Below are 70,933 nucleotides of genomic sequence, written 5' to 3'. Positions count from 1 at the left end.
GACAACCTTAGAAATGAAAATGCTAGTTTAAATGCTAAGGTTGATTCTCATATTTGTAATGTTTCAATTCCCAATCCTAGAGATAATAATGATGATTTGCTTGCTAGGATTGAAGAATTAAACATTTCTCTTACTAGCCTTAGATTAGAGAATGAAAATTTGATTGCTAAGGCTAAAGATTTTGATGTTTGCAAAGTTACAATTGCCGATCTTAGAAATAAAAATGATATTCTTCATGCTAAGATTGTTGAACTTAATTCTTGCAAACCCTCTACATCTATTGTTGAGCATGTATCTATTTGTACTAGATGTAGAGATGTTGATATTAATGCTATTCATGATCATATGACTTTAATTAAACAACAAAATGATCATATAGCAAAACTAGATGCTAAAATTGCCGAGCACAACTTGGAAAATGAAAAATTTAAATTTGCTCGTAGCATGCTTTATAATGGGAGACGCCCGGGCATTAAGGATGGCATTGGCTTCCAAAGGGGAGGCAATGTCAAAATTAGTGCCCCTCCTAAGAGATTGTCCAACTTTGTTAAGGGCAAGGCTCCCATGCCTCAGGATAACGAAGGTTACATTTTATACCCTGCCGGTTATCCTGAGAGCAAGATTAGGAGAATTCACTCTAGGAAGTCTCACTCTGGCCCTAATCATGCTTTTATGTATAAGGGTGAGACATCTAGTTCTAGGCAACCAACCCGTGCTAAGTTGCCTAAGAAAATTCCTACTGCATCAAATGAACATAATCTTTCATTTAAAACTTTTGATGCATCTTATGTGTTAACTAACAAATCCGGCAAGATAGTTGCCAAATATGTTGGGGGCAAGCACAAGGGCTCCAAGACTTGTGTTTGGGTACCCAAAGTTCTTGTGTCTAATGCCAAAGGACCCAAAACCATTTGGGTACCTAAAGTCAAGAACTAAAATTGTTTTGTAGGTTTATGCATCCGGGGGCTCAAGTTGGATACTCGACAGCGGGTGCACAAACCATATGACAGGGGAGAAAAGGATGTTCTCCTCCTACGAGAAAAACCAAGATCCCCAATGAGCTATCACATTTGGGGATGGAAATCAAGGTTTGGTCAAAGGTCTTGGTAAAATTGCTATATCACCCGACCATTCTATTTCCAATGTTTTTCTTGTAGATTCATTAGACTACAATTTGCTTTCCGTATCCCAATTATGTCAAATGGGCTACAACTGTCTTTTCTCTGATATAGGTGTCACTGTCTTTAGAAGAAGTGATGATTCAATAGCATTTAAGGGAGTGTTAGAGGGTCAGCTATACTTGGTAGATTTTGATAGAGCTGAACTCGACACTTGCTTAATTGCTAAGACTAACATGGGTTGGCTCTGGCACCGCCGACTAGCCCATGTTGGGATGAAGAATCTTCATAAACTTCTAAAGGGAGAACACATTTTAGGATTAACAAATGTTCATTTTGAGAAAGACAGGGTTTGTAGCGCATGCCAAGCAGGAAAGCAAGTTGGCACTCATCATCCACACAAGAACATTATGACTAGTGACAGGCCACTGGAGCTCCTACACATGGACCTATTCGGCCCGATCGCTTACATAAGCATCGGCGGAAGTAAGTACTGTCTAGTTATTGTGGATGATTATTCTCGCTTCACTTGGGTATTCTTTTTACAGGAAAAATCTCAAACCCAAGAGACCTTAAAGGGATTCTTGAGACGGGCTCAAAATGAGTTCGGCTTAAGGATCAAGAAAATAAGAAGCGACAATGGGACGGAGTTCAAGAACTCTCAAATCGAAGGTTTTCTTGAGGAAGAGGGCATCAAGCATGAGTTCTCTTCTCCCTACACACCTCAACAAAATGGTGTAGTGGAGAGGAAGAATCGAACTCTATTGGACATGGCAAGGACCATGCTTGATGAATATAAGACTTCGGATCGGTTTTGGGCCGAGGCAGTCAACACCGCCTGCTACGCCATCAACCGATTATATCTACACCGAATCCTCAAGAAGACATCATATGAACTCCTAATCGGTAAAAAGCCCAACATTTCATATTTTAGAGTCTTTGGTAGCAAATGCTTTATACTTGTTAAAAGAGGTAGAAAATCTAAATTTGCTCCTAAGACTGTAGAAGGCTTTTTACTTGGTTATGACTCAAACACAAGGGCATATAGGGTCTTTAACAAGTCCACTGGACTAGTTGAAGTCTCATGTGACGTTGTGTTTGATGAGACTAATGGCTCTCAAATAGAGCAAGTTGATCTTGATGAGATAGGTGAAGAAGAGGCTCCATGCATCGCGCTAAGGAACATGTCCATTGGGGATGTGTGTCCTAAGGAATCCGAAGAGCCTCCAATTGCACAAGATCAACCATCCTCCTCCATGCAAGCATCTCCACCGACTGAAAATGAGGATGAAGCTCAAGTTGATGAAGTAGAAGATCAAGCAAATGAGCCACCTCAAGTTGATAGCAATGATCAAGGGGGAGATACAAATGAGGAAGACAAGGAGGATGAAGAGCAGAGGCCGCCACACCCAAGAGTCCACCAAGCAATCCAACGAGATCACCCCGTCGACACCATCCTCGGCGACATTCAGAAGGGGGTAACTACAAGATCTCGGGTTGCACATTTTTGTGAACATTACTCGTTTGTTTCCTCTATTGAGCCACACAGGATAGAGGAAGCACTCCAAGATTCGGATTGGGTGGTGGCAATGCAAGAGGAGCTCAACAACTTCACTAGAAATGAGGTATGGCATTTAGTTCCACGTCCTAATCAAAATGTTGTAGGAACCAAATGGGTCTTCCGCAACAAGCAAGACGAGCATGGTGTGGTGACAAGGAACAAAGCTCGACTTGTGGCCAAGGGATACTCTCAAGTCGAAGGTTTGGATTTCGGTGAAACCTATGCACCCGTAGCTAGGCTTGAGTCAATTCGCATATTATTAGCCTATGCTACTTACCATGGCTTTAAGCTTTATCAAATGGACGTGAAAAGTGCCTTCCTCAATGGACCAATCAAGGAAGAGGTCTATGTTGAGCAACCTCCCGGCTTTGAAGACAGTAAGTATCCTAATCATGTCTATAAGCTCTCTAAGGCGCTTTATGGGCTCAAGCAAGCCCCAAGAGCATGGTATGAATGCCTTAGAGATTTTCTTATTGCAAATGGATTCAAAGTCGGAAAAGCCGATCCTACACTCTTTACTAAAACTCTTGAAAATGACTTGTTTGTATGCCAAATTTATGTTGATGATATTATATTTGGGTCTACTAACGAGTCTACATGTGAAGAGTTTAGTAGGATCATGACACCGAAGTTTGAGATGTCTATGATGGGGGAGTTGAAGTATTTTCTAGGATTCCAAGTGAAGCAACTCCAAGAGGGCACCTTCATCAGCCAAACAAAGTACACTCAAGACATTCTAACCAAGTTTGGGATGAAGGATGCCAAACCCATCAAGACACCCATGGGAACTAATGGGCATCTCGACCTCGACACGGGAGGTAAGTCCGTGGATCAAAAGGTATACCGGTCGATGATAGGTTCTTTACTCTATTTATGTGCATCTCGACCGGATATTATGCTTTCCGTATGCATGTGTGCAAGATTCCAAGCCGACCCTAAGGAAGCTCACCTTACGGCCGTAAAACGAATCTTGAGATATTTGGCTTATACTCCTAAGTTTGGGCTTTGGTATCCTAAGGGATCCACATTTGATTTAATTGGTTATTCCGATGCCGATTGGGCGGGGTGCAAAATCAATAGAAAGAGCACATCAGGGACTTGCCAGTTCTTGGGAAGATCCTTGGTGTCTTGGGCTTCAAAGAAGCAAAATTCGGTCGCTCTTTCCACCGCCGAAGCCGAGTATATTGCCGCAGGTCATTGTTGCGCGCAATTGCTTTGGATGAGGCAAACCCTGCGGGACTATGGTTACAAATTAACCAAAGTCCCTTTGCTATGTGACAATGAGAGTGCAATCAAAATGGCTGACAATCCCGTCGAGCATAGCCGCACTAAACACATAGCCATTCGGTATCATTTTCTTAGGGATCACCAACAAAAGGGAGATATCGAGATTTCTTACATTAACACTAAAGATCAATTAGCCGATATCTTTACCAAGCCTCTTGATGAACAATCTTTTAACAAACTTAGGCATGAGCTCAATATTCTTGATTCGCGCAATTTCTTTTGTTAAATTGCACACATAGATCATTTATATATCTTTGATCGTATTCCCTTCCTATGCTGTGACTAATGTGTTTTCAAGTCTATTTCAAACCAAGTCATAGGTATATTGAAAGGGAATCGGAGTCTTCGGCGAAGACAAAAAGGCTTCCACTCCGTAACTCAACCTTCGCCGTCGCTACATACCACTCTCCATCCTTGGGGGAGAAAGCAAAAGGACTTCGTCTTTGGTATAATCTTAACTCATTTGTTTATGACCAAAGGGGAAGAAACTACCAGGCGGGCTCTAATGGTTCCGTTTTTGGCGATTCATGCCAAAAAGGGGGAGAAAGGAGCCCAAAGCAAAAGGACCGCACCACCACCAATTTCAAAAACTTAGTGTTGAATATTTATCAATTGATTTTCCTATTGTGTTCAAAAAGGGGAGAAAGTAGTATTTCAAAATGATATATCAAAACCCTCTTGAACACTAAGAGGAGGATCTCCTTTAGGGGGAGTTTTGTTTAGTCAAAAGAAAAGCATTTGAAACAGGGGGAGATTTCAAATCTTGAAAGTGCTTTGCAAAAATCTTATTCATTTACCTTTGACTATTTGCAAAAGAACTTTGAAAATGATTTACAAAAGAGTTTGCAAAAACAAAACATGTGGTGCAAGCGTGGTCCAAAATGTTATAAATAAGAAACAATCCATGCATATCTTGTAAGTAATAATATTGGCTAAATTCCAAGCAACCTTTACACTTACATCATGCAAACTAGTTCAATTATGCACTTCTATATTTGCTTTGGTTTGTGTTGGCATCAATCACCAAAAAGGGGGAGATTGAAAGGGAATTAGGCTTACACCTAGTTCCTATATAATTTTGGTGGTTGAATTGCCCAACACAAATCTTTGGACTAACTTGTTTGCCCAAGTGTATAGATGATACAGGTGTAAAAGGTTCACACTCAGCCAATAAAAAGACCAAGCTTTGGATTCAACAAAGGAGCAAAAGGGGCAACCGAAGGCACCCCTGGTGTGGCGCACCGGACTGTCCGGTGTGCCACCGGACATGTCCGGTGCACCAGGGGGACTCAGACTCAAACTTGCCACCTTCGGGAATTCCCGGAGGCGACTCGGCTATAATTCACCGGACTGTCCGGTGTACACCGGACAGTGTCCGGTGCGCCAAGGGAGGTCGGTCTCAGGAACTCGCCAGCTTCGGGAAAAGCCAACGGCTCGTCCACTATAATTCACCGGACTGTCCGGTGTGCACCGGACTGTCCGGTGCGACTCCAGAGCAACGGCTATCTTCGCGCCAACGGCTCTCTGCCGCGCATTTAATGCGGGCTCTGCGTGCGCAGATGGCAGGCACGCCCATACTGGCACACCGGACAGCAAACAGTACCTGTCCGGTGTGCACCGGACACCCAGGCGGGCCCACAAGTCAGAAGCTCCAACGGTCAGAATCCAACGGCAGTGATGACGTGGCAGGGGGCACCGGACTGTCCGGTGCGCCATCGAACAGACAACCCAGCCAACGGTCAAGTTTGGTGGTTGGGGCTATAAATACCCCAACCACCCCACCATTCATTGCATCCAAGTTTTCCACTTCCCAACTACTACAAGAGCTCTAGCATTCAATTCTAGATACACCAAAGAGATCAAATCCTCTCCAAATTCCACACAACACAATAGTGACTAGAGAGAGTGATTTGCTTGTGTTCTTTAGAGCTCTTGCGCTTGGATTGCTTTCTTCTTTCTTGATCCTTTCTTTGCAATCAAACTCACTTGTAATTGAGGCAAGAGACACCAATCTTGTGGTGGTCCTTGCGGGAACTTTGTGTTCCAAGTGATTGAGAAGAGAAAGCTCACTCGATCCGTGGATCGTTTGAGAGAGGGAAGGGTTGAAAGAGACCCGGCCTTTGTGGCCTCCTCAACGGGGAGTAGGTTTGCAAGAACCGAACCTCGGTAAAACAAATCTCCGTGTCTCACTTGCTTATTCACTTGGGATTTGTTTTCCGCCCTCTCTTGCGGACTCGTTTCTTTATTACTAACGCTAACCCCGGGTTGTAGTTGTGTTTATATTTGTAAATTTCAGTTTCGCCCTATTCACCCCCCCTCTAGGCGACTTTCACTAAGCACCAAGACATCGATTCCGCGCCTTTGATTCTTTGCGATAGCAATTAGAGCTCTAGTTGAGTGGTGAACTCATTGAGTTGTATTGTGAGCTCTCGTTGTGACTTGTGTGCGTGGTGTTGCTGTGATTTCTTGAGTGCGTTGCTAATCCCTCCCTTGCTCTGTGTTTCTTTGTGATCTTAAAGTGTAAGGGCGAGAGGCTCCAAGTTGTGGAGATTCCTCGCAAACGGGATTGAGAAAAAGCAAGCAAAACACCGTAGTATTCAAGTGGGTTTTTGGACCGCTTGAGAGGGGTTGATTGCAACCCTCGTCCGTTGGGACGCCACAACGTGGAGTAGGCAAGCGTTGGTCTTGGCCGAACCACGGGATAACCATCGTGTCATCTCTGTGATTGATTTCTTGTGGTTATTGTGTTTTGACTCCTCTCTACCCACTTGGCAATTATTGTGCTAACGATTAACCAAGTTTTGTGGCTTAAGTTTTCAAGTTTCACAGGATCACCTATTCACCCCCCCTCTAGGTGCTCTCAATTGGTATCAGAGCCGTTCTCTTCACAAAGGGACTAACCGCCCGAAGAGATGGATCCTAAGGGGAAGGGTATCGTGATCAACGATAAAGAGAAGGAATCTTTCCTCAACGAGCCGAAGGATGACAAGCCTACCGACTCGGGCTCGGGCCATAGACGAAAAGATGGGAAGAAGAAGACAAGGCGCATTAAGGAGATCGTCTACTACGACGACAGTGATGAGTCCACTTCTTCCCACAAGGACAACGACGACAACGACTACGACAAACAAAAGACGGTTAACTCGAACTTTTCTTTCGATTATTCGCGTATTCCTCAAAGTGCAAATGCTCATTTATTATCTATTCCACTTGGTAAACCTCCTCATTTTGATGGAGAGGACTATGGATTTTGGAGTCACAAAATGCGTAGTCACTTGTTCTCTCTCCATCCTAGTATATGGGAGATTGTAGAGAGTGGAATGCACTTTGATAGTACGGATAGTCCCATGTTCATTAATGAGCAAATTCATAAGAATGCACAAGCTACTACTGTTCTTCTAGCTTCATTGTGCAGGGATGAATACCACAAAGTGAGCGGCTTGGATAACGCCAAGCAAATATGGGACACCCTCAAGATTTCTCATGAGGGGAACGACATCACCTTGCTCACCAAGATGGAGTTGGTGGAGGGCGAGCTTGGACGATTCGCGATGATAAGGGGCGAGGAGCCAACCCAAACATGCAACTGGCTCAAGACCCTTATCAACAAAATAAGGAGCTACGGAAGCACGCGATGGACGGACCACGACGTCGTCCGACTGATGCTAAGGTCCTTTACCGTTCTTGATCCTCATTTGGTGAATAATATTCGTGAGAATCCCAGGTACACCAAAATGTCGCCCGAAGAAGTCCTTGGAAAATTCGTAAGCGGGCGAATGATGATCAAGGAGGCAAGGTACGTGGACGACGCATTGAATGGTCCAATCAACGAGCCTCAACCCCTTGCTCTCAAGGCAACAAGAAGCAAGGAGGTGCTACCTAGCAAGGTAGCACAAATTGAGGCGGCCGGACTTAATGATGAAGAAATGGCCCTTATCATCAAAAGATTCAAGACGGCGCTAAAGGGTCGCAAGGGGCAACCAAGCAAGACCAAGACAAAGGGGAAGCGCTCATGCTTCAAATGTGGTAAGCTTGGTCATTTTATTGCTAACTGTCCCGACAATGATAGTGATCAGGATCAAGGGATCAAGAGGGAGAAAAAGAAGAACTATAAGAAGGCAAAGGGCGAGGCACATCTTGGCAAGGAGTGGGATTCAGATTGCTCTTCGTCCGACTCCGACAATGAAGGACTCGCCGCCACCGCCTTCAACAAGTCATCCCTCTTCCCCAACGAGCGTCACACATGCCTTATGGCAAGGGAGAAGAAGGTATGTACTCGAAACTCTACTTATGCTTCTTCAAGTGAGGACGAATCTAGTGATGAGGATGAAATAGATTACTCTAGCTTGTTCAAGGGATTGGATAGAAATAAAATTGATAAAATCAATGAATTGATTGATGCCTTGAATGAAAAGGATAGGCTTTTAGAAAAGCAAGAGGATTTGTTATATGATGAACATGATAAATTTGTAGAGGCACAAAAATCCTATGCTTTAGAAGTTAAAAGAAATGAAATGCTTTCTTATGAACTATCTACTTGTCATGAAACCATTTCTACTTTACAAGGTGTTAACAATGATTTAAATGCTAAATTAGAAGTAGCAAATAAATCTAATTCTTGTGTAGAACATGTTATAATTTGTACTAGGTGTAAGGATTTTGATATTGATGCTTGTAGTAAACACCTAGTTGCAATTTCTAGATTAAATGATGAAGTAGCTAGTCTTAATGACCAACTTAAGACTAGCAAAAGTGATTTCGATAAGCTAAAATTTGCAAGGGATGCCTACACGATTGGTAGACACCCCTCAATTAAGGATGGACTTGGCTTCAAGAGGGAAGCCAAGGACTTAACAAGCCATAAGGCTCCCATCTCCACCAAGGAGAAAGGGAAGGCCCCTATGGCTAGTAGTGCTAAAAAGAACCATGCTTTTATGTATCATGACAAGAGACAATATAGAAATGCTTATAGAAGTTATAATGCATATGATGCTTTTGATTCTCATGCCATGTTTGCTTCTAGTTCTTCCTATGTGCATGATAGAAATGTTGGTAGGAAAAATGTTGTTCACAATATGCCTAGGAGAAATGTTGCTAATGTTCATAGGAAAATTAATGAACCATCTACAATTTATCATGCTTTAAATGCTTCTTTTGCTATTTGTAGAAAAGATAGGAAGATAGTTGCTAGGAAATTAGGGGCAAAGTGCAAGGGTGATAAAACTTGCATTTGGGTCCCTAAGGCAATTGTAACTAACCTTGTAGGACCCAACAAGAGTTGGGTACCTAAGACCCAAGCCTAAATTTGCCTTGCAGGTTTATGCATCCGGGGGTTCAAGCTGGATTATCGACAGCGGATGCACGAACCATATGATGGGGGAAAAGAAGATGTTCACCTCCTACGTCAAGAATAAGGATTCCCAAGATTCAATCATATTCGGTGATGGGAACCAAGGCAAGGTGAAAGGTTTAGGCAAGATTGCAATATATAATGAGCACTCTATCTCTAATGTGTTTTTAGTTGAGTCTCTTGGATATAATTTACTATCAGTTAGTCAATTATGTAATATGGGATATAATTGTCTATTTACAAATGTAGATGTGTCTGTCTTTAGAAGATGTGATGGTTCACTAGCTTTTAAGGGTGTACTAGACGACAAACTTTATTTAGTTGATTTTGCAAAAGAGGATGTCGGTCTAGATGCATGCTTAATTGCTAAGACTAGCATGGGCTGGCTGTGGCATCGCCGCTTAGCACATGTGGGGATGAAGAACCTTCACAAGCTTCTAAAGGGAGAACACGTGATAGGTTTGACTAACGTGCAATTCGAAAAAAATAGACCTTGTGCAGCTTGTCAATCAGGTAAACAAGTGGGAGGAGCGCATCACAGCAAGAATGTGATGACCACATCAAGACCCCTGGAGCTGCTACATATGGACCTCTTCGGACCCGTCGCCTATCTAAGCATAGGAGGAAGTAAGTATGGTCTAGTTATCGTTGATGACTTTTCCCGCTTCACTTGGGTGTTCTTTTTGCAGGATAAGTCTGAAACCCAAGGGACCCTCAAGCGCTTCCTAAGGAGAGCTCAAAATGAGTTTGAGCTCAAGGTGAAGAAGATAAGGAGCGACAAGGGGTCCGAGTTCAAGAACCTTCAAGTGGAGTACCTTGAGGAGGAAGGAATCAAGCACGAGTTCTCCGCTCCCTACACACCACAACAAAATGGTGTGGTAGAGAGGAAGAATAGGACGCTAATCGATATGGCGAGGACGATGCTTGGAGAGTTCAAGACCCCCGAGCGCTTTTGGTCGGAAGCCGTAAACACGGCTTGCCACGCCATCAACCGGGTCTACCTTCACCGCCTCCTCAAGAAGACGTCGTATGAGCTGCTAACCGGTAACAAACCCAATGTATCATACTTTCGTGTATTTGGGAGTAAATGCTACATTCTAGTGAAGAAGGGTAGGAATTCCAAATTTGCTCCCAAAGCTGTAGAAGGGTTTTTATTAGGTTATGATTCAAATACAAAGGCGTATAGGGTCTTCAACAAATCATCGGGTTTGGTTGAAGTCTCTAGCGACGTTGTATTTGATGAGACTAATGGCTCTCCAAGAGAGCAAGTTGTTGATCTTGATGATGTAGATGAAGAAGACGTTCCAACGGCCGCAATGCGCACCATGGCAATTGGAGATGTGCGACCACAGGAACAGTTGGAGCAAGATCAACCGTCTTCCTCAACTATGGTGCATCCCCCAACCCAAGATGACGAACAGGTACCTCAAGTGGAGGCGCATGATCAAGGGGGAGCACAGGATGTTCAAAGTGAAGAGGAAGAAGCACCTCAGGAACCTCCAACCTAAGTTCGAGCGACGATCCAAAGGGATCATCCCGTCAACCAAATATTGGGTGATATTAGCAAGGGAGTAACTACTCATTCGAGATTAGTTAATTTTTGTGAGCATTACTCTTTTGTCTCTTCTATTGAGCCTTTCAGGGTAGAAGAGGCCTTGCTAGATCCGGACTGGGTGTTGGCCATGCAGGAGGAACTCAACAATTTCAAGCGCAATGAAGTTTGGACACTGGTGCCTCGTCCCAAGCAAAATGTTGTGGGAACCAAATGGGTGTTTCGCAACAAACAGGACGAGCACGGGGTGGTGACGAGGAACAAGGCTCGACTTGTGGCAAAAGGTTATGCCCAAGTCGCAGGTTTGGACTTTGAGGAGACGTTCGCTCCTATGGCTAGGCTAGAATCAATTCGTATCTTGCTAGCATATGCCGCTCACCATTCTTTCAGGTTGTACCAAATGGATGTGAAGAGCGCTTTCCTCAATGGGCCGATCAAGGAGGAGGTGTACGTGGAGCAACCCCCTGGCTTCGAGGATGAACGGTACCCCGACCACGTGTGTAAGCTCTCTAAGGCGCTCTATGGACTTAAGCAAGCCCCAAGAGCATGGTATGAATGCCTTAGAGACTTTTTAATTGCTAATGCTTTCAAGGTTGGGAAAGCCGATCCAACTCTTTTTACTAAGACTTGTGATGGTGATCTTTTTGTGTGCCAAATTTATGTCGATGACATAATATTTGGTTCTACTAATCAAAAGTCTTGTGAAGAGTTTAGCAGGGTTATGACACAGAAATTCGAGATGTCGATGATGGGCGAGTTGAACTACTTCCTTGGGTTCCAAGTGAAGCAACTCAAGGATGGCACTTTCATCTCCCAAACGAAGTACACGCAAGACTTGCTAAAGCGGTTTGGGATGAAGGACGCCAAGCCCGCAAAGGCGCCGATGGGAACTGACAGACACACCGACCTCAACAAAGGAGGTAAGTCCGTTGATCAAAAAGCATACCGGTCCATGATAGGTTCTTTGCTTTATTTATGTGCTAGTAGACCGGATATTATGCTTAGCGTATGCATGTGTGCTAGATTTCAATCCGATCCTAAGGAGTGTCACTTAGTGGCTGTGAAGCGAATTCTTCGATATTTAGTCGCTACGCCTTGCTTCGGGATCTGGTATCCAAAGGGGTCTAACTTTGACTTGATTGGGTACTCAGATTCCGACTATGCTGGATGTAAGGTCGATAGGAAGAGTACATCGGGGACATGCCAATTCTTAGGAAGGTCCTTGGTGTCATGGAACTCTAAGAAACAAACTTCCGTTGCCCTATCCACCGCTGAGGCCGAGTATGTTGCCGCAGGACAGTGTTGCGCGCAACTACTTTGGATGAGGCAAACCCTCCGGGACTTTGGCTACAATCTGAGCAAAGTCCCACTCCTATGTGATAATGAGAGTGCTATCCGAATAGCGGAAAATCCTGTTGAGCACAGCCGCACAAAGCACATTGACATCCGGCATCACTTTTTGAGAGACCACCAGCAAAAGGGAGATATCGAAGTGTTTCATGTTAGCACCGAAAACCAGCTAGCCGATATCTTTACCAAGCCTCTAGATGAGAAGACCTTTTGCAGGCTGCGTAGTGAGCTAAATGTCTTAGATTCGCGGAACTTGGATTGAATTATAGCATACATGTGTTTATGCCTTTGATCATGTTCATTCTGCATTTTGTTGCTTATTGTGGTGCTCAAGTTGTACAAACACTCCCTGGACCTCACAAGTCCTTTTTGCAAGTGATGCACATATTTAGGGGGAGCTGTGCTACAACTTGACTCTTTGAGACTAACCATATGCTTGAGTTTACTTGTTTTAGTCTCAAAGGAGGTTTGAAAGGGAAAAGGTGGACTTGGACCATGAAAGACTTCCACTGCACTCCGATGAGAGGGTAACTTATTCCAAGTTCATCTCATGTACTCTTATTGCCTTTGTGCTCTTATTTGAAGATTTTGGTGAGGCAATGGGGTTACAGGGCCAAGATTGATCCCGTTTTGGTGCTTGATGCCAAAGGGGGAGAAAATAAAGGCCAAAGCAATAGATGAATCAGCTACCACTTGAGAAATTTTGAAAATAGTAGAGTAGAGCTTTTGGTTTGTCAAAACTTTTTATTGTCTCTCTTGTCAAAAGATGGCTTCTTGTGGGGAGAAGTGTTGATTATGAAAAAAGGGGAGTTTTTGAAATCTTGAATCAATTTCTCTTGGAATGACTCTCTTTATGTCTTAACATGTGTGTTTGACTTAGAGATAGAAATTTGAGTTTGATTTGCAAAAACAAACCAAGTGGTGGCAAAGAGTGATCCATATATGTCAAATTTGAATCAAAACAATTTGAGTTCTTATTTGAATTGATTTTGTATTTGTTCTACTTGCTTTATATTGTGTTGGCATAAATCATCAAAAAGGGGGAGATTGAAAGGGAAATGTGCCTTGGGCCATTTCTAAGTATTTTGGTGATTTAGTGTCCAACACAAGTGCCTAAGTGTAAAAAGGTGGACAAAGTACAAATCAAGGATAAAGGTATGTTTCTTAGACTTAGTACATTGTTTTATGGACTAATGTATTGTGTCTAAGTGCTGGAAACAGGAAAAATCCAATTGTAAATGTCTTGGCTCGAGCAGCCAAGACTCTGCTGAGTCTGGGAGCACCGGACTGTCCGGTGGTGCACCGGACAGTGTCCGGTGCGCCAGGCTGGCTCGAGCGAAGTGGCCGCTCTCGGGAATTCACCGGCGACGTACGACTATAATTCACCGGACTGTCCGGTGTGCACCGGACTGTCCGGTGAGCCAATGGTCGGCCAGGCCAACGGTCGACCGCGCGATCTGCGCAGGACACGTGGCCGAGCCAACGGCTAGAAGGGGGCACCGGACTGTCCGGTGTGCACCGGACATGTCCGGTGCGCCAACGGCTCTCAGGCTGCCAACGGTCGACTGCGTCATTTTTGGAAAGAAATCGGGCACCGGACAGTGTCCGGTGTGCACCGGACTGTCCGGTGCGCCAGTCGACAGAAGGCAAGATCAGCCTTCCTAGATTGCTCTCAACGGCTCCTAGCTGCCTTGGGGCTATAAAAGGGACCCCTAGGCGCATGGAGGAGTACACCAAGCATTCCTACAACATTCCTAAGCACCAAGACATCGATTCCGCGCCTTTGATTCTTTGCGATAGCAATTAGAGCTCTAGTTGAGTGGTGAACTCATTGAGTTGTATTGTGAGCTCTCGTTGTGACTTGTGTGCGTGGTGTTGCTGTGATTTCTTGAGTGTGCTGCTAATCCCTCCCTTGCTCCGTGTTTCTTTGTGATCTTAAAGTGTAAGGGCGAGAGGCTCCAAGTTGTGGAGATTCCTCGCAAACGGGATTGAGAAAAAGCAAGCAAAACACCGTGGTATTCAAGTGGGTCTTTGGACCGCTTGAGAGGGGTTGATTGCAACCCTCGTCTGTTGGGACGCCACAACGTGGAGTAGGCAAGCGTTGGTCTTGGCCGAACCACGGGATAACCACCGTGTCATCTCTGTGATTGATTTCTTGTGGTTATTGTGTTTTGACTCCTCTCTAGCCACTTGGCAATTATTGTGCTAACGATTAACCAAGTTTTGTGGCTTAAGTTTTCAAGTTTCACAGGATCACCTATTCACCCCCCTCTAGGTGCTCTTAGGGGTCGAGGTTGAGTCCGAGCCCTGGGGTCGGGCGAGGCGGAGCTTCCTATGGCGCCCGAGGCTGGACTTGGCTGCTGTCAGCCTCACCCTGGCGGGTGGCACAGCAGTCGGAGCAGGGCAGGTGGCGCTATTTTCCTGTCAGGTCAGTCAGTGGAGGGGCGAAGTGACTGCGGTCACTTCGGCCCTGCCGACTGAGGAACACGCATCAGGATAAGGTGTCAGGCGATCCTTGCATTGAATGCTCCTGCGATACGGTCGGTTGGCGAGGCGATCTGGCCAAGGTTGCTTCTCCGCGAAGCCTGCCCGAGTTGGGCCTCGGGCGAGTCGAAGGTGCGCCCGTTGCTTGAGGAGGCCCTCGGGCAAGGCGTGAATCCACCTAGGTCTACTGTTCCTGTCCGAGGCTGGGCTCGGGCGAGGCGAGATCGCGTCCCTTGAGTGGACGGAGCCTAGACCTGAATTGCGCCCATCAGGCCTTTGCAGCTTTGTGCTGATGGTGATCACTAGCCGAGTTTAGGAGTCTTGGGGGTACCCCTAATTATGGTCCCCGACACATAGTGTCGTACCACCAATTTAAACAGAATCGACATAATAAACAATCAGTAACATATTAGCACAGGCGTCCTACTGTAGTAGGCAACGCCAAAAAGGCAATAGCGGTGTGGTTAATAAAGAACTGGACCATCCATACCCATATTATAGCATGGAAGAGGGTGCGAAGAATAAGACAATGACGGATTGGCGCACATAGAAGAAAGAGATGAAGTAACCCTAATAGTGAAGAACACATGATCTGATGAAGCACGATGAAAGAGATTCATTAGTACATGTGAGAAGCGGCGACACAGCTTGGAGAGGGAGGTGATGGAGCAAGGAATGCAGTCAAGCGGCGACGCAGCGTGGAGAGGGAGGCGATGGAGCAAGGTATGCAGTCGCCATCACTATCGCCAACCGGTGTCGCCTTGTCGCGGCGACGCAGCGCAGAGAGGGAGGCAAGCGCGGAGAGGGCGGCGATGGAGCGAGGACTGCAGTGAAGCAACGACGCAACATGGTGAGGAAGGTGGTGGAGCGAGGTTTGCAGTCGTTATCGCCAACCAGCGTCGCCTCATCATCGCGAAAAGAAGGAAGTTGTCGGGTGTTCCATTTTTTATTTGTGTTGTGCAACCTAGAACACTCCAAAGGCAAAAAGGCTGCTTACGGTGAGACCAAGGGTGTTGGATGGGAATCTCACGGTTGAGGTGAGACAGGACGACGTGGACGAACATGAGTGATAATTTGCGTACAATTTTAATAATATTATAACATAATGTTGTACCACGAATTTAAACAAAATCAACATTAGCAGAGTAGTCCTACTTTAGTAGGCAGCGCCAAAAAGACAATAGTGATGTGATTAATGAAGAACTGGATCATCCATACCCATATTACGACAAGAAGAAGACAATAACCACTACAGTAAACGAAGTAAATTCCGACGGCCAAAGCCGTCGGACATAAGCCTTAAGCCGTCAGACTTAAGCTATGTCCGACGGTATCTGGTTATGTCCGACGGTTTCTAGCCGCCGGACATAACGCATCAGAAATAGTGTTATGTCCGACGGCCGCCGTCGGACATAACGTATCTCCGACGGCCGCATCCGACCGTCAGAGGTAAGGGTACGCAACCGTTTTACCTGTCGCCTGTGGGACCCACTTCAGTTATGTCCGACGACTCGAGCTAGGCCATTGGACATAACAAGCCATTGTCTCCGACGGTTTCCTACGCCGTCGGACATAACAAATCCTTATGTCCGACAACTTACTCTAGGTCGTCGGACATAACATATTCTAGAAATTGCACAAAATTCTGAATTTTAAAAAATCTGACATTTGCAAATACAAAACAGATTTCATGCACATATACACATTCACAATCACAAATATACTCACATAAGTATACACATTCACAAATATACTCATATAAGTATTCACATTCACAAATTTAACATAACGACATATAGTTCCAAATGGTTGCAACAAGTGTTTACATCAACATATAGGTCCAAAATCCAAACTGACATTATTCGACGGATAGTCTTTCACATGAAAGGTTGCAACAAGTGTTTTACATCACTATCACTCATATCCATCGCCACCTCCTCCGGCTAGACTCTGCGTGTTGAAAAGGTTGTTCACCCACGAATGTGATGCGTCGTCTTGACCAGACCCATCTCCAGGTGCGGCAACTAAAGCGGGTTGTGTCTGAAATCCCTATAACACAAGCACATGAAATAGTAACCACTCAGTTGTTCATTTAAACACATAAGACATCTATGAACATGTCACACACGCATATGTGTACATACCATAGGGAATTGTGACAGAGGCGGAGGTGGAGGCGCCAACATTGGCATTGGCAGTGCAAAGTCCGGAGGCGGCATTCCATATGTCGGCATCGGGACGCCCGCTTGTTGGGCTAGTTGCTACAAATTATATACAAGTCATTGTTGAGCAAATAAGATACACATCATGTGTTTTGCAAAATAAGCTACAAAATGTTACTTCAACTTACCGAGAGAAGAGCTTGATTTTGGGCCTGGAGGTTTGCATAATACTCGTCCCTCTTCTTCTGGTACTCGGCTTGTTGTCTCTGGTACTCAGATTGTTGCCTCTGGTACTCCAATTGTTCCCTCAAGACTGATTGATGGTACTCTGCCTGTTGACGCAACACTGCAAGCTCTATCTCCTGGGCGGATGATTGTGAACGGGACGACTGTGAAGACGACGATGTGGACTGTCGTCCACGACGTCTCAGCTCTCTGGAATCAATCGTAGAATCAAAAATACCCAACCTACAAGAGTGAACCATGCACTTAGTATAGTAACTCATGGCTAAGTTGAATCGCAAGCATATGATGACAATTTTGAAATCCAAATCAAATAATCTCACCGTCCATGGGCTTGTCCTCCTGCGCTAGCATATGCTGCCTGAGGGCCGATTGGCTGGCTCCTCCAATCGTACTCCTGCCCATGGCGTTGAACCATCTCCTGCCCATACGAAGCCTGGAGGCAAACAATATCAAATATAAGTGCATAACCCCTATGCCCTTGCAAACAATATCAAACACATAATAGAGTACCAAAAACATTATCACGGGTGACAAATCATATAAAATGACCTTATTTCCGAGGGCATAATAATTACCCTCGGAAATAAAAATTTTAAATTATCTAAGCACCACTAAGTAAACGAAAACAAGCTAAATTAATTACATAATCAAATTTTGCCATATAATCAAATTTAGGCCCTCGGATATAATAAGATAAACATTATTTAACATACTAATTATTTAATAACAACATTGGAAACTACAAAACAATATTAATATATACAAAATAAAACTAAAAATACTTACTCAGAGAATAGGGCAGGGCAATTCCGGTGCGGGCGGAGATGTGGCCGGCAGCGACGGGGCAGCACCGGTGGTGTGGGCGACGGGGCGAGCGGGGCCGCGGCCGGAGGCCGGCGGCGGGCGGCGACAGCGGGCTGGCGGGGCGGCGACGGGACTGTGGGCGCCGGGGCAGTGGGCGGCGGTGGGGCAGTGGGTGGCGGGGCGGCGATGGGCGGTGACGGCGCGGTGGACTGCGTCGACGAGGGCGGCAGCGACGGGCAGAGAGAGAAGAGAGAAAAGGGCGAACGCGCGTGAAAATGAACCGCGCGCCGGTCTCTGCCCGTGTTAAAAAACCTTATCTCCGACGGCTTTGTACCGACGGCTACGCTGACAGCCGTCAGACATAGCCGTCAGAGATAAGGCGGTATTTCCGAGAGCCCTGGTGGCCGTCGGACATAAGATTACGTCCGACGGTCTCGTAGGTAGGCGTCGGAGATAAAGTGACCGTCGGATGTTTGTTAGTTTACTGTAGTGAACGAAGGGGCGCACGAAGAAGAAAGAGACGAAGTAACTTTAACAGTGAAGAACACACGATTTGATGAAGCGCGATGAAAGAGATTCTTTAGTACAAGTGAGAAGCGGCGCCATAGCTTGGAGAGGGAGGCGGTGGAGGAAGGATTGCAGGTGGCGACGCAGCGCGGAGAGAGAGAGGGGCAGTGGAGCGAGAAGCAGCCCCTTGGGTCATTCCCAGTTCTCTTCTTTGCAGAAGTTTTTTTTTTGAAAAAAAACCATGAAAGGCTATGCATTAGAGATTATTTAATGTCTTGACTGAAGTTTAAAAATAGCTGAAATAGCAAATAAGTTAGTTCCAATTTCCAGACAAGGGGGAACATCCGAGCACCGTGAGCGCGAGTGACTGCATAGTGCGTAGCCGGGTCCAGTTAGTTGTCTGTAGTAAGCCTGCTACGTACTGTACGTACAGTGAGATTCACAAGTGAGGTGAGTGTTGGCAACGCACACGTGTAACATGTTTCTGGGCCAAGATCGGCTTCGGACGACACGTTCTGTGTGGTGAATAAAGAAAAAAAATGTGCTTAGCGTAGGTCCGCGTCGTGGGAACGGACGGTGCTCAGAAAGTACCGTCGCTAATTAACCAAAGCGTGCTTGAGCTGGAAGGATGAGGTTATTAGGTGCAAGGTCACTGTCTGATGCACTGCTACTATCCTACGGTTATTAGGTGCGGGACCTGCTTGCTGCAGAACGGTGACTGGGGGTGTTTGGTTACCCCAAACTAAACTTTAGCCCCTATCACATCGAATGTTTGAACCTCCGTTCCGGATATTAAATGTAGTCGGATTATAAAACTAATTTGTCAGCCGAATATTAAAAGACGAGACGAATCTAGTCCAGTTGGTTGGGTCTATATTTCATACTCCTATTTGAAAGTCAAACGCTTGATGTGACCCGGGCTAAACTTTAGCAGGGGCAACCAAACACCCCCTGAACTTTAGCAGGGGCAACCTAACCTATGTTCAGTAAAGTTGTCTTCTACATGTCATAGTTAGTAGTCCATTTAATTAGTATTTGAACAGATGAGCTTTTGTGAAACAGGTTAGGTGAAGTACTTAAGTAGTTACTGGCCTGGTTCCCGTGCTTTGCTACGGTTGTTATATATCATATAAATAGGTATTGAGATATTTATTCAAATATAATATTGTTTATTTCTAAACATTAAGGTATGTGTGGTCTGGTGGTTAGCCCCAAATTTCTAGAGCAAGGGGGTGTGGGTTCGAGTGCTCGCTCTGCACTATTTTTTGCGTGGTGTGGTAGCTGCGTGGGCGCTGGGGTTTCATAGGGCAGTACCTGAGAGAGCGTTGCGAGGGCGCTGGGCGTGGGCCCCACAGGGCAGGGCGCGTGGGGCTGGAGAACCAGTCGGGGCGCGTGGGGTGGGTCCATAATGTCAGCGCGGAGGGTGAAGCCGTGGTAGCACCATGTGCCTATATTAGGTTTTTAATATAATAGTATAGAAGTTGAAGGTCAAGTGACTTAAGCTGTTTATCGCAGTAAGTTGGAAGTTAGAGTTGGCCAAGCTCCTTTACCATATCATGGAGAAACTGGTTTCATAAAATTAGAACCCAAATGGAGCCACAATTCTAGAAATAGGAAAATAAAATTTGCATAGGTTAATAGGAATTGAGAGTGATACTCTTGAGTCTTGACCACACACATAATCTTGTTTTGTTTCCGCAGGAAGTTTTTTTATCCAAGTTGACATTGTGTGGTTTTAGTAGTTTTAAGTTTGCATGGTACTTCAGATCTTAGAAGCCAGGAGCGTGGAACTTGTCCACGTTCCTCGTTCTGGGAACGTTCGTTTTATTCCGGAAACGCGAGAACAATCTCGTTCCTGTATTGTTAAAATCTTTTTTAAGTATCGTAACGTGTTCCCGCTCCTCGATCCCATCAATCCAGGAACCTGGTTACTAAGCTTCATATAGTAATTCACTGTAGAACTGTTTGATTGTGAATTCTTGCTTTCAACCTTGGAAGAAGGGAACTGATTTTGTTTGATTCAATTTGGCTGCTTTGAGGTTTAATTAGTTTGTTCTGTTTTGACATATTGGAACTTTTTCTCTTTTTTCTTAATCCTTTTACTATTGCCACTGCCTGAGAAATTGGATGTTGTATATCCTTGTTTCATGGTTGATGTCTATTGCTAACTCTAGATTTAGAAGATTCACAGCATATGCATGATCGACCTCTGCGTAATTATATTAGCTTGAGGAGGTAAATGGATGATAAGTGATGCATCCAAGAATACCCAGCAATTTGCTGGTTCCTGGAAGTGGGATATCCACTGACATTGTTATTTATGAAGATGTTTGTATGCATGTTCATTGTTCTATTTCGGCTGATTGTGTATTTACGAAGATATTTGTATGCTATGGCCCTGTAATTCTTAGAAGAGGCAACCAAAAGAAACAAAAAAAAACATGCTAAAAACTTTCTACCCAGTCCCATGTGCAGTTGTTACTGGCAACCAGATAAGCTTTATGATCACTGATCCATTCCGCTTCCATGACTAGCGCTCCCTCCGTCCAAGAGTCTAAATCGCCTAAAAATTGTTTTTCCAATATACTACGTCATCTAATCTGCTCGTCTTCTAGTTTTGCTATGTTCCAGTGATTTTGCTATTCTGCTCGTCTTCTAGTTTGTCTATTTGTCGGTGGCTTTGCAATTCTGTTGCTCTGAATGTCGCGTGTCTTGCCTCCTGTCTGGAGTGCAAATCCTGTAATAAGCAAAATTTGTGGCTCCTGTCGGGGCATGTGGCGTGACGCGTCAGGTCGTTTCTTTCCTCTATCGAGTTAGCTCGGTATTGTAGGGGGTTCCTGATGTAGCGTTTCTGGACTTGTTGTCTGTCAATTGGCCTGGTTGCTTATGGATGCGATCCTTGTAATGAACTCTTTGTTCCTATTTCTTAATGAAATAGGGGGCTCTGCCCCGCCGTCAAAAAGATCTAATCACTTCCTTCCCATTTTCTTCGGCTCCTGCGCGCGTGCTGCTTTGTATGGAATGCTGAATTGCTGATCGAATACAACACCATGATCTCCAGTTAGCCTCAAATACTGCTCTGTTATCCATCTATTCCGGATAAGCCAAGACACCGAAAAGCTACCGTCGCCACCGCACAGCCGTGCCACTGAATCGCATAGTTCACTACTGCATTGCGCCATCCACGTGTTGCTCTACCAAGACCCCGAGCCACCGTGCTGTTCTTCCGATTCAGGCAATGTAATTTTGATCAATGAGCAGGAGTTGCAAATGGAACCATACGTGCCGACTGGTTTGATGTTGCGCGCGGCTGGTGCAATTCTTTCTGGGAGCGAGCATGTGCGGGCGAGGAGTTGAGCGTGAGTGGACAATGCACGAGCCGGATACGGCGTGTTAACAGAGTTTCTGTCTGTGTTAGCGTGTGGTATTATTGGGAAACTGAACATGCATCAATCTGTTAAGTAAACAACAGCGATTATTGTATCACTCCAGCTATATAGTTCTTTTCTATTACGAGAGTTTCTTCCATAACTTTTATATTTCATGCAGAACAGTTGTTGCTCCTCTTGAGAGGTTAAAGTTGGAGTATATAGTTCGTGGTGAGCAGAGGAATCTATTTGAGCTTATGCATGCTATTGCAACAACACAAGGGTTGAAAGGCTTTTGGAAAGGGAACTTTGTCAACATCCTCCGCACTGCTCCATTCAAGGCAGTCAACTTCTACGCATATGACAGTTACAGAAAGCAACTGCTCAAATGGTCTGGTAACGAAGAATCTGCAAACTTTGAAAGATTTATTGCTGGTGCTTTTGCTGGTGTTACAGCAACTATTATGTGCATACCTATGGATACAGTAGGTCTTTTTTTTAAAGAATTTGTACCACATATTTCTTTAATCTTTTACTTTGTTGTCATCTTTTCACTGACTATTACCTGATTTGAGCTGTTGGTTTCAGATCAGGACAAAGATGGTTGCTCCTGGTGGTGAAGCTTTAGGTGGGGTCATTGGTGTTGCCCGCCACATGATCCAAACTGAAGGATTCTTCTCGCTGTATAAGGGATTGGTGCCTTCTCTTATCAGCATGGCACCCTCTGGCGCTGTATTCTATGGAGTGTATGACATACTGAAGATGGCTTATCTGCATTCTCCTGAAGGAAAGAAAAGGGTATCGATGATGAAGCAACAAAAACAAGAGACAAATGCATTGGATCAACTTGAACTGGGTACTGTGAGGACTTTACTCTATGGGGCCATTGCTGGTTGCTGTGCTGAAGCTGCTACATACCCATTTGAAGTGGTCCGTAGGCAGCTACAGATGCAAGTAAAAGCAACCAGAATGAATGCGCTTGCAACATGCCTTAAGATTGTTGACCAAGGTGGGGTACCAGCACTGTATGCTGGTCTAATCCCCAGCTTGTTACAGGTATGTATTCTTTCAGCAGAGAACCTACTTCCACATATATGTAGGGGCCAGGTTAGCATCCATAGTATTTTAAGAACTCTTCAGAGGTATACTCTAGACCTACCAAATTTCACTTGAAGTATATCATCGATTGCTTCAAGCTTATGGTCGAAGTAAAACATCAGCTGAATACGAATCTGTTCATATAACTTTTGTATGCTAAGCAGTAAATAGTATGCATGCATATACTTCGACTAATTATTGGTCACATTCATGACGTGTGACTTTTTTGAATCCTAAGCTATGAAGATAGTGTATATACTTCATTTGTTAATGTATCAAGTTAGCAATAAGGAAACATATTTAAAGAAAGTGATAAAAGGTTCTTGACATATCCCTGCAGTGATGCTGGTTTACTTAAAGAGACTGAGATTAGCAGACTGCATGAACTTAGAGATCTGCATGTATCATTTTGATCCTACTATTCAGTGTGATAAGTGTATGCTAGTCTGTTTCAGATTGCCTTAAGTTTCTGGTTTTCTTTCTACTTTTGTTTAGGTTCTACCATCAGCATCGATCAGCTATTTTGTTTATGAGTTAATGAAGATAGTTCTGAAAGTGGAGTGAATACAAATTCATTGGTGAGCCTACAAGCAAGTTCAAATGGCGACCACGTATCTTGATGAAATTGCCGGGCATCCCCAGTAACTTATGCTGTGAGGGTAGTTTCAGGTTGGTAAAATGGTTGTTCATCTGATGCTTTGCACACTAGTTGACCAAATTGCACACGCGGTCCTATTCGAGACCCGATTCAGTGGCTTAATAGAAGATTGTTCTCTTCGACTCCCGTCCTAGGGAAAACATCTCGGCCCTGTCCAATTTCCGTTGACAAATTTTACATACTTTATCGTTGATGTATGTGACACATTGACAGCAAGCCAGAGTGACATTTGAGTGATTTCCGTTGTGACTTTCTAATTCACAGTTGAGATAGGGATAGGGACATATATACAGGTGTTAGATGTGATTGTCGTTGACGCACGTTGGGTCTATCTGCAGTTTCGTGATTTTGACCTGTGAGCATCGGGTACTTAACGCTGCCACGCTTTGCAGTTGGCGGATAGAGAGGCACGGCCGACGGGTGATTAAGAGCATCTCCAAGAGACTCTTCATTTTTTGCTCTCTATTTAACTATCTATTTATATTTTCATAAAGACTACACTCTATATATAGCATCTCAGTCCAACAGACTATCTATCTAGTTTGGCTAGTCAGGTGGCTAGCTAAATTTAGCTAGTGAGAGAGACAATTTACAGAGTCAGATAGCTTGCTAGTCAGATAGCTAGTCTGTTGGAGATTTAATTTACTATTTAGTAGCTAAAATTTGGCTCGGCGAGTTATTTAGCTAGTCTCTTGGAGATGCTCTAAGGACCTGTTTGAAACCTCTAAAACTAATAATTGACTAAAAATTAATTGTTGGGTTTCAAACACGGTTAACATCACAGCTAATTGTTAGCTATCTTACAACTAATTGTTATCTATCTTACAGCTAACAATTAGTTTATTAGCTGATTCAACTCAGCTAATAATTTATTAGTTAGCTAACTATTAGCTCTATAGAAGCTCTATAGGTTCAAGCGCCCATGTCCTGTCCGCGGTGTTTTTTTATGATCTTACCAAAATGTATAAAAAAGAAGGAAATGGTATGGTCGATGATATTTTTATAACTTTGGTACTGGTTAGTTGTACATCATTGAAAATATATATGTTGCAATGATTAGTTATCTTTAGGAAGCATAGTTGTAATAAATAGTCATTCTAGTCAAGAAGAAATATTGTGACAAATTCTAAGGATTCAAATAAAGGGACCCTATTGAGGAGATCAGCTTTACCAGATAGCTTGAGAAGGGTAAATGTTGTAGCAGGTATAAGAAACACCATTGAAATTGCAAAAAATGCTGGTTAAAAAAAGGTCAACCATAATGAGATAAGTGCTTATTATCTTATTCTAGTTAGTTAAAAATGATACATTATCTGGCATGCATTGTACTGCATTTAGTTACAAAACGCTAATACATGTGGTATTGATGCCACATCTAATTTTGTGCATAGCTTTAATAATATTGTAACATAATGTGGTACCACCAATTTAAACAGAATCGACATAATGCGTGGTATTGATGCCACACCAGTTTAAAAATAGCTGAAATAGCAAATAAGTTAGTTCCAATTTCCAAACAAGGGGGAACATCCGAGCACCGTGAGCGTGAGTGACTGCATAGTGCGTAGCCGGGTCCAGTTAGTTGTCTGTAGTAAGCCTGCTACGTACTGTACGTACAGTGAGATTCAGAAGTGAGGTGAGTGCTGGCAACGCACACGTGTAACATGTTTCTGGGCCAAGATCGGCTTCGGACGACACGTTCCGTGTGGTGAATAAAGAAAAAAAATGTGCTTAGCGTAGGTCCGCGTCGTGGAGACGGACGGTGCTCAGAAAGTACTGTCGCTAATTAACCAAGGCGTGCTTGAGCTGGAAGGATGAGGTTATGAGGTGCAAGGTCACTGTCTGATGCACTGCTACTATCCTACGATTGTTACCTTGCACGAATTTTCAAGACGGAAGAGCAGCGGGACCTGCTTGCTGCAGAACGGTGACTGAACTGCAAAGCGATGTGAATCTCTTCAACTGCGACTGCGAGCGAGCGCAGATCGACTGCGCCGCGCCGCGGGTTCATCACACGTAGCGGGTGTTTATTACGTCAGCCATGTATCAGACTGGGTGGGGCCGCTGTAGACTGACTGTTGCAGATTCATGAGAAATTGAGAATATACTGGAAGCATGCATCCGATACTTGTAAAGTACTCCCAAGTCCCAAGTCCCGAAATCTGAAGTCAAATTCGCAGCAGGAGAAACACTGTGGCCAGCTGGATTTGGACGCTCGGTTGGAATATAACCGAAGACTCTACTCGCTACTACCTGTCGATCCTGGGGTGCCGGCTTTGTTAAAAGCGTGCTCAGTAGTGCTACTACTGTACTTGAATTGACGACGAATAATAACCAAAAAAAAAACGTAACTAGGACGGCGACAGCTAGCCGACAGATAACGACTGCACGCTGCAGCTGATGGCCTGGCCCGTTACCCGCCAAATGCGCCCGGCGTACCGTCCGCGCGAGATCAACATCGTTCTCGGATTTCTTGGACTCGTTCGAATTTTGAATAGTATATGCCTTTCATTTCAAAGGTTGCCTTTCCTATCCTAGGCGCAAGGACGCTGAAGAGGAGATAGCTAGAGTACGTTCAGACCAAGCTCTGTTAGGATCAGGACCTTCTTTTCTTGTGTATAGTACAGAGACAAGAACAAGAGTACAAAAAACCGTCGTTCTTGTTTTTTTTTTCAAAAATCCAAACACATCCAACTTTACCAAAATATATAAAAAACAGTAATATTTATAACACATAATTAGTACTATCAGACATATCATTAAATTTATTTTTGTAGTAAATTAAATTAAACATACGAAATGCCCGTAATGTTTCCTATATATTTATTTAAATTTCGAAGGGAAAAAATGACCAACATATTCATATTCTTTATGGTGACAATTAATAAGGAACTGACAGAGTAGAGAAGAGGCAAACAAAAGGGGACATTTCGTAGTCCTAGCATGCTTCACGTTGGGGCTCCTCGGTCTCAGCGAGAGCGACACGTGCATTCATTCATTCATTCATTCTTTCACCAAAGAAACGTGACAGCAAGTTAGCAGGGCACAAGTCGTCACCCGCAAACTCAAGCGCCGGGCATGGCACGGCTCTCGCTCGCACGGCTATTGTGGCCTCTACCTCTACGCCTACGCTTGGCGCGACCGCCAACCGCCCGCCAGGCGCCCACGGCCCCACGCCACGCCTTCCGCGGCGGCACCCCGCCAACCTCTCCGGAACCCGGAAAAGGCCAAGCGGCAAGGGCCCCTCTTCCCATTTCGCAGTTTCCACGATGACCCAGCTCCAACGGACCGCCCCCTTCCAATGCCCAGTTGCCCACACCCTCGCTGAGCCCGCCCTCTCCTGACTCGTCGTCACCCCACCTCGTCGACGGTTGGCTCGTCCAGTTCTTTCCTCCTCTCTCCCCGCTTCACCACCAAAACCCCGGGATCAAGCAGAGGACGCCACTCACAGGCCCCCCCAGCACCTCTCCACTCCTCCACAAAACCCTGCGACAAATCCGGGCGACCGACTCACGGAGCGATCGCCATCGGAACGGTAGCCACTAGGGCCGGAGGGGCTCGCGCCTTGTGGTGCCGTGGTGGTGGCCTCACTCCGCGGCGGCGCCTGGTCTTGTTCCGCTTCGTTGCGCGCGGCGATGGCGGAGGCGCGGCGCCACGCGGTCGCGCCGCAGCTAGGTGAGCGCACTGAGCCGGCTTTCTCCTCTCTCAGGCAGGCCGCAGGCGTCTGTTTCGCTCTCAAGTCTCAACTCCTGATCCACCTGATGGAGTTGGCGGTCATGTTCGGTCAACGCTCAATACGTCGGCCCTTCTTTTTTTATATATATTTGTCTCACGACCGGCGCGTTCCGGAGCCCTTGGTTTCGTCGCTGGATCCGTGATTTGGCCCCGTGTAATCGTGCGCGTGGGTTGGTGGCGACGGGCGTGTGCGATTGGTGCAAACTTGGCATTCGCGAGGAAACATCTTTCTGGAGTAATTGATGTGGATATGGAGCCTTGGTCAGTATGCAGCCCATCATGCGTTGCGTTTGCGAGAATATTTCGCTCAGGTCTTGCGTCCACTGTGTTCTCAGGGTGGAATTGAAATTTTCTCGAGACGTGGCACCTATCGCCAACGCCTGGTGTGTGTGTTTTTTTGGTGGTGGTGGTGGGTCGTGATGTGAGGAAGTTCAGTGTTCAAGGCGGAATTTCAGTACCCTGCTTTTGTGGGACTTGTGATGTACCTGTGTCAAATTGATCAGTGCTTGGGTTTGGACTGGAGTTGATAGCATGTAATACCAGTGACTGGGTTGCCAACCCAGAACTTTTGAAGAGCTTAGCAAGAGGATTTCTTTGTAAGAATCTCGTGTTCAAGTGGCTGTTGTAGCATGAACTGAGGTCTGATGGAGCTGCCTTTCGGCTTCTGGTTGGGTTATAAGACTTTCCAGATCTGTTGAGGTGTGCATGCATCGGGGATATCACATGACAGATTAACTAAGTTTTTATTTTTTATTTTTTATTTTTTATAGGGTCACAGTTTCAGAAGTTTAACAATTTTTGAGTTGTCGGGTCCTAAGGCCCTGTTTGGAGCCTCTAGAGCTAATAATTAGCTGATAAAATTAGCTATAGAGGTTTCAAACACCTTCAGATAATACCCTGGTTAATTGTTAGCTAACTCACGGCTAATAAATCCTAGCTAACAATTTATTAGCTGACTAACTATTAGCTCTAGAGGTTCCAAACAATACCTAAGTGGTAAAGTACACTTGAAAGAGATTTTGAGGCTCCAAACCAAGGTATGATGAACTGTTTTTTGTGTCCACCTCCACTTTCAAAGTTATTTTCTGTAGATACATCTTACGAACTGTTTGGTTACTAAATTGGTAAGAAAGGCAAAGGGGATATGATTGCAGGAGACAACGACGAATTACATCGGCTTTTGAGCTGTATGAGTTTTATATAGAATGGTATCCCATGCTAGTAGGAATCGATTGCATGAGTGTGGGAATAAACATTGAATAATGGGACCTATTAGCTGCCGCAAGTCACGTTGCATCTACGTGAATCAAACACTATCTTAGTCCTTAGGGTTTCACTTCCAATGAAAGCCAGTTGATTTGCTTGGACTCCTATATTAAGTTTTAGTTGATTTGCTTGGACTCCTATATTAAGTTTTATTGTACACGTGAGTCAAATGGTCAGGCAACTCCATTTTGTGAAAGCTACTTATCATTTATTACTTCAATCTAATTTAAATATTTTTGAGACCATGTTCCTATGAATCCTTTTAACCATGCCATTATATTCAATTATCTAACCCTTGCTTTCATGAACTTGGAACAGATATTGAGCAGATATTGAAGGAAGCACAACACCGATGGCTACGACCCGCTGAGATATGTGAAATACTTAAAAATTACAGAAATTTCCACATTGCCCCAGAACCACCAAATAGACCTCCAAGTATGGCACTCATTTCTGCTGAACACTGTTTATGTTTTATTGTTGTTCCTCCAAAAGGTGCTAGTTTCTTTTTGATAGAGGAAAGAGAATGCAATACACTACAGTGATAGGAGATAGGATTACATAACCTAGTGTTACAACCTTAATGGGTCTCTTGGGCTAGGTTCTAGGTCGAAGACACACTAACAGTCTAACAACCCTCGTTGTCGAAACTCTAGCCTATACAAAATTTGAGGCCAGATCAAAACTTCGAGAATACCAAGGAGGATAGGTCCTTGGTGAAGATGTCGACAAACTGCAAAATCATCAGAACCTAGAGGACTTGAACACCTTCGATGGCGACGCACTTGCGAACGAAGTGGAGATCAATCTCGACATGCTTCATATGTTGGTGCTAGATGGGGTCAATGGAGAGGTAGATCGCCCTGACCTTGTCGCGGTAGACAAGGGCACTCCTGGTGAGAGGACTTTGGAGCTCATGCAGTAGCAAGCAAAGCCAGGACATCTCAGCCACACCATTCGCCACCATTCGATATCCTGCCTCGATGCTCGAGCAGGAGACCACATGCTACTACTTCCGCGATCATAAGACGAGGTTGCCCCCAAGGAATACGATGTAGATGGAGGTGGACCTATGCGTGTTCGCGTAACCTGCCCAGTCAGCGTTGGTGTAGATGATGAGCTCAATTGGTGAGGAACATCGGAGAATAAGGCCGTAACAGTACTTCCAAGGTACCAGAGAATCTGTCTCACATCGGTAAGATGTGGCTCCCGTGGATCATGCATGTGGAGGCACACCTGCTAAACAACATAAGAGATGTCTGGCCTGATGAAGGTGAGGTATTGAAGGCCCCCCTCAAGGCTCCGGTAGGCAGTGGGATCACTGACTGGAGCACCAACGCCAGAGAAAACCTTCGCCCGAGCATCCACTGGAGTTGCACACAACGTACAATTCACCATGCCAGCATGCTCAAGTATGTCTAGAGTATATTGTCGATACTGAAGGAACAATGCATGGGGGTGGTGCTCATTTGCAGTACCCAATAAATGGTGAAGCCTCTTGGGCCAGGCTCTAGGTCCAATAGACATTGACAATCTAACACTTTTTGATGTTTCTGTTTATCTTACTAATATTTTCTTTTATTGCTGGCTTTAGGTGGTTCACTTTTCTTGTTTGATCGGAAAGTATTGAGATATTTCCGGAAGGATGGCCATAGTTGGAGGAAGAAAAAGGATGGAAAAACTGTCAAAGAAGCTCATGAAAGATTAAAAGTACGTCAAAGTTGAATAGTGGAAGGTTTTCCTATGTACAATTATAGCATACTATAAGTTGTTAAGTGAGTATAGCCATTAGGGCAACAAAACTGACAATTGTTTACTAATCTAGTCTGGAAGTGTTGATGTGCTTCATTGCTACTATGCTCATGGTGAAGGAAATGAAAACTTTCAGAGGAGGAGTTATTGGATGTTGGAGGAGTAAGTGTTCTTTTGTGATACTTTTGTAGTATTGCAATTTAGATTATGTTGCTTAAGGCACGCTGACAACTCATGGTTCATGAGTTTTGTATTTTGTCTTAATGTACACATGGTAACTTACAATTGATTCTACTTGTTTTGCAGGGATTTTATGCACATTGTACTTGTACATTATCTTGAAGTCAAGGTTATTGCTAATCCTACTCTGGTCTATATATGTATTTAGCTACTTGTCCATTGTACTTTCAGAAAATTGGATTTCATCATCCTAAATGCTGCATTGTAGAATTTTTTATGTTAAATGTGTTTTTTCTTTACATCAAGTTCTTGTGTATTGTATATTGTGATAGTAATCACATAGCTTATCTTTACTATAATGTAGCCAATATGTTGTAAACAATTTGTTTCATTTCATGTTTTGAGAATTAGAAGGGCAAGCTTGGTGCAATGTTGAGAGTTGTCTCACTGAGTCACCAAGTCGAGGGTTCAAAGCAGTCTCTCTATATTTGCGGGAGAAAGCTTGCTTTGGTTTATCTCTTTTCTAGACCCCATTCATGTGGGAACCTTTGGTACTAGGTCCGGTCTTTTTTTCCATGTTCTGAGAGTTTTATTCAAGTTCAAGTATAACAAGTATCGTGGGCTTCTGTTATGTTGTACACTTGCAGTAGAATTTTGGGGCACCTCAGTTCAATGCTATTTGGAGTAGTTAAACAAGTAATTAAACTAAATATGCTCGTTTTTTATTCTAAACCAGTTATTAAACTATTTATACATAGGTTATACTGAAATGCTTTGTCGCTATCATGAATTTGCATCAGTTCTTATGCACTGAATCAATCAATTAACAAAACATATATGTAAAATAATAATTGAAACTTTATATCTTCAGTTGGTTGTATAATAATTCGAATATTATATTTTCAGTTATTGTACTTGTTAGACAGTGTGTGTTCTCTGTGTGTGTGGGCCGGCACCACTGTTGGGCTGTCGACCCATTAGGGTTAGGGTTATGAGTCTATATATTATAACCCTCCTCTATGCAATATAAATAAGCACTTCATTCTCTTACATGGTATCATAACTAGGTTTTCTCCTCCCCTCCCACACCCACGGCCGCCACTACCAGCGGCTGCAAGCAGTCGTCAGGTGAAAGTCGCCTAGAGGGGGGGGGGGGTGAATAGGGCGAAACTGAAATTTACAAAGTTAATCACAACTACAAGCCGAGTTAGCGTTAGAAATATAAATGAGTCCGAGAGAGGGCGTAAAAATAAATCGCGAGTGAGTGAAGAAGTGAGACGCAAGGATTTGTTTTACCGAGGTTCGGTTCTCGCAAACCTACTCCCCGTTGAAGAGGCCACAAAGGCCGGGTCTATTTCAACCCTTTCCCTCTCTCAAACGGTCCCTCGGACCGAGTGAGCTTCTCTTCTCAAATCAACCGGGAACAAAACTTCCCCGCAAGGACCACCACACAATTGGTGTCTCTTGCCTCGGTTACAATTGAGTTTTGATCACAAGAGCAAATGAGAAAGAAAGAACCAATCCAAGCGCAAGAGCTCAAAAGAACACAATAAATCTCTCACTAGTCACTAAGGCTTTGTGTGGAATTGGAGAGGATTTGATCACTTGGGTGTGTCTAGAATTGAATGCTTAGAGCTCTTGTAAGGTGTAGAAGTGTGAAAACTTGGATGACTTGAATGAGGGGTGGTTGGGGGTATTTATAGCCCCAACCACCAAACTAGCCGTTGATAAAGCCATGCTGTCGCATGGCGCACCGGACAGTCCGGTGTACACCGGACACTGTCCGGTGCGCCAGCCACGTCACCCGGCCGTTAGGGTTCGACCGTTGGAGCTCTGACTGGTGGGGTCGCCTGGCTGTCCGGTGGTGCACCGGACAGGTACTGTAGACTGTCCGGTGCGTCGTCACGCGCGTGCCTGACTTCTGTGCGCTCTGGCGCGCATTAAATGCTGCTGCAGGTGATCGTTGCCGCCGAAGTAGCCGTTGCTCTGCTGGCTCACCGGACAGTCCGGTGTACACCGGACATATCCGGTGAATTATAGCGGAGCGGATTCCCGAAGCTGGCGAGTTTAGAGTCGCTTCTCCTTGGAGCACCGGACACTGTCCGGTGTACACCGGACAGTCCGGTGAATTATAGTGGAGCGCCTCTGAGTTTACTCGAAGGTGGTGAGTTTAGCTTCAAGTCCCCTGGTGCACCGGACACTGTCCGGTGGCACACCGGACAGTCCGGTGCGCCAGACCAGGGTGCCTTCGGTTATCCCCTGCTCTCTTTGTTGAACCCTTTTCTTGGTCTTTTTCATTGGCTTTTTGTGAACCTTTGGCACCTGTAGAACTTATAAACTAGAACAAACTAGTTAGTCCAAATGTTTGTGTTGGGCAATTCAACCACCAAAAACAATTTAGGAAATAGGTGTAAGCCTAATTCCCTTTCAATCTCCCCCTTTTTGGTGATTGATGCCAACACAAACCAAAGCAAGTATAGAAGTGCATAATTGAACTAGTTTGCAAAATGTAAGTGCAAAAATTACTTAGAATTGAGCCAATAAATATTAATTACTAGATATGCATGGATTGTTTCTTTATTTTTAATATTTTGGACCACGCTTGCACCACATGTTTTGTTTTTGCAAATTCTTTTTGTAAATCCTTTTCAAAGTTCTTTTGCAAATAGTCAAAGGTAAATGAGTAAGATTTTGAGAAGCATTTTCAAGATTTGAAATTTTCTCCCCCTGTTTTAAATGCTTTTCCTTTGACTAAACAAAACACCCCTTTCAATAAAATTCTCCTCTTAGTGTTCAAGAGGGTTTTTAAGATACCAATTTTTGAAAGTGCTACTTTCTTCCCCTTTAGAACACAATAAGATACCAATTTGAAATATACCAATTGAAAATCATTAGTTTTAAAATTAGGTGGTGGTGCGGTCCTTTTGCTTTGGGCCAATACTTTCTCCCCCTTTGGCATGAATCGCCAAAAACGGATACTTAGAATGAAATATAGGCCCGTTTCTAACTACTTTCTCCCCTTTGGCAAATAAAATATGAGTGAAGATTATACCAAAGTTGGAGAGTTGCTTTAAGCGACGGCGAAGGATGAGTTATGGAGTGGAGTGGAAGCCTTTGTCTTTGCCGAAGACTCCAATTCCCTTTCAATACACCTATGACTTGGTTTGAAATTCTCTTGAAAACACATTAGTCATAGCATATATATAAAGGAGACATGATCAAAGTTATATTTATGAGCTATGTGTACAAGACATCAAAAGAATTTCTAGAATCAAGGATATTTAGCTCATGCCTAAGTTTGGTAAAAGTTTGTTCATCTAGTGGCTTGGTAAAGATATCGGCTAATTGATCTTTAGTATTAATGTATGCAATCTCGATATCCCCTTTTGTTGGTGATCCCTAAGAAAATGATACCGAATGGCTATGTGTTTAGTGCGGCTATGCTCAACGGGATTATCCGCCATGCGGATTGCACTCTCATTATCACATAGAAGAGGAACTTTGGTTAATTTGTAACCATAGTCCCGCAGGGTTTGCCTCATCCAAAGCAATTGCGCGCAACAATGGCCTGCGGCAATGTACTCGGCTTCGGCGGTAGAGAGAGCGACCGAATTTTGCTTCTTAGAAGCCCAAGACACCAAGGATCTTCCCAAGAACTGGCAAGTCCCCGATGTGCTCTTTCTATTGATTTTGCACCCTGCCCAATCGACATCGGAATAACCAATTAAATCAAATGTGGATCCCCGAGAGTACCAAAGCCCAAACTTAGGAGTATACGCCAAATATCTCAAGATTTGTTTTACGGCCGTAAGGTGAGATTCCTTAGGGTCGGCTTGGAATCTTGCACACATGCATACAGAAAGCATAATGTCCGGTCGAGATGCACATAAATAGAGTAATGAACCAATCATCGACCGGTATACCTTTTGATCGACGGATTTACCTTCCGTGTCGAGGTCGAGATGCCCATTGGTTCCCATGGGTGTCTTGATGGGCTTCGCATCCTTCATCCCAAACTTGTTTAGAATGTCTTGAGTATACTTCGTTTGGCTAATGAAGGTGCCCTCTTGGAGTTGCTTCACTTGAAATCCTAAGAAATACTTCAACTCCCCCATCATTGACATCTCGAATTTCTGTGTCATGATCCTACTAAATTCTTTACATGTATATTCGTTAGTAGACCCAAATATGATATCATCAACATAAATTTAGCATACAAACAAATCATTGTCAAGAGTTTTAGTAAATAAAGTAGGATCGGCCTTTTCGACTTTGAAGCCATTAGCAATAAGGAAATCTCTTAGACGTTCATACCATGCTCTTGGGCTTGCTTGAGCCCATAAAGCGCCTTAGAGAGCCTATAAACATGGTTAGGATACTCACTGTCTTCAAAGCCGGGAGGTTGCTCAACGTAGACCTCCTCCTTGATTGGTCCGTTAAGGAAGGCACTCTTCACGTCTATTTGATAAAGCTTGAAGCCATGGTAAGTAGCATAGGCTAATAATATACGAATTGACTCAAGCCTAGCTACGGGTGCATAGGTTTCACCGAAATCCAAACCTTCGACTTGGGAGTATCCCTTAGCCACAAGTCGAGCTTTGTTCCTTGTCACCACACTATGCTCATCTTGTTTGTTGCGGAAGACCCACTTGGTTCCTACAACATTTTGGTTAGGACGTGGAACTAAATGTCATACCTCATTCCTAGTGAAGTTGTTGAGCTCCTCTTGCATCGCCATCACCCAATCCGAATCTTGGAGTGCTTCCTCTACCCTATGTGGCTCAATAGAGGAAACAAAAGAGTAATGCTCACAAAAATGTGCAACACGAGATCTAGTGGTTACCCCCTTATGAATGTCGCCGAGGATGGTGTCGACGGGGTGATCTCGTTGGATTGCTTGGTGGACTCTTGGGTGTGGCGGCCTTGGTTCTTCATCCTCCTTGTCTTGATCATTTGCATCTTCCCCTTGATCATTGCCATCATCTTGAGGTGGCTCATTTCCTTGATCTTCTCATTCATCATTTTGAGCCTCATCCTCAATTTGAGTTGGTGGGGATGCTTGAGTGGAGGAGGACGGTTGATCTTGTGCATTTGAAGGCTCTTCGAATTCCTTAGGACACACATCCCCAATGGACATGTTCCTTAGCGCGATGCACGAAGCCTCTTCTTCACCTATCTCATCAATATCAACTTGCTCTACTTGAGAGCCGTTAGTCTCATCAAACACAACGTCACAAGAAACTTCAACTAGTCCTGAGGACTTGTTAAAGACTCTATATGCCCTTGTGTTTGACTCATATCCTAGTAAAAAGCCTTCTACAGTCTTAGGAGCAAATTTAGATTTTCTACCTCTTTTAACAAGAATAAAGCATTTGCTACCAAAGACTCTAAAATATGAAATATTGAGTTTTTTATCGGTTAGGAGTTCGTATGATGTCTTCTTGAGGATTCGGTGTAGATATAACCGGTTTATGGCGTAGCAAGCGGTGTTAACCGCCTCGGCCCAAAACCGATCCGGCGCCTTGTACTCATCAAGCATGGTTCTTGCCATGTCCAATAGAGTTCGATTCTTCCTCTCCACTACACCATTTTGTTGTGGTGTGTAGTGAGAAGAGAACTCATGCTTGATGCCCTCCTCCTCAAGGAAGCCTTCAATTTGTGAATTCTTGAACTCCGTCCCGTTGTCGCTTCTAATTTTCTTGATCCTCAAGCCGAACTCATTTTGAGCCCGTCTCAAGAATCCCTTTAAGGTCTCTTGGGTTTGAGATTTTTCCTACAAAAAGAACACCCAAGTGAAGCGAGAATAATCATCCACAATAACTAGACAGTACTTACTCCCGCTGATGCTTATGTAAGCGATCGGGCCGAATAAATCCATGTGTAGGAGCTCCAGTGGCCTGTCAGTCGTCATGATGTTCTTGTGTGGATGATGAGTACCAACTTGCTTCCCGGCTTGACATGCGCTACAAATCCTGTCTTTCTCAAAATGAACATTTGTTAATCCTAAAATGCGCTCTCCCTTTAGAAGCTTATAAAGATTCTTCATTCCAACATGGGCTAGTCGGCGGTGCCAGAGCCAACCCATGTTAGTCTTAGCAATTAAGCAAGTGTCGAGTTCAGCTCTATCAAAATCTACCAAGTATAGCTGACCCTCTAACACTCTCTTAAATGCTATTGAATCATCACTTCTTCTAAAGACAGTGACACCTACATCAGTAAACAGACAGTTGTAGCCCATTTGACATAATTGGGATACGGAAAGCAAATTGTAATCTAATGAATCGACAAGAAAAACATTAGAAATGAAATGGTCAGGAGATATAGCTATTTTACCCAAACCTTTGACCAAACCTTGATTTCCATCCCCGAATGTGATAGCTCGTTGGGGATCTTGGTTTTTCTCGTAGGAGGAGAACATCTTCTTCTCTCCCGTCATGTGGTTTGTGCACCCGCTATCGATGATCCAACTTGAGCCCCCGGATGCATAAACCTACAAAACAATTTTAGTTCTTGACTTAAGGTACCCAAACGGTTTTGGGTCCTTTGGCATTAGACACAAGAACTTTGGGTACCCAAACACAAGTCTTGGAGCCCTTGTGTTTGCCCCCAACAAACTTGGCAACTACCTTGCCGGATTTGTTAGTCAAAACATAAGATGCATCAAAAGTTTTAAATGAAATGTCATGATCCTTTGATGCACTAGGAGTTTTCTTTTTAGGCAACTTAGCACGGGTTGGTTGTCTAGAGCTAGATGTCTCACCCTTATACATAAAAGCATGATTAGGGCCAGAGTGAGACTTCCTAGAATGAATTCTTCTAATTTTGCTCTCAGGATAACCGGCAGGGTACAAAATGCAACCCTCGTTATCCTGAGGCATGGGAGCCTTGCCCTTAACAAAGTTAGACAATTTCTTCGGAGGGGCATTAAGTTTGACATTGTCCCCCTTTTGGAAGCCAATGCCATCCTTGATGCCAGGGCGTCTCCCACTATAGAGCATGCTTATAGCAAATTTAAATTTTTCGTTTTCTAAGTCATGCTCGGCAATTTTAGCATCTAATATTGCTATATGATCATTTTGTTGTTTAATTAAAGCCATATGATCATGAATAGCATCAATATCAACATCTCTACATCTAGTGCAAATAGAAACATGCTCAATGGTAGATGTATAGGGTTTGCAAGATTTTAATTCTACAACCTTAACATGTAATATATCATTTTCACTTCTAAGGTTAGAAATAGTGACATTGCAAACATCAAAATCTTTAGCCTTAGCTAGCAGTTTTTTATTTTCAATCCTAAGGCTAGCAAGAGAATCATTCAATTCTTCAATCTTAGCAGGCAAATCAACATTATCATTTTTAAGATTGGGAATTGAAACATTACAAACATGAGAATCAACCTTAGCTAACAAATTAGCATTCTCATTTCTAAGGTTGTCAATAGTCTCATGACAAGTGTTTAGCTCCCTAAATAATTTTTCACATTTCTCTACTTCTAGAGCATAAGCATTTTTAACCTTAACATGATTTTTGTTTTCTTTAATAAGGAAGTCCTCTTGTGAGTCCAAGAGATCATCCTTCTTATGAATAACACTAATTAATTCATTTAACTTTTCTTTTTGTTGCATGTTTAGGTTGGCAAAAAGAATACGCAAGTTATCCTCCTCATCACTAGCATTATCATCACTAGAGAACTCATATTTAGTGGAGGATTTGGATTTAACCTTCTTCCTTTTGCCGTCCTTTGCCATGAGGCACTTGTGGCCGACGTTGGGGAAGAGAAGTCTCTTGGTGACGGCGATGTTGGCGGCGTCCTCGTCGGAGAAGGAATCGGTGGAGCTCTCATCGGAGTCCCACTCGCGGCACACATGGGCATCGCCGCCCTTCTTCTTGTGGTACCTCTTCTTTTCCTTTCTTCTCCCCTTCTTGTCGTCGCCCCTGTCACTGTCACTAGAAATAGGACATTTGACAATAAAGTGACCGGGCTTACCACACTTGTAGCAAACTTTCTTGGAGCGGGGCTTGTAATCTTTCCCCCTCCTTTGCTTGAGGATTTGGCGGAAGCTTTTGATAATAAGCGTCATTTCCTCATTGTCGAGCTTAGAGGCGTCGATTGGTTGTCTACTTGATGTAGACTCCTCCTTCTTCTCCTCCGTCGCCTTGAATGCCACCGGTTGTGCTTCGGGCGTGGAGGAGGTGCCTTGCTCGATGATTTTCTTTTAGCCTTTAATCATTAGCTCAAAGCTCACAAATTTTCCTATAACCTCCTCGGGAGACATTAGCTTGTATCTAGGATCACCTCGAATTAATTGAACTTGCGTAGGGTTAAGAAAAACGAGTGATCTAAGAATAACCTTGAACATCTCATGGTCATCCCATTTTTCGCTCCCGAGGTTGCGCACTTGGTTCACCAAGGTCTTCAAGCGGTTGTACATGGCTTGTGGATCCTCCCCTTGGTGAAGCATGAAGCCACCGAGCTCCCCCTCGATCGTCTCCCGCTTGGTGATCTTTGTCACCTCGTCTCCCTCGTGTGCGGTCTTGAGTACGTCCCAAATTTCCTTCGCACTCTTTAACCCTTGCACCTTGTTATACTACTCTCGACTTACAGAGGCGAGGAGTATAGTGGTGGCTTGGGAGTTAAAGTGGTGGATTTGGGCTACTTCGTCCGAGTCGTAGTCCTCATCCCCTATGGATGGTACCTGTACACCAAACTCAACCACATTCCAAATGCTTGTGTGGAGTTAGGTTAGATGATGCCTCATTTTATCACTCCACATGTTATAATCTTCACCGTCAAAAACCGGTGGTTTGCCTAATGGAACGGAGAGTAAAGGAGTACGCTTTGAAATATGTGGGTAGCGTAGGGGAATCTTACTATACTTCTTGCGCTCATGGCGCTTAGAAGTGACGGACGGCGCGTCGGAGCCGGAGGTCGATGGTGATGAAGAGTCGGTCTCGTAGTAGACCACTTTCCTCATCCTCTTGTGCTTGTCGCCTCTCCGATGCGACTTGTGGGAAGAGGATTTCTTTTCCTTCCCCTTCCCTTTGTTGGAGGAGTCTTTCTTCTCCTTCCTCTTGTTGCGGGACTCTTCCGATGAAGTCTCCCCGTGGCTTGTAGTGGGCTTGTCGCCGGTCTCCATCTCCTTCTTGGCGTGATCTCCCGACATCACTTCGAGTGGTTAGGCTCCAATGAAGCACCGAGCTTTGATACCAATTGAAAGTCGTCTAGAGGGGGGGTGAATAGGGCGAAACTGAAATTTACAAAGTTAATCACAACTACAAGCCGGGTTAGCGTTAGAAATATAAATGAGTCCGAGAGAGGGCGTAAAAATAAATCGCGAGTGAGTGAAGAAGTGAAACGCAAGGATTTGTTTTACCGAGGTTCGGTTCTCGCAAACCTACTCCCCGTTGAGGAGGCCACAAAGGCCGGGTCTATTTCAACCCTTTCCCTCTTTCAAACGGTCCCTCGGACCGAGTGAGCTTCTCTTCTCAAATCAACCGGGAACAAAACTTCCCCGCAAGGACCACCACACAATTGGTGTCTCTTGCCTCGGTTACAATTGAGTTTTGATCACAAGAGCAAATGAGAAAAAAGAAGCAATCCAAGCGCAAGAGCTCAAAAGAACACAACAAATCTCTCTCACTAGTCACTAAGGCTTTGTGTGGAATTGGAGAGGATTTGATCACTTGGGTGTGTCTAGAATTGAATGCTTAGAGCTCTTGTAAGGTGTAGAAGTATGAAAACTTGGATGACTTGAATGAGGGGTGGTTGGGGGTATTTATAGCCCCAACCACCAAACTAGCCGTTGATGAAGCCTGCTGTCGCATGGCGCACCGGATAGTCCGGTGTACACCGGACACTGTCCGGTGCGCCAGCCACGTCACCCGGCCGTTAGGGTTCGACCGTTGGAGCTCTGACTGGTGGGGTCGCCTGGCTGTCCGGTGGTGCACCGGACAGGTACTGTAGACTGTCCGGTGCGCCGTCACGCGCGTGCCTGACTTCTGCGCGCTCTGGCGCGCATTAAATGCTGCTGCATGTGACCGTTGGCGCCGAAGTAGCCGTTGCTCTGCTGGCTCACCGGACAGTCCGGTGTACACCGGACATGTCCGATGAATTATAGCGGAGCGGATTCTCGAAGCTGGCGAGTTCAGAGTCGCTTCTCCTTGGAGCACCGGACACTGTCCGGTGTACACCGGACAGTCCGGTGAATTATAGTGGAGAGCCTCTGAGTTTACCCGAAGGTGGTGAGTTTAGCTTCAAGTCCCCTGGTGCACTGGACACTGTCCGGTGGCACACCGGACAGTCCGGTGCGCCAGACCAGGGTGCCTTCGGTTATCCCCTGCTCTCTTTGTTGAACCCCTTTCTTGGTCTTTTTCATTGGCTTTTTGTGAACCTTTGGCACCTGTAGAACTTATAAACTAGAACAAACTAGTTAATCCAAATGTTTGTGTTGGGCAATTGAACCACCAAAAACAATTTAGGAAATAGGTGTAAGCCTAATTCCCTTTCACCAGGGCCCTCCGGCGCCGTCGTCCCCGGGAGGTTCGTCGTTCCCTCCTGGGGGACACTCCTCCCCATCCCCTCTTCTCTTGCTCCCGTAGGTATCCATCTTCCTCCACCGGCGCTCGGCCCCCTTGTCCATGGACGTGAGCTCCAGCAATCCCCTGGTTGCGCCCCTCAGCGCCGACGCATAGGTCTACCTCCTCTGCTCCTTTGCGTCGCCGCATCCCCGGACACGGGCGGGGCTCTCTCCCCCTGCTCACCGGCGAGCCCACGCCACCCTTCCTTGGCGCCAGATCTGCGCCCGTCGCCGCCTACTTCGTCCAATCCTCCCCTTGCTGGCCACGGGCGGGCCTCTCCGCGGCCCCGCCCCGCGCCAGCCGCCGTGGCCTCGTGGGCGAGCCTGCCTGCAGCCATCGTGGCCTCGCGGGCGCTCCCTTCACTAATGGCTGTTGGCCCTTCCCCCGCCGGCGTGACGGCCCCGTCACTCGCTCCCCTTGGCCGTTCGACCCTAGCACGACGCGACTGGCGCGGCGGCCCCTCTTCCGGCGCGTTTATGGCCAGCGGCGGTGCGCCCCCTCTCCCTTGCCCCGGCCACCTCCCTGCCCGTGCCAGCGCCTAGCAGCGCTCCGCGCCTCTTCTTCTCGCTTCTCCCTTCGTCGGCGTCATCACTCATCGCCCCCGTCTGGTTGAATTCGGCGCATGCCCTTGCCCGGCTGGAACTGCCCTGTTGGCCCACCCCTTTGTTGCCTCCATTGCAGGATCCATCGCTATCGCGGCTTTCCCGGCCGATTCCACCGCTGTCGCGACCTTCCCGGCTAGACCCGTCGTCCCCTTGGCCGGATCGCCGTCTTCATGGTTGGATCCGTCACTGTCGTGGCTTTCTCGATCGGATCCGCTGATACCCCTTCTACTCTGTCGCGGGTGCGGCCACCCTGACCTGCGCAGACACATGCGCTGCCGTCGGCCTCCCTGGCGGGGCTCCTTGACGACCGGACGAGGAAAGAAGCCAGAAGGCCCTCGAGGCTGCTGCTGTCCTTTTGTGTCGCCCCGCCGATGGTTGACGCTCGAACATCGACCCCTCCTGAAGAACAAGCTACTGCTGCGTGTTTGTCAAGGACCTCCCGACCTAGGGTAGCTGGCCCCTGACTACGGAGTTCGTAGCCACGGTCTGTCGTCGCCGGTGAGGTTTTTCCCCTCAGCCGTCGGCTTGTTTAGAGAGAGATGAAGAAATAATAATCTTGCTTGCTTTATTCCCTGCTGCCATGTGGCTTATAAATAGCCCTATGGCTAGCCAACTTCTCCTGTAAACTCTCAACTAACTCCTATTTTCTTGGACTTATCTGCTGCCAACTAACTCTCCACTATTCTCTCATCTCAATCTTATTCTCTAGCCTTATCTTTATTTCTAAATCTAGCCACTGGTTGTGGCCTCCTCCTGTGCGCGTTCAGCGCGCTCTGCAACGCGGCGCACGTCACGGCGGCGCCTATATGTGCGCCCGCACATGACATCTCTCCCCCCTCGAGACCCAGCTCGTCCTCGAGCTGAAAGTCTGGGTACTTGCTGCGGAATTCGTCGAGGTCTTCCTAGGAAGCAGACTCGGCCGGTTCGCCCCTCCAGTGGACGAGAACTTGACGCACGCCTCGCGCTAAGCGTGCCTGAGTAACCTGCAGCGGCTCAGGGACCACGACGCCGTTGTGGATGATTGGCAAGGCAGGCGGGGACGCCGGTGGAACGCCGACAAACTTCTTGAGGACACCCACGTGGAACACATCATGGAGGCATGCCCCCGGCGGCAAGGCCAGGCGAACGGCGACGTTGTTGATGAGCTCGACGACGCGGTAGGGCCCCACAAAGCTAGGCTTGAGCTTGCTCGCGGTGGTCCTGGGCATTGAAGAAGCTGCCCGCTGCCGAAGACGAAGGAGGGCCCAATCCCCCGGCTGGTAGGAGACTTGACGGTGGTGCCGATCGTAGTAAAGCTTCTGGGTCGCCTGGGCCTGCTCTAGGCGGTACCAGACCTCCTCCAGGAAGGCCTCCCGAGCCTCCATGTCCCGGGCGACGGCTGCCACCCTCGTCTCCCCCAGCTCATAAGAGCGGATGGAAGGTGGCTCTCGGCCATACACCACCCGAAACGGTGTGTCCCGAAGCGAAGTCTGGTACGCGGTGTTGTAGGTGTACTCAGCCCACGGCAACCAGCGCAGCCATTGGCGGGGGCAATCTCCAGTGAAGCAGCGCAGGTACATCACTATGACTCGGTTGGCGGCTTCCGTCTGGCCGTCCGACTGGGGATGAAAAGCGGACGTCATGTGAAACTTAGTACCCATAAGCCTCATGAGCTCCTGCCAGAACGTCGAGGTGAACACGGGGTCGCGGTCGGAGACGATGGACTGCGGAACGCCGTGGAGGCGCACAATGTCGGTGAAGAATGCCTGGGCCACCGTCTCTGCCGTGTACAGGTGCACGAGTGGAATGAAGTGGCAGTACTTGCTGAAGCGGTCAACCACGGACAGGATCACCGTCTTCCCGTTTACGCGGGGTAGCGCCTCCACAAAGTCCAGCGCGATGTCGGCCCAAACCGCCGAGGGCACGGGTAGAGGCAAGAGCAACCCTGCTGGATGGAGATGCTCGGACTTGTACCGCTGACAAGTGGAGCACGCCCGCACAAATTCCTGCACCAAACGTCGCATGTTGGGGAAATGGAAATCACGGCGGAGCCGGTGCAGCGTACGGTGGACGCCCTCATGCCCGTCGCCGTGGACGGCCTCCAAAATTTCTTGCAGTAGTGGAGAGGCAGGGGGAATGTATAGGCGCCTCTCGTAGGCAACCATGTCGTCGACGACCGACCAGGGCGCGGTGCGGGTGCCTCGGCGCACCTCGTCGTGGATGGCTACCAGTGCCGGATCGGTAGCCTGGGCGTGACGCAGGCGGCCGATGAAGTCAAAGCGCGGCGTAGAAATGGCCAACACGGCGCCCTCCTCAGTGTCGCGGCGGGAGAGGGCGTCGGCCACCGTGTTCGTGGAGCCTGACCGGTACTCGACGGAGAAGTCGAACCCCAGCAACTTGCCGACCCAATGGTGCTGCGAAATCGTGGCGAGGCGCTGGTCGAGCAAGTATTTGAGACTATAGTGGTCTGTCTTGACGGTGAAACGCCGCCCCCAAAGGTATGGCCGCCAGTGGCGAACGGCCTGGACCAGGCCAATGAGCTCCCGCTCATAAGCTGCGAGGGAGCGGTGACGTGGAGCCACCGGCTGACTGAAGAAAGCGATGGGGTGGCCCTCCTGGACGAGCACCGCGCCGAAGCCGTACGTCGAAGCGTTGCACTCTACGACGAACTGCTTGGTGAAGTCAGGGAGCGACAGTACGAGTGCGGATGTCAAGGCCCCCTTGAGAGTACTGAAGGCCGCCGCTGCGTCGTCGTTCCATCGGAACCCCTCCTTTTTCAGGAGAGCGGTGAGGGGGGCTGCTATGATGCCGTAGTTGTGGACGAATTTCCTGTAGTAGCCTGCGAGCCCGAGGAAGCCACGCACCGCCCTGGCCGAGCGCGGTTGCGGCCAATCACAGATGGCCTGCACCTTGGTCGGATCCATGGCCACGCCCGACGCCGAGATGGTGTGGCCGAGGTAGGCGACGGTGTCCACGCCAAAAGCGCACTTGGAACGCTTAACGAAGAGACGGTGCTGTCGGAGCACCGAGAGGACAACGCGGAGGTGGCGCAGGTGGTCCGCCTAGGATGAGCTGTAGATCAGAATGTCGTCAAAGAAGACAAGCACAAACTGGCGGAGGTAAGCGCGCAGCACGTCGTTCATGAGAGCTTGGAAGGTGGCCGGCGCGTTGCAGAGTCTGAACGGCATGAACAAAAATTCGAAGAAGGCGTCATGCGTCCGGAACGCTGTCTTGTCGATGTCGGCCGGCCTCATGCGGACTTGGTGGTATCCGGATCGGAGGTCGAGCTTGGTGAAGAAGTGGCGCCATGGAGCTGTCCAGCAGCTCGTCGACGACCGGGATGGGGAACACATCCTTGATGGTTATGGCGTTCAGCGCGCGGTAGTCGACGCAGAACCGCCACGAGCCATCCGGTTTCTTGACCAAGAGCACCGGGGACGAAAACGCGGAGTTGCTGCACCGAATGAGCCCCTGGTCCAGCATAGCTGTGCACTGACGCTCTAGTTCGTCCTTGTGCAGGGCTGGGTAGCGATACGGGCGTACTGCCACTGGCGGTGCCCCCGGCACCAGGGTGATGCTGTGGTCCCGACTGCGTGGGGGAGGTAGGCCGCGAGGCTCGCTGAAAACGTCGTCAAAGTCCGCCAAGAGCTCGTCGAGGAGCGTATTGGTGGCGGTGGTTGTGCTGATAGCAGCCGGTCGGCAGGCCGCGAGCCCCTGCCAGCAGAACGCCCTGCCCTAGAAGGTGAAGGAGATCACGTGGTTGCTGAAATCCCACATGATCGGTCCCAGCGCTGCCAGCCACCGGGTGCCCAGGACCACGTCGTAGCCCGCCAAAGGCATGACGTATAGGTCAGCAGGGAAGCAGTGGCCGCCGATGTCCAGTGGTGCATTGCGGATGACGCCCACACACGCGACGCGCTCCCCATTCACGACCATGGCCGTGAGGCGTGGCCGGTGTTCGAGGGGCAGGCCCGTGCGTGCAGCCGCGACTTCCGATATGAAGTTGTGGGTGCCACCTGAATCCAGCATGGCGACCAGGGAGGTGGCCCCCAGCGTGACCTGCAGCTGCATCGTGTCGGTGAGCGCCACGCCCGCAAGAGCCTGGAGGGAGAATACCGGTGTCTCCTCAGTCCCGGCATCCTCGACAGCCTCATCTTCCTCCTCCTCAAGGCCCTCCAGTAAGAACAGCCGCTTACAGATGCGATTGTGGCCCCTTGTGAATTTGTCGTCACAATTGTAGCAGAGGCCAAGGCGGCGGCGCTCTTCTTGTTCTGCCTGCGAGAGGCGCTTGATGGTGTGGCCTTCGACGGTAATGGTCCCCGGCGCGGCCGGTTTGGCTCCTGGCGGCGCGGGTAGGGCCAGCCGGGCGGTAGGGGCCGGCAGCAGAGGACGCCCAAGAGCGCGCGCGGCTGGGGCGATGAATTGCTCGCGCAACTCGAATTGGCGCGCCAGACTCATGGCGGCCAGCGTCTGAGGATTCTGGATCCTGACGTCGATGCTGAGTGGCGGCTGGAGTCCGCCGACGAAGAGCTGTACCCGCTGCGCCTCCTGGAGTGGTCCCGCGCGAGGAAGCAGGGCCTGGAACCGGTCCTGGTACTCGGCAACCGTATCGGTGCGCCTGCACTCCGCCAGTTCGGCCAATGACGCGGAACACAGGGGCGGCCCGTACCGAAGGTGCAACAGCTCCGTGAAGCGACGCCAGGATGGCATGCCCTCGTCCGCCTGGACCATAAGGTACCACATATGTGTGCCCTCCTCAAGGTTGTAGGAGGCCATCCGTACCTTCTCCTCCATGATGCGCTGCTGATGGAAATACGATTCGCACCGACTGGTGAAAATCAGTGGATCAGATTTCCCATCATAGCGGGGGAAATCCATCTTTTGAAAGCGCGGCGATCGATCATTGTGGTGCTGCCCATCATTGGTCCCATGGCCGCCCGACGAGGAGATCTTTCCCTTCTGGAGCTCGGCGACAGAGGATTGGAGGGCGGCGACCGTCGACGTCAGGGTCTCGATCATCTTGGCCAAATCAGAGGTGGTTGGCTCGGCCATGGTAGAGGTGGTGTCGGCGTAAGGCGGCGAGGTTGGTGGGCTTGGCTGGGATTGCGGCTGGGTGGAAGAAGAAGTCGAGGAACGACTGGATAGCGACACCAGGTTGTCAAGGACCTCCCGACCTAGGGTAGCTGGCCCCTGACTACGGAGTTCGTAGCCACGGTCCGTCGTCGCCGGTGAGGTTTTTCCCCTCAGCTGTCGGCTTGTTTAGAGAGAGAGATTAAGAAATAATAATCTTGCTTGCTTTATTCCCTGCTGCCATGTGGCTTATAAATAGCCCTATGGCTAACCAACTTCTCCTATAAACTCTCAACTAACTCCTATTTTCTTGGACTTATCTGCTGCCAACTAACTCTCCACTATTCTCTCATCTCAATCTTATTCTCTAGCCTTATCTTTATTTCTAAATCTAGCCACTGGTTGTGGCCTCCACCTGTGCGCGTTCAGCGCGCTCTGCAGCGCGGCGCGCGTCACGGCGGCGCCTATATGTGCGCCCGCACATGACAGTGTCTCTCAGCCACGACCACCTCGACTTCGGCTACCTCGTCATCTGGGAGCTATCGTCTTCTTGGAGTGCACACTGGTCTTCACTCCAGCTGCAACATTCGCACCCTCACGACGTTGCGATTGCGGGGGGATTTCAACCCGTCGGCTCCTACCTTCGGCTACTACTCTAGTCTCATCGTGTGCGGTGCCCCCGTTGCGACTGCGGTGGATGTTAGATAGTGTGTGTTCTCTCTGTTTGTGCGCTGGCACCACTATTGGGCTACCGGCCCATTAGGGTTAGGGTTCTGAGTCTATATGTTGTAACCCTCCTCTATGCAATATAATTAAGCATTTCATTCTCTTACAGGACTAGTCCTAGTAGGCTGTAGGCATCATGTGATATACAATTCTGTTGTACGACTTCCATCTCTATACATTCATTTGTCTCAAACATGGAAACACACTGAGTCATCTCTACCTTTACATTGGTTCAATAAGCCATTTTTTTAATTTTTGTTTGCATTTTTTTTTACTTTGGCTACTTATGTTTTGTCGTCAACTTGATTCAAACTCTGAACTTGCATCATCATTTCCTATCTTTTGGGAACAAACGCTTTTCTTCTTGAATTACCTGCTTAAAAATTTTCGATCACCTCTCTCATGTTTGGATATCACAATCAGGGCGGTAAATCAACTTCTCGTATTAGAGGACATGATGATATGCTTCAAGCTGCTCGTACGGATAGCCCTTTAAGCCAGTTGCCTTCACAAACTACAGAGGGTGGAAACTCTCTTAGCGGACAAGCCTCAGAATACGAGGAAACAGAATCAGGTATAACTGTTTGCCATCCATTCTCTTCTGCATAAAGCTACTGGAATACTTTACTGATACACATTCCAATTATGCACAGCGTATCTAAAGCCAAATTCGCTGCAGCAGATATATATTCAGGAGGAGCCGGATACCACCCTTTCTCTTGGACGCAGCACCATGAAAATGGAGGTGGACCTGTGATTGGCACTTCTATCCCAAGCTCCTACGTTCCTGCACTGCCTCTAGGCCAGTAGCATTATACATTTTTTCCTGGAAGTCATTTCAAATAGTTTATCCATTATGGATTGAAGTTGAATTGACATCTATTCTTTTGCTACACAAAATGTTTAGGTAACCTTCAAGGTTTCCCAGCTACAGTGACTAATACAGACATTTATTCTCGTCAAGATGCCTTACCAGTTACTCTTAATGAGCCTGGACTTGCAATTGAATTCAATGGAGCAGATAATCAGTTGGATCCATCATCATTGAATGGCCTTGTTAAACCTTTCCTCCAAATGTCCACACCTCAAAGTACTGTTCCCTCAGAATTATTTCCTTTCACTGAAGAACATGGAAATGAATCCTTCACATTTCATGAAGTATATAGTAATGGATTGAGTATCAAGGATGCAGAGATTGTAGGCACCAATGAAGAATCAGTATGGAAGGTATCATGAAGTACATTTCTGTATGGTAGAAGGTTGGGTAGTGACCACATGTTATGTAACAGTTAAACAAGGCAGCTGCATGTGGCTTATTTTGCAGACAGCAATACTGGCATAGAAGTTTAATAACACATGGAGTACAAAAAATGTATGCAAGCTAAACTAATTCCACAAGGGCAAAATTAGGAAGTAGTACCTATTAAAGCTCCGATTATGGAAGTTAATAGTTTCAATTCCCCTCATTAGTGAACTTCTAAATGGCACAAAAATGTTGTTTCTTTACAATTTGATTTCATGGTTTTATTTTTCATGGATAAAACTACTATGTTATCTTTAGTATGGCAGGAAGTCTATATTGTAGGCTCTTGTGCAGACTCAGTTCAGTTACATTTGATTAGGTTTCACAATACTAGTACTCCACTGCCATTGCTGGCTCCGATTTTTGATGTAACTTAAATGACAAATTACTTGATTTCAGCTACCTGGTGCTATCAGCTCAATTCCTTCAGAGGACAGTTTCCAGCAAAATGATAGATCGTTGGAGGAAACTATTAGTTACCCTCTCTTGAAAACTCGCTCGTCTAATCTTTCTGAAATGCTGAAGGACAGCTTTAAGAAAAGTGATAGTTTCACGAGATGGATGAGCAAAGCACTTGGTGAAGTAGATTCCCAAATTAAGTCCAGTTCTGGAGTGTATTGGAACAGTGAAGAGACCAATAATATCATTGAAACATCAAGTTGTGATCAGTTGGATCAATGTACTATTGACCCAGTGCTCGCACAAGAGCAGCTGTTCAGTATAGTTGATTTTTCTCCAAGCTGGACATATGCGGGCTCCAAGACTAGGGTATGCCTTCTAAAGCTTTTCTAATGTTCTTGGCTCAAAAGTCTTGGAAATGTAATAGCTTTGTCCTAATGGCTCTTTGAATCTAGTCTTCTTTAGCTGCTAATTACGTATCTTGCATACCATCCAGGTTCTCATTAACGGTAAATTCTTAAATTCTGCTGAGCTTAAAAGATGCAAGTGGTCATGTATGTTTGGTGAGGTCGAAGTTCCAGCAGAGATTTCAGCTGATGGGATTCTCAGATGTTATTCTCCGTCACACAAACCTGGCAGGGTTCCTTTTTATGTCACATGTACCAACAGGTTGGCCTGCAGCGAAATCCGAGAGTTTGAGTTCCGGCCAAGTGTTACTCAATACATGGATGCCCCAAGTCCACATGGTGCTACAAACAAAACATATCTCCAGATGCGTCTTGATAACCTGCTGTCTTTGGGACACAATGAGTACCAGGCAACGGTATCTAACCCCACTAAGGAGATGGTTGATTTGAGCAAGAAGATAAGCTCATTGATGACAGACAATGATTCCTGGTCGCAGTTGCTAAAATTGGCTAGTGATAATGAGCCTGTCACTGATGATGATCAGGATGAGTTCTTTGAAAAGCACTTAAAGGAAAAATTGCATATCTGGCTTGTCCACAAAGCAAGCGATGGTGGCAAAGGCCCCAATGTGTTAGATGACGAAGGGCAAGGTGTACTTCATCTGGCAGCTGCCCTAGGTTATGATTGGGTGATAAGGCCAGCAGTTTCTGCTGGTGTGAATATAAATTTCAGAGATGCTCATGGATGGACTGCACTCCATTGGGCTGCATTTTGTGGCAGGTAAGCGTTTCAGAGTGATATTGTATATGCACATATTCTATATGCATACTGATGTTGTTTCACCTGTTATCCAGAGAGCGAACAGTTGTTGCACTTATCGCACTTGGTGCGGCTCCTGGAGCTTTGACAGACCCAACGCCAATTTTCCCTACAGGAAGCACACCAGCTGATCTGGCATCAGCTAATGGATACAAGGGGATCTCTGGTTTCTTGGCCGAGTCTTCTTTAACAAGTCATCTTCAGACCCTCGATCTTAAGGAAGGCAAGGGGAGCAATCCGCCAGAAATATCCGGTCTGCCTGGTATTGGAGATGTTACTGAAAGAAGAGCATCACCATTAGCAGGTGAAGGTCTTCAAGCTGGATCCATGGGAGATTCACTAGGTGCTATTCGAAATGCTGCCCAAGCTGCCGCTCGTATATATCAAGTTTTCAGGGTGCAGTCTTTCCAGAGAAAGCAAGCAGTTCAGTATGAGGATGACAATGGTGCAGTATCAGATGACCGTGCCATATCACTCTTATCTGTTAAACCATCTAAACCTGTACAGCTCGATCCCCTGCATGCTGCTGCAACTCGAATACAGAACAAGTACCGTGGATGGAAGGGAAGAAAGGAATTTCTACTTATCAGACAGCGCATTGTCAAGATCCAGGTATTGTTATTTGATGTATTATACATGAATAGTGATCCGCTGAATGTTCTAGTTGATAGTGTATCATTCAAGCCGCAATTTGTTTGAGTATACCATGCAAAAAAAAAAAAAATCTATTTTCCTTCTGGCAAATTTTCTGTGAACCATGGAGTGCTCAGTTCGAATTATATTTGGATAATCAAGATATGTTGTTGACGCTATTTCAATTTTTTTAATCAAATAGTTCTATTTTAGCAATCATCGCTGAAACTTGTCATTGTCTCCTGGCTAGGCTCATGTGCGAGGTCACCAAGTGAGGAAGCATTATCGTAAAATCATTTGGTCTGTTGGAATAGTGGAGAAGATCATATTGCGTTGGAGGCGAAAAGGGGCCGGGTTGCGTGGATTTCGGTCTACAGAAGGTGCAACGGTGGGCAGCAGTAGTAATTTGATCCAAAATAAACCTGAGGATGATTATGATTTCTTACAACAAGGACGGAAACAAACCGAAGAAAGGCTGCAGAAAGCTCTTGCCAGAGTGAAGTCGATGGCTCAGTACCCAGACGCTCGGGATCAGTATCAAAGGATTCTGACTGTTGTGACTAAAATCCAAGAATCGAAGGTATCGAGGTCTTCTTCTTTTGTTTCCTAGCTTAGCTTTATCAACTGACTTGCCCATTCTTCTGCTCTGAACTGATGGAATTGTAATGGGACTATTGATCCGTTGGTTTCACATTTCCTTACTGCTGGTATAATAGGCCATGCAAGAAAAGATGCTCGAGGAGTCGACCGAGATGGACGAAGGCTTCTTTATGAGCGACTTCAAAGAGCTATGGGATGACGACATACCAATGCCTTCTTGGTCATAGCAACTTGTGTGTTTATGCTTGTAAATTACTTACATGTATGTTAGTGTTACCAAACTGATGACCCGTAGTTGCATTGCTAAGTTAACCATATCTAGCGTGTATATATTTTAGTTTGGTTCAGCTCTTAGTCATTTAGCTGTAGTGTTTTGTACAGTATATGTTGTACAGAAGGAAAAACATATTTACTGAGGACTCCTTGGGAATGGGATGGATATATATCTACGGCTGACTTGTTTAAACTTCCGACCAGTTTGCATAAACAAATGTTTGTGTATTAAACATGTCGAATTGTCCTTGATTCTGTAAAGTCTGTTCAGTTGAGGGCTTTGGTTCAAGCCCCCTCGCTTGTAAATTCTACCGATCGCATTGCATATATGATATTTATCTTGCATTTTTTTCTTAATATAATGATAATGATACCTAGGTAGCTCTCCTGCGTCTTTCATAAAAAAATATTCATCTTTAGGTAGCAAGGATTCTACGACATGATATAAACAGTAGCATGCAGCATTCTCGTGGCAATGGCAGTGTTGTTTTTTTGTGTGTGTCGTATTGCTGTCGAACTGAAAAGTCTGAAAGCCCTTGTTTTTTTTACGGTAAAAGCCCTTGTTTCTTAGCTGCTTTCTGAATCGAAACCGCATGGCGTGTACGTTTCGATTACTATAGCTTTCTTTGCAAATATCTTGGGCTGCCCCTGTCGTTACATAAATTAAGAAGGGAGCAGGTGCAGCTCATTGTGGATAAAATAGCTAATCAACTACCTGGATGGAAAGCTGATTTGTTGACTAAAGCAGAAAGAAGTGTATTGGTGCAATCTGTATTGATAGGGGTGCTGATTTATAGTGTTATGGCTGTAGACTTGCCTTCTACTACTTTGAAGGACATTGATAAAATTCGAAGAGGGTTCCTTTGGTGTGGTCGTAAAAATGCCATGGGTGGCCATTGTGCAGTGGCCTGGGGCAGTGTGTGCAGACCTCGAGAGCTTGGTGGACTGGGTATTTTCAGCATCACTGAACTGAGTTGGGCCCTTAAAATGCGTTGGGCTTGGCTGCAAAAAACTGAGCCAGGTCGGCCCTGGGCATCCCTGCCTTTGCATACCCCGAAAAAAAATCGAGAGTTTCTACAAGTAGCCTTGTATTCTGAGATTGGAAATAGAGCTTCTACCCTTTTCTGGAGTGATCGATGGTTGGATGGGCAGCGGATTGGGATATCGCTCCCCGACTTATTGAGACCATTCCTATGAAGCTGATTAACAAAAGGACAGTTCAGGAGGCGATTGAGGATAATGGCTGGATTAATGATATTCCTGGGAGTTTATCTGTTGGTGCACTTGCAGACTTCCTGCGTATTTGGGATTTGGTGGCACATGTTGATCTGGACCCCCATAAGGAGGACAAACATATTTTTCGGTTGGCTGCTAATTGTCGGCGTTTCGAGACCGGGGGGTCCCTGGGCCGACGAGTGAGTGTCGTCGCGTGCCCCAGCCCAGATGGGTCGAGCGCGAGGGCGAGCGCGAAGGGGGGAGAGCGAGGCGGCCGGAGACCGGCGTGAGAGAGGTGGGAATCCCGCGGCCTTCGTGTTCGTCCCGCGCCCAGGTCGGGTGCGCTTGCAGTAGGGGGTTACAAGCGTCCACGCGGGAGAGGGAGCGAGCGGCTCCAAGCGAGCGCCTGTCTCGCCCTCGTCCCCGCGCGGCCAACCCTCTCTAAGAGGGCCCTGGTCCTTCCTTTTATAGGCGTAAGGAGAGGATCCAGGTGTACAATGGGGGGTGTAGCAGAGTGCTACGTGTCTAGCGGAGGAGAGCTAGCGCCCTAAGTACATGCTGTTGTGGCAGCCGGAGAGATTTTGGCACCTAGCTGGTGTGATGTCGTGGCCGTCGGAGGAGCGATGGAGCCTGGCGGAGGGACAGCTGTCGGAGCGGTTGGGTCCTTGCTGACGTCCTCTTGCTTCCGTAAGGGGGCTGAGAGCCGCCGTCGTCACAGAGTATGCGGGGCGCCATCATTGCCTATCTGGCGGAGCTAGCCAGATGGGACACCGGTCTTGTTCCCTGCGGCCCGAGTCAGCTCGGGGTAGGGTGATGATGGCGCCTCCTGTTGACGTGGCTGGCCTGCGCCCTAGGTTGGGCGATGTGGAGGCTCCTCCGAAGCCGAGGTCGAGTCTGTCTTCCGTGGCCGAGGCCGAGTCCGAGCCCCTGGGTCGGGCGAGGCGGAGGCCGTCGGCTAAGGCCAGGGCGGAGTCCGAGCCCTGGGGTCGGGCGAAGCGGGGTTCGTCGTCTTCTGGGGCTGAGCCCGAGTCCGAGCCCTGGGTCGGGCGGAGCGGAGTTCGTCGTCTTCCGGGACTTAGCCCGAGTCCGAGCCCTGGGTCGGGCAGAGCGAAGTTCGCCGTCTTCCGGGACTTAGCCCGAGTCCGAGCCCTGGGTCGGGCGGAGCGGAGTTCGCCGTCTTCGGGGACTTAGCCCGAGTCCGAGCCCTGGGTCGGGCGGAGCGGAGTTCGCCGTCTTCCGGGACTTAGCCCGAGTCCGAGCCCTGGGTCGGGCGAAGCGGAGCTTCCTATGGTGCCTTCGGCAGAACCTGACTGCCTGTCAGTCTCACTCTGTCAAGTGGCACTGCAGTCGGAGTGGCGCAGGCGACGCTGTCCTTTTGTCAGGCCGGTCAGTGGAGCGGCGAAGTGACGGCGGTCACTTCGGCTCTGCCGGGGGGCGCGCGTCAGGATAAAGGTGTCAGGCCACCTTTGCATTAAATGCTCCTGCGATTTGGTTGGTCGGTGCGGCGATTTAGTCAGGGTTGCTTCTTAGCGAAGGCAGGGCCTCGGGCGAGCCGGAAATATGTTCGCCGTTGGAGGGGGGCCTCGGGCGAGGCGGAAATCCTCCGGGGTCGGCTGCCCTTGTCCGAGGCTAGGCTCGGGCGAGGCGTGATCGAGTCGCTCGAACGGACTGATCCCTGACTTAATCGCACCCATCAGGCCTTAGCAGCTTTATGCTGATGGGGGTTACCAGCTGAGAATTAGGAGTCTTGAGGGTACCCCTAATTATGGTCCCCGACAGTAGCCCCCGAGCCTCGAAGGGAGTGTTAGCACTCGCTTGGAGGCTTTCGTCGCACTTTTTTGCAAGGGGACCAACCTTTCTCGGTTGCATTTTGTTCCGGTGGGTGCGCGCGAGCGCACCCGCCGGGTGTAGCCCCCGAGGCCTCGGAGGAGTGGTTTCACTCCTTCGAGGTCTTAATGCCTCGCGTAATGCTTCGGCTGGTCTGGTTGTTCCCTCATGCGAGCTGGCCGTAGCCCGGGTGTACGGTCGGGTCCCAAGTTCTCGGGCTGGTATGTTGACGCTGTCAACGGTTCGGCCGGAGCCAGGTTTGCGAGAGCAGCCCCCGAGCCTCCGCACAGGGCGAGAGGGCGATCAGGGACAGACTCGGCTTTTTTACATACGCCCCTGCGTCGCCTTTCCGCAAGGAGGAGGGGGGGAAGCGCCATGTTGCCCTCGATGGGTGTCGAACATGGTGTCTCCGGTGAGCTGCAAGCGGGTAATCCGAGTGGACATCCGTGCCCCATTCGTTAGGGGTCGGCTAGGGGCCCAGAGGCACGCCCAAAAGTACCTGCGGGTGATCTGCCGGACCCGGTCCCCTAGCGACGGGGTCCGAGGGCTCGATGCCTTCCTCCGATGGGATTCCGTTACAAGATCGTTCCCGCTGGTCTCGGAAATGTCCTAGGGTACCTCGGGAGCGCAGCCCGAGCCTTGGTTATGTATCGAACGTACCCATGGTCATCCCTCGCTCGGCGTCTGAGGCGGCTGTGAACCCTTCGGGGGCCAGCCTTCAAACCCCTGATCAGTAATGGGCACGGAGCCCGAGTAGCCTGAGGCGGTCGTGGTACCCTTCTGAGGGGCCGGCCTTCGAACCTCTGACCAGTAGTGGGTGTAGGGCCCACGCGATCTGAGGCGGCTGTCGAACCCTTCCGGGGGGCCAGCCTTCGAACCTCTGATCAGTAGGGAGGCTCGGAGCCTGGTTCCTTCACGGGGAAGGATCCTTTTCGGGGTATCCCCCTTTCCCGGTCCCTGTTGCAAGAGAGAGAAAGAGGAAAAAAGGAAAAGGATACGAAATCGAACGACGCGGCGTACCTTTATTGGCGTGGTTATTATGGCTAAGGCGAAGCGTCGCCCGCTTCTCCTGCCAGAGGCGCCGCCTGTCCCACCGCGGAGTTAATGCGACGGGGCGAGTGGTTGGCGGGGCGGCCGTTGCGCGTGCGCGAGCCGTTCGAGGAACAGAACACGGGCGCATTGTCTTCACGCCGTGAGAGAGGGTTCTCTCGCTGCCCCCGGATGGGACGTGAGCTTGGCTGACGACGTGACTGCTGCTCCTGCCCGCCTGCTACCGCCATTACGGCCGGCCCATTTTTGGCCGCATTGATGGTCGCGCCAGGCTGGCGCTGCTGGGTCGTGCGCTGGGTTGCCTCGAGCCGCGGTATTGGTTCCGCAGTCGAGGAGGCGCGGTAGTGGCGCGAGTGGCGGTGCAGTTGCATGCACGAAGCATTCGGCGCGCCGGTTGCATGACGTGTGGGCCTGGGCCTCCAGGCTGGGCGTGTTGGGAGTCGGAGAAGGGCGTCCACTTGGCGCGGTTGCATGCCGCCTGCATGGCTGCCCGCCCCTTTCGCCCGCTGGTCTGGGCAAAAGTGGAGGGTCACTTGTAACCGCTGGGCGGTCGTGCGCACCGCGCGCGGCGGTTTGGCTTCTTCTGCTCTGAGCCGGTTTGCATGACGTGTGGGACCCAGCCCCCGCGCCGCAGGGGGGGGACCTTGGAGTGTGTTGGAGAAGACTCAGCCCGCGACGGTTGGGGGCGCAAGTAGGGAGAGTCGCCTTTAAAAGGAGGGTGACCCCCTTCGGAAGGCGACCATGTCTTCGCGCTCCCTTATGCATCGTGTCTTTCCACCTTCCAAGCCCCCTGATGAGGGATACCCGCCGTCTTTTCGCCTCATCGTTGGAGGAACGCAACTCCGTGGGAGTTGGTACCTTTCAGCCATCGTTCGGCTTCAAGGATTTTCATCATGCAGCCCAGCTGCACCCCTCCGCCGGCGGTCACCCAAGATGGTGACCTCCAGCTTGATGGTGGGGGAAAGCGAGCCGGGCTACGGCCTCTGCCCCTCCCTCAGCCTCAAGGATTTTCATCACCAGGGCTGGGGAGGAGAGTGTGCCGAGTCGGGGTCGGCCCCTGCGTGGGCGGTGGCCCGCTCCTTCACTCAGTGATCGGAGGGAAGGGCGGTCGTCGCCCGTGGCGCTGGCAGCTGCGCCGTGCCTGGCTCTCGGACGCGAGTGGCTTCGGAGCCGCTCGTGGCGCCGGCGTCTGCCACGGCAGCTGGAAGAGGTTCTTCCGCCGACGAGATAGCCAGGGCCGCCCACGGACCGACCTCCAACTCTACGGCCTTCTGCCCGTCCTTGCCTCACGAGTTTGGGCATGGGCAGGGGCCTCTTGGCAGCAGCATCCGCCCTGAGGTCAGTGCTGCCGCTGTTCGGCCCCCCGGAGCAGAAGTCGTCGTCATCGCTGCTGCTGGAGCGGGCGACGGCGCGCCGTTCGTCGGTCTTCTGTTGCTCCGCAGGCCCTCCCCCATCGAGCGGGGTTGTTCGTACCTGCGGAGGTGGAACCGGGGTTCCGTTTGCAATGGCACTTTGAATGCCAGTGTTTTTGTTCATTATGGCTGTTGAGGCCTGAACATGTATGTGATTTTGGCACGGAGCCGTGTTTTTTCCTCATTTTCGAGCACTAAGACTCGCGTGTTGGTTGTCTGAACCGCTTCACCAAGCGTGAGTCGCCCCGTGTCAAGGTGACGAGTGAGGTATCCGTATCCCGGAGGCGTAGGAGTCCCTCGGCTCGGTCGGCCTTGTTGTCCGAGGCTCCTCTAGCTCAGTTAAAGGGACCCCTTGGCCGCTCTTGGATGAGCCGAGGCCAGGGGTAGCGATATCAGCATGAACAGGGGCAGAGTTGGCTCAAAAATGAAACTTGGTTGGCCGGAGCCTAGCCGGGTCGTCCGTTAGCGGGACCGACGCTAGAGTTGACCAGCCGACGCCTCGGGTCGGGCTGGCGCCCTTGGTGGAATGCTGGCCGAGGCCCCGGGGCGACCGGCTGAGCCGCCCGCTCGGGTCAGGTTCCCGGAGGAGACCCTGGCAGCGATGGCCCGGGCATGGCGATGACGTCGTCCTTCGGAGTGGAGATCTTCGGGCCGCGTCGCTGCCTGAGGCTAGGTTGGACCTCGCCGATGGTGTCGTCGACACCGAGGGTGCTGCTGCCCCCTTCCAGTCGTCAAGACCCGAGCCTGCAGGATCAGATTGTCTTGTAGCGTGTGTCTCCTGCGGCCGCCGAGGCCAGAACACGCCCTCGCTGTGTTGTAAAGCTGCGTCTCTTTTCCTCTCGTTTGAGTATCTGGACTTTTTTGTCGGCAACAGGGATGTTTGTGCGAGTGAGAGTTGCTCCTCGCGGAAGGTGATGAGTGAGGTATCCGTATCCCGGAGGCGTAGGAGTCCCTCGGCTCGGTCGGCCTTGCCGCTTACGCGCACTTTTACCCGTCCATGAGGCTCTGTCACCGACTCAGTCGAGAAGGCTCAAAGGATCGCTTCGGCAGAAGAACTTCCGAACGTGAAGACTTGTTCGGTCCGCGGAATCACTTATCCGAACGTGAGTTACTTATCGCAGAAGGTGATGAGTGAGGTATCCGTATCCCGGAGGCGTAGGAGTCCCTCGGCTCGATCAGCCTTGGCTGCTTACGTGTACTCCGTCATTTTCAGGATCCACTTTTCGAAGTAGTCAAAAAGCACGAAAGACATTCTGGCAGAAGAGATCTTTTTTTTTCGAGGAAAATTTCAACGCAGAGGGGGTTCCCCCCCTTTTAGCCCCCGAGGGAGGGTCAGGCTTTGCCGAGGCGAGGCCGACCCTTCCTTGATGACTAAACTTTGCGTGGGTGCGAGGTATATGAACAACTTGAAAACATCTTAAGGGTAGAAGCGACGTAGTTGTTGGATGTTCCAAGCGTTGCCGTAGACCTCGCCTTGACTGTTGGCCAGCTTGTACGTTCCGGGCTTCAGAACCTTGGCGATGACGAACGGTCCCTCCTAGGGGGGGCATGAGCTTGTGCCTCCCTCGGGCGTCTTGTCGCAGCCGAAGCACCAGGTCGCCCACCTAGAGGTCTCAGGACCAGACCCCTCGGGCGTGGTAGCGTCGCAGGGACTGCTGGTACCGCGCCGAGTGTAGTAAGGCCTTGTCCCGAGCCTCTTCCAGCTGGTCCAGCGAGTCTTCTCGGCTAGCTTGGTTGCTTTGATCGCTGTAGGCCCTCGTCCTCGGGGAGTCGTATTCCACGTCTGTGGGCAAGATGGCCTCAGCCCCGTAGACTAGGAAGAACGACGTGAAACCCGTGGCTCGGCTCGGCGTTGTCCTCAGGCTCCAGACCACCGAGGGGAGTTCCTTCATCCATCGCTTGCCGAACTTGTTGAGGTCGTTGTAGATCCGGGGCTTGAGCCCTTGTAGAATCATGCCGTTGGCACGCTCTACTTGCCCATTTGACATGGGATGAGCCACGGCGGCCCAGTCCACCCGGATGTGGTGATCCTCGCAGAAGTCCAAGAACTTTCTGCCGGTGAACTGGGTGCCGTTGTAGGTGATGATGGAGTTTGGGACCCTGAAGCGATGGATGATGTTGGTGAAGAACGCCACCGCCTGCTCGGACCTGATGCTGTTCAGAGGTCGGACCTCAATCCACTCGGAGAATTTGTCGATGGCGACCAGCAGGTGCGTGTAGCCCCCGGGTGCCTTCTGCAAGGGGTCGACGAGGTCCAGACCCCACACAGCAAAGGGCCAGGTGATGGGTATCGTCTGCACTGCCTGAGCGGGCAGGTGGGTCTGCTTCGCATAGAATTGACACCCTTCGCAGGTGCGGACAATTCTAGTGGCGTCGGCCACCGCTGTCGGCCAGTAGAAGCCTTGTCGGAAAGCATTCCCGACAAGGGCTCGAGGTGCTGCGTGATGGCCGCAAGCCCCCGAGTGTATCTCTCGCAGGAGTTCCTAACCTTCGGTGACGGAGACGCATCACTGGAGGATGCCTGAGGGGCTGCGGTGGTAGAGCTCCTTCTCTTCGCCCAGCAAGACGAACGACTTGGCGCGCCGCGCCACCCGCCGAGCCTCGGCTCGGTCGAGGGGTAGCTCTCCTTGGTGGAGATATCGCAGGTACGGGGTCTACCAGTCTCGATCAGGCGTGGCCCCGCTTCGCTCCTCCTCGACGCGCAGTGCCTCACCCTCGGGGGCCGAGGGTACCTCGGGCTGAACCGAGGGCGCCTCGGGCCAGGCCGAGGGTGCCTCGGGCTGGGCCGAGGGTACCTCGGACTGGGTCGAGGGCGCCTCAGTCCCGGGCGTGTCGTCGATCTTGATGGAGGGTTGGTGCAGATCCCGGGAGAAAACGTCCGGGGGAACAGTTGTTCGCCCCGAGGCTATTTTAGCCAGCTCGTCTGCAATCTCGTTGTAGCGCCGAGCGATATGGTTCAGCTCGAGCCCGTAGAACTTGTCTTCCAAGCGCCGAACCTCGTCGCAGTAGGCCTCCATCTTCGGGTCGCGACAGTGGGAGTTCTTCATGACTTGGTCGATGACGAGCTGCGAGTCACCGCGGGCGTCGAGGCGCCGGACCCCTAGCTCGATGGCGATCCGCAACCCGTTGACCAGAGCCTCATACTCAGCCACATTGTTGGACGCCGGGAAATGGAGGCGTAGCACATAGCGTAGGTGTTCCCCGAGGGGCGAGATGAAGAGTAGGCCCGCGCCGGCTCCCGTCTTCATCAGTGACTCGTCGAAAAACATGGTCCAGAGCTCCGGTTGGATCGGAGCCGTCGGTAGCTGGGTGTCGACCCATTCGGCCACGAAGTCCGCCAAAACCTGGGACTTGATGGCCTTCCGAGGGGCGAACGAGATTGTCTCGCCCATGATTTCCACCGCCCACTTTGCAATCCTACCCGAGGCCTCTCGGCACTGGATGATCTCCCCCAGGGGGAAGGATGACACCACAGTTACCGGATGAGACTCGAAGTAGTGTCGCAACTTCCGCCGTGTCAGGATCACTGCATACAGCAGCTTCTGAACTTGTGGGTAGCGGACCTTGGTTTCGGACAGTACCTCGCTGACGAAGTAAACTGGCCTCTGAACGGGCAGCGCATGCCCCTCTTCCTGCCTCTCGACCACAATCGCGGCGCTAACAACCTGAGTGGTCGCAGCGATGTAGACCAAGAGGGCTTCTCCGGCAGCTGGAGGCACCAAGATAGGCGCCTTTGTGAGGAGCGCCTTCAAGTTCCCGAGAGCTTCCTCGGCCTCGGGGGTCCAAGTGAAGCACTCGGCCTTCCTTAAGAGGCGGTACAGAGGTAGACCTCTTTCGCCGAGGCGTGATATGAAACGGCTCAGAGCCGCGAGACATCCCATGACCCTCTGTACGCCTTTTAAGTCCTTGATGGGCCCCATGCTGGTGATGGCTGCGATCTTCTCTGGGTTGGCTTCGATGCCCCGCTCGGAGACGATGAACCCCAAGAGCATGCCTCGGGGCACCCCGAAGACACACTTCTCGGGATTGAGCTTGACGCCTTTCGCCTTGAGGCATTGGAATGTCACTTCAAGGTCGGGAAGGAGGTCTGAAGCTTTCCTCGTCTTGACTACGATGTCATCGACGTAGGCCTCGACCGTGCGGCCAATGTGTTCGCCGAGCACATGGTTCATGCACCGCTGGTACGTCGCGCCCGCATTCCTCAAGCCGAACGGCATGGTGACATAGCAGTACATGCCGAAGGGCGTGATGAAAGAAGTCGCGAGCTGGTCGGACTCTTTCATCCTGATTTGATGATACCCTGAGTAGGCTTCGAGGAAAGACAGGGTTTCGCACCCAGCAGTGGAATCCACGATTTGATCGATGCGAGGCAGAGGGTAGGGAACCTTCGGACATGCTTTGTTGAGACCAGTGTAGTCTACACACATCCGCCATTTCCCCCCTTTCTTTCTCACAAGCACAGGGTTGGCAAGCCATTCGGGATGGAATACCTCTTTGATGAACCCTACCGCCATTAGCTTGTGGATCTCATCGCCTATGGCTCTGCGCTTCTCTTCGTCGAATCGGCGCAGAGGCTGCTTGACGGGTCGAGCTCCGGCTCGAATGTCCAGCGAGTGCTCGGCGACATCCCTCGGTATGCCGGGCATGTCCGAGGGACTCCACGCGAAGACGTCGGCGTTCGCGCGGAGAAAGTCGACGAGCACTGCTTCCTATTTGGGATCGAGCCCGGAGCCGATCCGGATCTGCTTGGAGGTGTCGCCGCTGGGGTCTAGGGGGACGGCCTTAACCGTCTCCACTGGCTCGAAGTTGCCGGCATGACGCTTTACGTCTGGCACCTCCTTAGAGAGGTTTTCCAAGTCGGCGATGAGGGCCTCGGACTCGGCGAGGGCCTCGGCGTATTCCACGCACTCCACGTCGCATTCGAACGCGTGTTTGTACGTGGGGCCGACGGTGATGACCCCGTTGGGGCCCGGCATCTTGAGCTTCAGGTAGGTGTAGTTGGGGACGGCCATGAACTTCGCGTAGCATGGCCTTCCCAGTACCGCGTGGTAGGTTCCTCGGAACCCGACCACCTCGAACGTCAGAGTCTCCCTTCGGAAGTTGGAGGGCATTCCGAAGCAGACGGGAAGGTCGAGTTGTCCGAGGGGCTGGACGCGCTTCCCGGGAATGATCCCATGGAAGGGCGCAGCGACTGCCCGGACGGAGGACAGGTCAACACGCAGGAGCCTGAGGGTCTCGGTGTAGATGATGTTGAGGCTGCTGCCTCCGTCCATAAGGACCTTGGTGAGCCTGACGTCACCGATGACGGGGTCGACGACGAGTGGGTATTTCCCCAGGCTCGGCACGTGGTCGGGGTGGTCGGCTTGGTCGAAGGTGATGGGCTTGTCGGACCAGTCTAGATAGACTGGCGCCACCACCTTCACCGAGCAGACCTCCCAGCGCTCTTGCTTGCGGTGCCAAGCCGAGGCATTCGCCGCTTGCCCACCGTAGATCATGAAGCTGTCGCGGACCTCGGGGAACTCTCCTGCTTGGTGATCTTCCTTCTTGTCATCGTCGCGGGCCCTGCCACCCTCCGCGGGTGGCCCGACCCTGTGGAAGTGGCGCCGAAGCATGACGCACTCCTCAAGGGTGTGCTTGACGGGCCCCTGGTGATAGGGGCACGGCTCCTTGAGCATCTTGTCGAAAAGGTTGGCACCTCCGGGGGACTTCCGAGGGTTCTTGTACTCGGCGGCGGCGACAAGGTCCGCGTCGGCGGCGTCGCGTTTCGCTTGCGACTTCTTCTTGCCTTTCTTCTTGGCGCCGCGCTGAGTCGACGCCTCGGGAGCATCTTCCGATGGGCGGCCCTGGGGCTGCTTGTCCTTTCGGAAGATAGCCTCGACCGCCTCCTGGCTGGAGGCGAACTTGGTGGCGATGTCCATCAGCTCGCTCGCTCTGGTGGGGGTCTTGCGACCCAACTTGCTCACCAGGTCGCGGTAGGTGGTGCCGGCGAGGAACGCGCCGATGACATCCGAGTCGGTGATGCTGGGCAGCTCGGTGCGCTGCTTCGAGAATCGCCGGATGTAGTCCCGGAGAGACTCTCCCGGCTGCTGCCGGCAGCTTCAGAGGTCCCAGGAATTCCCGGGGCGCACGTACGTGCCCTGGAAATTGCCGGCGAAAGCTTGGACTAGGTCGTCCCAGTTGGAGATCTGCCCCGGAGGCAGGTGCTCCAACCAGGCGCGAGCGGTGTCGGAGAGGAATAGGGGGAGGTTGCGGATGACGAGGTTGTCGTCGTCCGTTCCAACCAGTTGACAGGCCAGACGGTAGTCCGCGAGCCACAGTTCCGGTCTCGTCTCCCCCGAGTACTTTGTGATGGTAGTCGGGGGAACCGGGTCGGGAACGGTGCCCGTCGGATGGCTCGGCTGAAGGCCTGCTGTGACGGAACCTCCCAAGTAATTAGGCCCACCTACAGTTGTCCTTGTCCAACAGACATTAGACACCCTGTAGATGTTCCTAAGTCACTTGACAAGTTCGGTATCTTTCCTTACCTTACCAGGAACGATTCACCCGTCTTGCAGACATTACAGAACATCGGAGATAAAGAATTGCGGAAGCGATTACATAACTTACATTTATTTAAAAAAAACAAACTCAAGTTGTTTTATTACAGACCAGAACTAAAAGCGAGTGCTAAGTAGTAATATTATACAAACCAAGGGAGGCACAAACTCCTCCCGATAAGTGCTAAGCAAAAGATTTCTATGTGGAGGACCAAGTCCTCCCGCACTTCAGTCTTGTTTTTCTTCTTTAGGAACCACCTTGGCACAGAAGCAACAGAAATCTGCTACTTTCTCACCTAAAAACAACGAAGGGATAAACCCTGAGTATGGAATTACTCAGCAAGTCTTACCCGACTAAAGAAAAGACTCTCAAGGGTATGCTGGTTATATGGGAGTCAAGGTAAGGCTTTTCAATAAACAAAGACTCTGTTTTGCAGAAATGCTTACTAAAAGTGGATCCTTAAAAATCCAGTTTTATTTGTCAAGTTTAAGTAAAATTACCTGCAACTAGAGTTCTTTCTACCCTAGTTCAATCACTGGTCCTGCACTAGCCAATTTCTTAACAAAAACCCATCATCTTTAGTGGAATGCTACGTGTAAGTCAGTGGCCAAGTCTCCATAACCGCGGAGGTACGGCGATCCGAATCGATTATACTCAGTTGAGGATCTCCAATCACACGACATATGTAGCACTTAACCCTTGCATATGTCAACCCGCCACCGGGGTTCTTAAGACCAGATCAGGTTCACGCAAACCGAGAGCACAGATACACCACCGTCCAGCCTCTTGCCACGGAGGGTACACGCTACTCTCGCCACCGCTCCACGCCCATTTCGTGTTATCTTATTCTGGCCTTAGTCCACCCGAGACAAGGCTTACCCATGACGAGTCATGTGACCAGTTAAAGGGTCCTCGGTCAGCAGGCCTACATCGAGACGGTCCTTAATCGACTCAGATGGAGACACTACACCGAGACTCTCTTCTCGTGCAAGTCACCCGCCCGGTCTCAGCTTAATCTTTTAACCCAAAAACTTGGTACCTGGCAGAGGTACATCTTTTCCGATGTTGAATCCATCACGGATGTGATGGATTCACCATCAAGTTTTATTTTCGAAAACAACCCTCCCACTTTGCCAAACATCTTTTGTAAAACAAATCCTTTTGTTTTTCTAAAGCAATACTAAGCATGGTAAAACCTTTTTGTAAAAACAGGGTTTCAAGGAGGGTAATCAAGATCAAGGAAGGTAATGCAGGAATTGTTTAATCAATCAACTCCTATCACTTAATGCAGCAAGCAAGTGAGAAAGATTTTAAAAACATCAAGGGAGGTGGCAAATGCACCGGGGCTTGCCTTCGTAACAGGTGAGTCGGGTTCGGATCCACAAATATCGAAGTAGAAACAGTTGTCTGCTTGAGAATCCGAGGGTGGTGGTGTCCTTTCTTCGGTGACTTCTATTTCTTCTTCACGTTCTAACATAACCATATATATATATAAGAATGAATGCCATGTAATGCGCATGAGAGTGCGAAGATAATAAAGATTTATTATCTAAGTCTTGAATACAACTTTCCTTCACGGAACTCCGAGAACTTAGGGTTTCCGGAGTCGGTAAAGGAGTTCATAGGGCAGGGGGGTGGTTTTGGGTTCTAGTTATCAAACATGGTCCAAATCAACTCAAACCCTACCCAAGGCTTCTAAATATTGCTTTAAGTTCCCATAAAAAGTTTGGGCATTTTTGGACTTACCAATTATTTTCTAAAAATCCATAACTAATACTTTTAACTACTTTAAATGCCCTAAAGTTTCTTATTTCTACTAAAAATCACAAAACTACTTTTATTAAATTCTAGGGAAAATAAGGAGCCTAGGAAAATTGGTTTCACAATTTTATCATTTTTCTACCATTTTCTAAAATTGTTTTGGGCTCTGGAAATAAAAGAAAAAGGAAAAGAGAGGAACAGACCTGGGCCAAATCCAGCCCAGGCGGCCCAGCTAGGGCAGAAAGGCGCCCGCGCGCGCCCGCGCTGGCGATCTTGCGGAAAAGACCTCAGTGTTTTCACTAACTGGGGATAGGTCCTTCCACTGTTTAACACAGTCACTGACACTTTGCAGAAGAGTCCTCCAACTTCTAAGTCTTCACAGGGAGAGGTCCACGACGGCGGTGGGCGCAGGGACGCTCCGGCGAGCACTTGCACCGGCCGATTGACTTAAGGACTGGTGCCCTACTTCGGTTGAAACCGAATTCAAGTCCTATCCAGTGTTTTCCCCAAGTTAATTTCAAGAATGATGAGCTAATTTGGCCTGGCCACGGTAACCGCGCGGATGAACCAAAGAACCACGCGTTCCCGGCGATTGGTGGCGGTCTAATTCAATTGGAGGGGTCGAAGAGCTTAAGGAGGACATAAGGATGCTAGAACAAGCAGCAGAGGGACTTGAGCTCACCTAAATCGAGTTGGCCACGGTGAGGTACCCTTTGCGGTGGCGGAGAACCGAATTGGGGGGAATTCAAAATTTGTGCTCGCTAGTGGGGGATTTGGGACGCAGGTGGGTGCGGTAGCTGCTTGGGTACATGGCGGAGCTGGGGGCACGGTCAATTTATAGAGGCCACGAGCGGTGGCCGGAGATTTGGGCGACGACGCGCGGCGGCCGGAGGTAGAAGAAGGTACTGGCGCACGTGAATTCGTGGCATCTACCGTGGCAGTTACTCCGACGAGCCACGAAGAGGCACAAGGGTTCACGGCGATGCAGTGGAGGGGCTGAGCCACGCGGCGTAAGGCCGGGAGGCGGCTGTCGCCGGCGAGCATATCCACATCCGCCGTGGTGAGTGCGGTATGGCGGCCGGGATTGTTTACTGCCCGGAGTTATTCACGGCGACGATATTTTCGCGACTCCGCAGTGCTATCCAACACCCAGGCGCTAATCTCGACGCCGACGACACGAATCACGGCGGAGAGAGCCGTCGGCGGCGAGGGACTGCCGCGCTGGTGATCTGATCCAGTCGGGCTACTGTACCATGGCGAGTGGCATTCAGACAGCCTGACAGAGCAACTTCAGAGCCATTTTTCTTCAATTTTTGCATTACAACTTTGTCATCTATCTGCACCAAAGTTGTAGGGCTATCATCCAACTATAACTTTGCTACAAGATGCACTCACAAACAGTCACTGGATCATGCTTAAAATTAAGCCCTAAGTTCATGTCATCCCACTGTTAATCTGAATTTCAGACTTCAAGCAGTCTGACAGTCCAACTTCAGGCTCAATTATCTCCAGTTTTTTCTTAACAAGTGAGCTTACCACCTTAAGCAAAGTTGTTCTTCTATAATCAGGTTACAATTTTGATGTGGTGACCTAATATGAATTCTCACTATTTTGAAAGCTACACAGCCCCAAAGTTGGGCCTATAACCCTGATTTCAGACTTAGCATAGGAATCAAAATTGGGGTCCTTTTTGCAAATGAGTCCAAAACTTAGGGTTTGGCTTTCAAGTCCACATATTTGTGAACCCAATGACTTAAAACACTTATTTTACTTGGTTTTTGCACTTTAGCCCAAAAGTGGACTAATTTTGCACATAGGTCCCTAGGGTTTGGTTTTAGGGTTTTCCAGGGTTTTAATTGAGATTCTTGATGTCCCAGGGGTATAAATGTGATTCAACTTTGTTTTTGGGGATATTTTACAACTATTTCCCTAAAGCCTTTAGGTTTTCTCAATTTGGGTTAGGTTTTACCCCTTTAATCCCTATTTAGGATAAAGCTTCCTATCCAGGGTCCTATTTGCAAAACAATACAACTTGTTTGAAATTTTTGCCTAGTGAATGCACTCTAGGTGTGTCAAACATATGCAATGCCAATGCTTATGATGCCATGCTCAAGTTTTAGTTATAGTAACACCAGGGGTGTTACATCCTTCCCCCCATAAAAGAATCTCATCCCGAGATTAAAAGTCCTAGGGTAAGTAATGGAAAAGGAAACGCGGAATACTTTTATTTCCTTATTTCTGGTACAAGGCAGGGGTAATGTGGGGGTCACTTCTGTATTACACAGTTATACAGGCTTTACAGTTTACAAGAGGCTAAAAAGCCTGGGAAATTCTTATCTAAAAAGTCTTGAGTTTCCCATGTAGCCTCATCTTCAGAATGATGGTTCCACTGTATCTTATAAAACTTGAGAGTTTTTCTCCGGGTAACCCTGTCCTTTTGATCCAAGACTCGAATAGGGTGCTCAGAGTATGTCAAGTCCGGTTCAAGGACAACATCTGTTACTTCAATGGTTCGATCGGGAACCCAAAGACACTTCTTCAATTGTGACACGTGGAACACATTATGCACAACAGACAATGTTTCGGGTAGTTGGAGTCGGTATGCCACTGGCCCATATCTTTCAAGTATAGGAAATGGACCAATGTACCTGGGTGCAAGCTTCCCTTTTATCCCGAAACGCGATACTCCCTTCATTGGTGAAACCTTCAAGTAGACGTAGTCCCCTTCAAGAAAATACAAGGGCCTTCGCCGTTTGTCTGCATAACCCTTCTGACAAGCTTGTGCTTTCTTCATATTATGAATAATTTTCTGAACCTTGTCCTCGGCCTCCATCACCATATCAGGCCTAAAGAAGCACCTTTCCCCAGGTTCAGACCAATTTAGCGGAGTACGACATCGTCGTCCATATAAAGCTTCGAAGGGTGCCATCTTGATACTTTCTTGATAGCCATTATTATATGAAAACTCCGCCAAAGGCAAACATTCATCCCATTTCGGTGAGAAGTCCAGAACGCATGCTCGCAACATATCTTCGAGTATTTGATTAACCCTCTCAGTCTGTCCACTTGTTTGGGGATGATAGGCCGAACTGTGGAGCAACTTAGTACCCAAGGATTTGTGAAGCGCTTCCCAAAACTTGGCTACAAATTGAGGTCCACGATCCGACACTATGGTCTTTGGAACACCATGCAGACTAAGAATACGAGCAATGTATAATTGGGCATAGACCGTAACCGGGGAATCTGTCTTGACCGGAAGAAAGTGAGCAATCTTTGTAAGTCGATCAACAATCACCCAGATAGAGTCATACCCCTTTGCGGTCCTAGGCAATCCCACAATAAAGTCCATACTTATGTCTTCCCATTTCCATGTTGGTATTGGTAGCGACTGTAATGGACCAGCAGTTTTCATGTGTATGGCCTTGACACGTCTGCAAGTGTCACACTTAGCCACATAGCGTGCAATTTCGATCTTCATCTTTGTCCACCAGTAATGTTGCTTTAAGTCTTGGTACATCTTAGTGCTTTCGGGATGAATAGAATAACGACTAAGATGTGCTTCATCAAGAATTTGCCGGTGGAGTTCTTCGTTCTTTGGCACTACTATGCGGTTTTTAAACCATATCACACCTTGATTGTCTTCCTTGAAACATTTGGCTACTCCAGCCCTTATCTTCTCTCGTATGTGCTTCATACCCAGATTATCCTTTTGAGCATCAATTATCCTTTGCAAAATGATTGACTCAAGCTTTAGCTGATTTAGAGTCCCTTGTTGGATTATTCCCAGGTTTAGCTTTTCCATCTCTTGACACAAAGTGTTGTCAGAGGTCTTCACCATAAGACAGTGGCAGGAAGCCTTACGGCTCAGTGCATCTGCCACCACATTGGCTTTGCCTGGGTGATAATGGATCTCCAGTTCATAGTCCTTAATAAGCTCAAGCCATCGCCTTTGCCTCATATTTAATTCTGACTAGGTGAAAATGTACTTCAAACTTTTATGATCTATATATATGTGACAGATATTTCCCAGCAGATAGTGACGCCAAATTTTCAGGGCATGAACCACAACAGCTAGCTCCAGATCATGAGTTGGGTAATGCTCCTCATGTCGGCGCAACTGCCTTGAAGCATATGCAATTACTTGGCCCTCTTGCATTAATACACAGCCGAGTCCACTGCCAGATGCATCACAATATACATCAAAAGGCTTGGTGATGTCCGGTTGAGCCAATACCGGAGCAGTGGTTAATAATGTCTTCAATTGCTCAAAGGCTTCATTACACTTAGAAGACCAATTGAACTTAATGTCATTCTTCAATAAACTTGTGATTGGCTTCACAAGCTTAGAAAAATCCGGTATGAATCTGCGATAATATCCCGCTAGTCCAAGAAAACTCCGGACCTGGTGAACAGTGGTTGGGGGTTTCCACTCCAGAATATCTTTGACCTTGCTAGGATCTACCGCAATTCCTTTAGCCGATAACACGTGCCCCAAAAATTGAATTTCCTCCAGCAAGAACGCGCACTTGCTGAACTTAGCATACAGCTGATGTTCCCTCAGGCGCGTCAATACAATCCGTAGATGCTGAGCATGGTCCTCTTCATTTTTAGAATATATCAAGATATCGTCGATGAAGACCACCACGAACTTGTCCAACTCGGGCATGAACACCGAGTTCATCAAATAGGTGAAGTGGGCAGGAGCATTTGTGAGCCCGAAAGACATTACCAGGTATTCAAACAATCCGTACCGCGTAGTAAACGCGGTCTTCGATATATCCTCGGGTCGAATACGGATTTGGTGATAGCCCGACCTGAGATCAATTTTGGAAAATACCCTCGCCCCAGTCAGTTGATCAAATAAGATGTCGATCCTTGGAAGAGGGTACTTATTCTTGATGGTGACCTCATTCAGGGGTCGATAATCCACGCACATTCGCAAGGTTTGATCCTTCTTCTTAACAAAAATGGCGGGGCAACCCCATGGAGACGAGCTTGGCCGGATGAATCCCTTATTCAGTAGATCTTGTAATTGAATCTTCAATTCCGCCAACTCATTAGGGGGCATACGGTACGATCTTCGGGAGATGGGAGCCGTACCGGGCTTTAGCTCAATTACAAATTCTACATCTCTTTCAGGGGGCAGTCCAGGCAAATCTTCCGGAAATACATCTGGAAACTCACATACTACCGGAATGTTCTTGATCTCCGGTACAATGGCTTCATATATTCTACCAGAAGCTTTGGCTGGATT

The 70,933-nt window shown here is 48.4% G+C and overlaps 2 protein-coding genes across 4 annotated transcripts; both read left to right on the top strand.

Moving 5' to 3' along the window:
- The first annotated feature begins 21,941 nt into the window (after nucleotides 1–21,941).
- LOC103631879 (probable mitochondrial adenine nucleotide transporter BTL3) lies at nucleotides 21,942–23,782 on the top strand. Its single transcript, XM_008653717.4, has 3 exons — nucleotides 21,942–22,274; nucleotides 22,378–22,845; nucleotides 23,383–23,782. Exons 1-3 carry the CDS (start codon nucleotides 22,047–22,049, stop codon nucleotides 23,449–23,451), a joined length of 765 nt encoding a protein of 254 aa, XP_008651939.1. The 5' UTR covers nucleotides 21,942–22,046; the 3' UTR covers nucleotides 23,452–23,782.
- Nucleotides 23,783–26,786: 3,004 nt separating this feature from the next.
- LOC103631862 (calmodulin-binding transcription activator 1) lies at nucleotides 26,787–52,112 on the top strand. 3 transcript variants are annotated; one of them, XM_008653689.4, is made up of 13 exons: nucleotides 26,787–27,220; nucleotides 28,865–28,984; nucleotides 30,141–30,256; nucleotides 30,372–30,460; nucleotides 30,605–30,647; nucleotides 47,866–48,016; nucleotides 48,122–48,244; nucleotides 48,350–48,669; nucleotides 49,145–49,513; nucleotides 49,641–50,332; nucleotides 50,407–50,983; nucleotides 51,255–51,584; nucleotides 51,721–52,112. In XM_008653689.4, the coding sequence occupies exons 1-13, from the start codon at nucleotides 27,181–27,183 to the stop codon at nucleotides 51,829–51,831; spliced, it is 3,081 nt and encodes a 1,026-aa protein (XP_008651911.1). In that variant the 5' UTR covers nucleotides 26,787–27,180; the 3' UTR covers nucleotides 51,832–52,112. The 3 variants fall into 3 exon arrangements, with proteins under 3 accessions (XP_008651911.1, XP_008651919.1, XP_008651928.1); XM_008653697.4 differs by having other exon boundaries at nucleotides 26,789–27,220; nucleotides 48,125–48,244; XM_008653706.2 differs by lacking the exons at nucleotides 26,787–27,220; nucleotides 28,865–28,984; nucleotides 30,141–30,256; nucleotides 30,372–30,460; nucleotides 30,605–30,647 and adding an exon at nucleotides 38,193–38,376.
- The last annotated feature ends 18,821 nt before the right edge of the window (nucleotides 52,113–70,933 follow it).

Source organism: Zea mays, chromosome 1 (assembly GCF_902167145.1).
Source record: "Zea mays cultivar B73 chromosome 1, Zm-B73-REFERENCE-NAM-5.0, whole genome shotgun sequence".
NCBI lineage: Eukaryota > Viridiplantae > Streptophyta > Magnoliopsida > Poales > Poaceae > Zea > Zea mays.
The sequence above is the reverse complement of the archived record's forward strand: the minus strand, read 5'-3'. Positions and strand labels throughout refer to the sequence as shown.

Bases quoted from the DNA above. Each gene is read 5' to 3' on its own strand.
- LOC103631879 (XM_008653717.4), top strand. From the start codon at position 22,047: ATGCATGCTATTGCAACAACACAAGGGTTGAAAGGCTTTTGGAAAGGG. The intron at 22,275-22,377 runs GTAGGTCTTTTT...TGTTGGTTTCAG, and splicing joins TGTGCATACCTATGGATACA to ATCAGGACAAAGATGGTTGC. The intron at 22,846-23,382 runs GTATGTATTCTT...ACTTTTGTTTAG, and splicing joins TAATCCCCAGCTTGTTACAG to GTTCTACCATCAGCATCGAT.
- LOC103631862 (XM_008653689.4), top strand. From the start codon at position 27,181: ATGGCGGAGGCGCGGCGCCACGCGGTCGCGCCGCAGCTAG. The intron at 48,017-48,121 runs GTATAACTGTTT...AATTCGCTGCAG, and splicing joins ATACGAGGAAACAGAATCAG to CAGATATATATTCAGGAGGA. The intron at 48,245-48,349 runs GCCAGTAGCATT...CAAAATGTTTAG, and splicing joins CGTTCCTGCACTGCCTCTAG to GTAACCTTCAAGGTTTCCCA.